The sequence below is a fragment of the Tachypleus tridentatus genome, chromosome 7 (genome assembly GCF_004210375.1).
Source record: "Tachypleus tridentatus isolate NWPU-2018 chromosome 7, ASM421037v1, whole genome shotgun sequence".
NCBI classification, from domain to species: domain Eukaryota; kingdom Metazoa; phylum Arthropoda; class Merostomata; order Xiphosura; family Limulidae; genus Tachypleus; species Tachypleus tridentatus.
The window spans coordinates 11625197-11697285 of NC_134831.1; the positions used below are offsets into that span (position 1 = coordinate 11625197).

General features: G+C 33.8%; 1 protein-coding gene across 1 annotated transcript; it reads right to left on the reverse strand.

Annotated features, from left to right (window-relative positions):
• Positions 1-8735: 8735 nt before the first annotated feature.
• LOC143254927 (dynein axonemal heavy chain 6-like) lies at positions 8736-38187 on the reverse strand. The gene is made up of 7 exons (XM_076509839.1): positions 37957-38187; positions 35832-35898; positions 30468-30565; positions 28517-28666; positions 15641-15784; positions 14562-14771; positions 8736-10694 (listed from the first exon to the last, which is right to left on the reverse strand). Exons 1-6 carry the CDS (start codon positions 38185-38187, stop codon positions 14709-14711), a joined length of 753 nt encoding a protein of 250 aa, XP_076365954.1. The 3' UTR covers positions 8736-10694; positions 14562-14708.
• Positions 38188-72089: the final 33902 nt, after the last annotated feature.

Below are 72089 nucleotides of genomic sequence, written 5' to 3' on the forward strand. Positions count from 1 at the left end.
ATACATTTTCAGTGTACGAAAATTATAACTTCTGATACATTATATACCTCCTTTCACAAAATAAGTTAGAATCCATATTGAAAATAAAAAAAGGATCAGTGCAAGCATGTGATGTATACCCCTGAAAATGAGAGATTTAAAGACTAGAAGAAGAGAAGCACACCATTTCTGAGTCACATATACTTTTCACCCATGTGTGAACTGTGTAAGATATAAAGGTGGAAATTAAGAAGAGCACATCAAGAGGGACAGAATGTTGTAGGAAGGTGATCCTAACCAGCAAAAGATATTGTAACTCAATCCTACGAAGTGGGTAAAAGTGGCTATGGTACAGTGGACCATACTCAGTAAGCCCACTACATCCAAATCCTTTTTCTGGGGTACAGGTATTTATGTGAGAGTAAGATGGGGATCATATCATCTTCATCTCAAACCCAAGAACTGGGAGAGTGAAAACCACTCTGATTCTTGGGTATGACACAAGGATTAGCTCTGAGCTATCAGTCCAGATACTTGACATCTGGTATCAAAAGGATGTCTATTGCATGCAATCAACCCTTTCAACTGTGAAACAGAATGGGAACATCCAAATGGCAATAACATCCCTATAAAAGAGAGGACAAGGGATACTCCACCACCCTAGTAACTTGGAACTGAAATGTGGCAAAGATTATAATACTCCACATGGTGAAAAGAGGGTGAGAATGCATTGCAGAGTCCAGAGGAATTTATTACAAGAAACATTGCAATGAGTGACCACTAAACATTACTTTCAAAAACAGACCATAATGAGTTATTCACACCAGGCATGGATAGCAATCTTCTTCTGCTTTACCCAAGCAGTCTATGGGCAATACAATCTGAGACAGACATGTTTATGAAGCAAAATACTGCAGATATATTCACCTACAAGCAATCTTGTGGAACACCTCATCTCCACAGTGAGGATGCACAACCATTCCAGCAACTTGGAACTGGAATGTGTCAATGAATTCCATACTCCACTTGAAGAAAGGAAGGTGACAATGCATCAGATAGTCCAGAGGAATGTTATCACAGGAAACATTGTGATGAGTGACCACAAAACCTTATTTTGAAAAACAGACCATAACAAATTATTCCCTCTTGGCATGGACAGCAATCTCCTGCTTTACCCACACAGTCCATGGGTAATACCAGTCCGAGACAGACATGTCTACAAAGCAAAATACTGCAAAGTTATTCATATTTAAACAATCTTGTGGTACACATTTTTGCAGTCAGTATGCAAAGCATGGAAGATAAAGTGCAAGTCAACATGGCTGTACAATGTGGATTTAGAGTCAAGAATATCTTGTCAGGTATCACTCACTACAGAGTGGAATCCATGTGATATAAAGTAAATATAAGCCCCCTTGAAAGAAAGAAAGTATGAATAAACACTTACCAGCTAGAGTTGCAAGCCTGAATAACAGCCACAAGTGGTACACGAGACACCAATGAAGAGGAAAACATGATATGATAAAGATAGTGAGAGGTGAACCTGTACAGGTAATGGTCCATATGTCAGATTGGATATTTTCCTCCACTGGACAATGCAGATGAAAACCAGTGGAGAAAGTGAGGTGTCATATCTGTTGAGAGGACAATGAGGACAAAGTCTTCGAGGAAGGAGGTAGGGAAGAATAGGCCAACCTAACCATAGGGTGGAAGATATGAAAGGTGGAAGATTGTCAGAGGATAAAGAGGTGGAAACTGTACTCTGCAAGTTAGTAGTACAGGCTATATAAGAATGAAGAGCCTTGACCAGACACAGAAGCATATTTGAATCTTGGTCAAAAACAAAGATGGGAATAGGAGAAAAGAAAGAACATCCCTTCTAAGCTGCCAAAGTTTTTGAGAGAAAGAAACAATCTGAATAAAGGAGAATATAAGTAGGTTAATAAAGGATAGGTGAAACTTCAATGGTAAACAAATATGATCTTTAGCATTCACAGGATATGAGAAAAAGGAAATATGATTTAAAGAAAAAATTAAACCTGGAAAATGAGAAAAATGATTTAAACAGGGGTAGAAAAAAGGAAATTTGAACCACATTAATGCCCCAATCTGGAAGGATAAGATGTCTGGGAGGGTGATGCATCCAGAAAGAAAGTGTAAGAATGTTAAGAATAGGGAAAGTAAAAGTCCTACAGTATGGGAAAAATCAAAGGTATGGGATAAATATGAACATAAAAATCAGGTTGAAGAAATAAGATTAAGGCAAAGAATAACTACATGAGAAAAAAAAATCATACATACAGCAATAAACAAACAAAAGAGCATGTATGAGCTCAAATGCTGCTAACCAAGAAATGATAATACAGTAGATGAGTGCAGAGGAAGTCACATGCATCACATAATTATGTCATACTCTTACCAGTGAAGAGTTATTACATGATGACCTACAAGAGATACATATTGGAATCTTGCACTTACAATATCAGCATACACAACACAGTGGTATCTCAACTGTTTCAAACACTCAAAACTGTTATTCCTGGTGATCTCAAGAAAATATGGATATTATTTAAATTTTTTTACACATGTTATACCTGCTGGATCATTTAAATTACAAAACAATTTCCAAGGACAGAAGCTGGGAAGGCAGAACAAGCAACATTTTAGGTGGATTATCCATATTCTAAGCTAAAAAAATGCCTTTACAATCTGGATTCCTACACCAGTGTTTAATTGTTTTTGCACATGATACATATTAAATTACAAGGAAATTTTCAATACTACAAATAAAATATACCATGAAGTTTACACAGCTAATTGTTTTCATTCTTTCTTAATATTTATTTCAAGCATGCATTGCAAATTTAAAATTATAATAGTTTCCAGTAATTTTATTTCATAATTAAAAAGGTTTTCTAAAATAATGAAACTTTAATTTGGTAATGATATTTGTTAAATTCTGTTACATACATCTATATTACTATTTTGTATGTTAAAAACTAAATAAAAAAAGCTATATCACATTCAGTAATTCAACCCTAGGTAATCCAATATTAATATACTAGTTTTAAATAAATAATATTAATACTAAACAATTTTATTTTAAAGTAGGGTACATAATTTGTTGTTAACAAAAATCATACATGTAATACTAATTTTTTAATGACGTAAACAAAGCTGACAAAACATTTGTACAAAAGTTCATTGACTCTCATTATATTAATTTCCAAACAAGGTCTTATGTGCTCATCATTAAAATAAAATACGAAATTTATGAAATCAATACACAACAAAGTACAGGCTTCAATAATATTTTTTGTTTCTTACATATGCTTAAGACATCCAGAAAAATGTTCAAATTTCCATAAAAACCCTACAAAACTTTAGCAAGCTATCTTAAGTGTTCAAGAATTTAAAAAATTGAAAAACTGTTTTTTAAAGAGTGGGTACAAGACTACAGAAAATAGTGGAACAATAAAGATATGTTCATTATCCCTTATTTTTATATCCTAAATATTATTTACATATTGATTACTGACTCCAAACAACATACAAATTACAAAGGAACATCTCATCACATTTTTCATAATGCCTTAAACTTTGTGTACAGCCACTACTTTAACCAACCAAATCTTTATAAAAGATTTATAAAATGTTTTATATACACACAAGGTTACTGACAAATAAAATATATTTTCCACAGGTGTGATTCAAGATTTTTATGAATATGTGTACATGGGGTTAGGATAAAATTGTCTTTTGTTGAAAATCTGTCATTCTATTAGTTGTGAAAATTTCAGACAATAATAATGCATCTTGTCAAACTATGTTCTAAAGTAAATAAACCAGCTTGTATAGAGTTATGATGAAAAAGAGATAATTATTTAAAGTACTGAATACAACTGCAATACAAGAGTATACTGAACATTTGTATATATGTTTGACTTGTTTTAATACATTATTTTAAAACAAGTGGACTGTGTGCTACTTGTTTGTTGTTGAAAGTTATTGCCCACTGTAAATAATCTGGCCCACATTCATAAAAACCTGACATTAGAGCACTTGTCCAATACATGAGAGATCTTAAGTCCAACTCTAAACTAAAGAAATACAAAAAATAACTTGGATTATCACAGCCTTTAATGTGTTGACAACCCCATTTATGTTAAGAAGTTTGGTCACCTCTTATAACCTTGTCTTTAATACATTCTTTAGTCCTATAAATAATGTTATGTTCTACCATGTGTATAAATCTTTGCTTTTCCCATAGCTTAATACTTTCATAATACAAGGACTCAATATCAGCTTTTATCATACTCAATGGTTCATTGTGTTTCACTTAAATATTTAGCTTTAGGGGCAAGATAATCAACTAAAACATCCAACAATTTTTAAAGTTATTGGTTGGTGATTTATCAATTATCAATGAAAACTTATTATTCTGGACATTTTCCAATGTTTTATTCTCCAGTTTTTTTTTTATATTCCATATTTCATCATACACAAGGCAGCAGTACAAAATATTAAAAGTATTTGATGAAGAGAGTTGAAGTCAGATGTTAAAACCTTCAACACATACATCAAAACTGGAACAACTGTAAATAGTTGTGAACTGTTCTGAAAGTACCTCAAATAGCACACCCTGAAAAAACTATGATAATTAGGTTTTCAGGTTAGATTACACAGGAACTGTTATAAAATAAGTAATATGTTAATAATTACTGATAGTTTAATATGACACAATATAAAATACAATATATACATTATTCATATACTCTTCAAAAAAAAGAAACACAAAAGGCAAAATATGAGACAAATTGTTAACAAGTTTATTCCGGGTAGTTCTGTATGACATGTGTGAAACTTTGCGCATTCACTGCTGAACATCCAAAGTCTGCAAAGGCGAAGTCCACGCTCACTAGTTGAAGTTTAACGTCACTCAACATCAATAACGTGTATGCCCCCGTGAGCATCAATAACTGCTTGGCATCTCCTGCCCATGGAAGCGATGAGATGACGAATCACATCCTGTGGAATGGCTGTCCACTCAGCCTGCAAAGCTGCTGCAAGCTGAAGTAGAGTCTGCAGTTGAGGTTGTTGCCGTCTCAGACGTCGGTCCAACTCGTCCCAAAGATGCTTGATGGGGTTTAAATCTGGTGATCTGGAGGGCCAGGGAAGAACGTTGATGTTGTGGTGTGAGGATGGGCGTTGTCATGTTGAAAAACGTCGTTGACGTTCACCATGATTGGTTGCACATGGGGCCTAAGAATCTCGTCGATGGTTGCGTATGGTCTGATCGGAAATCATACACAGCCCTGGTATGGTTGAGGCAGTAGACTCGCAGTGGTGGTCCTATCCCGAAGGTGACATAACTGGATGTAGCGATCTTGTGTGGGCGTGGTCACACGAGGTCTGCCAGATCGTGGACGGTCACAAGTTGATCCATGTTGTTGGTGACGATTCCATAGCCTTGTGATGGTGCTTGGGTGGACATTCACAGCTCTGGCAACATCTGATCAAGATTTGCCTGCTTCCAAGCGACCAATGGCGTTGTTGCGTTGTGCTTCAGTCAGTCTTGGCGTAACTGTATTGCATGTCAGTGGCTTAACACTGAGCTATAGAAACCGAGAACCAGTCACTTTTATAGGGATTTTGCACATGTTGCACTTGCAGATCTCTCAAACAAATTTATTGGACACAAATGCGTTTTGGCGAAAAATCCGATGTTTTTCTCCATTTTAAAGTGCACAACTTTTATTGTCATTTTGGTCTGACAATCAGTGCCTTAACACGTGTAACATCACATACTCTGAGCTTGTAACGTTATTACATATATTTCTCTTTAAAATAACAAAAATAACCCTTTTGTGTTTCTTTTTTTGAAGAGTATATATATTCTACTGCAATATGTTCTGATTTGAACAAAAGTGTCTGGCTTTCAGGTATTTTTTTTAAGTGTTTAGTTCAATTTAGTGGATAAGACAGTGTAAGTGTACCTTTTAGTGTCCCTTAATATAATGGTTTTTGTCCTACCTTCAACAAGTCACATTTTAGGTTGTGAAACTTATATTTACTACATACAGAGATCAGGTAACCAAGTACCTTTTCAGTAATGGAAACAATATTGCAATGATGCCGTACTTTTGTAAGTAGTTAATCAAGAGACACTGAAGTATTTTCTGATCATTGATGTAAAACTAATGTGTTTTTTTTATCACATGCACTCTCTATAATGTTTTCTGGGGTCCAATATAAAAGGTCTCAAATTTCCATTAGGAAGAGAGAGAAAAAAGTATTTTTTTTAGAAGTTTGTTTTAGTTTAGTTTGAGTGGCCATTCAAACAGACATCTTTTGTATCAAATTAAAAAAAAGTTTTTGAACCAGATTTTAATTGTAGGTTTCTGTTATAAGCTATTATTAGTTTGTTTTATGAATCTAAACAGTCAGTAAGTTTAAGGTTAATAATTAGTTTTAACTACTGTAAGCCTTGTTCTTCTTTAGAACTGCTTAAAACCATTTTTAAAATATAAACAAGTTTTGGTGCAACTGATCTTGGAACAGTTAACTTTTGTAACTGTACATCTAGTAAGAATTTCAACTTTGAATTTATAACCTGAAGCTGTATTACAAAATATTACATTTAAAGTAATTACAATGAATTAGGAACACAGTTCCCATGTGGATCTACCAAGAATGATTTCATATATTATACACTTTTGTAAATCATTATATAAACATTAATATATATATTTTTTTTAATATTATAGTATATATTTATAAAACTACAAAATTGCAGAATTATCATGTTTTTATTATTAGTATTATGCAGGATCATAATAATATATATAAACTAAAAGCCAAACTTTTAGGAAAATTAGAAGATTTTCAAATCTTTTAAGATTTAAAGGTTATTTAATTTTTACAGTCACAATGTACACTATATTCCAGTCAGTATAAGTGGCTTAAAATATGCCTGACATTTTTCAGAAAAACCTAAATATTGATCACAGAAGAAAAAGAAGCCACCATGAACTGACTTCCAAATAATTATCACCAAATCTCATTATTTCATCAACAAATTTATAATATTCTTCTCAGAGAAGACTTGCTTTGGTGAATTTTGCCCAACTATTGGAAATCGTTCATATCTACATCAATAACATATTGTTGTCATATGTTTTAAAATCTTAGATTATTATCAAACAAAGAAATTAAGTTATATGATATATTTGTGACTGGATGGATTGGTGGTTAGATATATAATGGATTATTTAGCTGTCAGAAAAAAAAGAGAGAAAAATGTGCACAACACTTAATCACAGAATGTAAATACAATTTAGTCACATCTAGATACTACAACTTTGATTTACTCATAGTCACAGAATGTAAATACAATTTAGTCACATCTAGATACTACAACTTTGATTTACTCATAATCACAGAATGTAAATACAATTTAGTCACATCTGGATACTACAACTTTGATTTACTCATAATCACAGAATGTAAATACAATTTAGTCACATCTAGATACTACAACTTTGATTTACTCATAATCACAGAATGTAAATACAATTTAGTCACATCTAGATACTACAACTTTGATTTACTCATAGTCACAGAATGTAAATACAATTTAGTCACATCTGGATACTACAACTTTGATTTACTCATAATCACAGAATGTAAATACAATTTAGTCACATCTGGATACTACAACTTTGATTTACTCATAATCACAGAATGTAAATACAATTTAGTCACATCTGGATACTACAACTTTGATTTACTCATAATCACAGAATGTAAATACAATTTAGTCACATCTAGATACTACAACTTTGATTTACTCATAATCACAGAATGTAAATACAATTTGGTCACATCTAGATACTACAACTTTGATTTACTCATAATCACAGAATGTAAATACAATTTAGTCACATCTGGATACTACAACTTTGATTTACTCATAATCACAGAATGTAAATACAATTTAGTCACATCTGGATACTACAACTTTGATTTACTCATAATCACAGAATGTAAATACAATTTAGTCACATCTGGATACTACAACTTTGATTTACTCATAATCACAGAATGTAAATACAATTTGGTCACATCTAGATACTACAACTTTGATTTACTCATAATCACAGAATGTAAATACAATTTAGTCACATCTGGATACTACAACTTTGATTTACTCATAATCACAGAATGTAAATACAATTTAGTCACATCTGGATACTACAACATTGATTTACTCATAATCACAGAATGTAAATACAATTTAGTCACATCTGGATACTACAACTTTGATTTACTCATAATCACAGAATGTAAATACAATTTGGTCACATCTAGATACTACAACTTTGATTTACTCATAATCACAGAATGTAAATACAATTTAGTCACATCTAGATACTACAACTTTGATTTACTCATAATCACAGAATGTAAATACAATTTAGTCACATCTAGATACTACAACTTTGATTTACTCATAATCACAGAATGTAAATACAATTTAGTCACATCTAGATACTGCAACTTTGATTCACTCATAATCAAAGAATGTAAATACAATTTAGTCACATCTAGATACTGCAACTTTGATTTACTCATAATCAAAGAATGTAAATACAATTTAGTCACATCTGGATACTACAACTTTGATTTACTCATAATCACAGAATGTAAATACAATTTAGTCACATCTGGATACTACAACTTTGATTTACTCATAATCACAGAATGTAAATACAATTTAGTCACATCTAGATACTACAACTTTGATTTACTTATAATCACAGAATGTAAATACAATTTAGTCACATCTGGATACTACAACTTTGATTTACTCATAATCACAGAATGTAAATACAATTTAGTCACATCTGGATACTACAACTTTGATTTACTCATAATCACAGAATGTAAATACAATTTAGTCACATCTAGATACTGCAACTTTGATTTACTCATAATCAAAGAATGTAAATACAATTTAGTCACATCTGGATACTATAACTTTGATTTACTCATAATCACAGAATGTAAATACAATTTAGTCACATCTAGATACTGCAACTTTGATTTACTCATAATCAAAGAATGTAAATACAATTTAGTCACATCTGGATACTACAACTTTGATTTACTCATAATCACAGAATGTAAATACAATTTAGTCACATCTGGATACTACAACTTTGATTTACTCATAATCACAGAATGTAAATACAATTTAGTCACATCTAGATACTGCAACTTTGATTTACTTATAATCAAAGAATGTAAATACAATTTGGTCACATCTGGATACTACAACTTTGATTTACTCATAATCACAGAATGTAAATACAATTTAGTCACATCTGGATACTACAACTTTGATTTACTCATAATCACAGAATGTAAATACAATTTAGTCACATCTGGATACTACAACTTTGATTTACTCATAATCACAGAATGTAAATACAATTTAGTCACATCTGGATACTACAACTTTGATTTACTCATAATCACAGAATGTAAATACAATTTAGTCACATCTAGATACTACAACTTTGATTTACTCATAATCACAGAATGTAAATACAATTTAGTCACATCTGGATACTACAACTTTGATTTACTCATAATCACAGAATGTAAATACAATTTAGTCACATCTGGATACTACAACTTTGATTTACTCATAATCACAGAATGTAAATACAATTTAGTCACATCTGGATACTACAACTTTGATTTACTCATAATCACAGAATGTAAATACAATTTAGTCACATCTGGATACTACAACTTTGATTTACTCATAATCACAGAATGTAAATACAATTTAGTCACATCTGGATACTACAACTTTGATTTACTCATAATCACAGAATGTAAATACAATTTAGTCACATCTGGATACTACAACTTTGATTTACTCATTAATTGTAATTGTGATAAATATTTATGTCTGAAAACTAAGTAATTTTACTATTATTTCTAGTGAAGATGTTTATGGATAACTCTGAAACAGATTAATAATTATCCACATGCATTTTATTCATTTAATTTAAAATATTATAATAAATTTAATAGTATGGAAATTAATGCAAGATAAGCAACTTTAAATTTTGAAGAAGAAATTGGTGCAATTACAGTTTATAATAAAAGACATTTAAAATACAGAACATAGTTAAGTAAGGATGTTTAAAATCTATGGAAAAAGTACATACTTATACAAACCTTTATCTTAAAATCCACTGTTACAGTAGAATTATATGCAGTAAATATAAACATACATTTTATTAAATTAAAAAATAAATGTAGATATTTCAAAGTATACTCATTATTAAAATTAGCTTAGAACTTTAGTGTTGAAATTCAAAGACAAAGACAGATAAGAGTATGTAGCCTCCTGATATCAGCACATGTGGAAATGGTTAGTTCTTTTACCTGAAGAACATACACTTTGAAGAAAACAGTACAGATCTTCACAGGTAAGTACAGAGATAAGATGATAGCAGTCACTATTCACAGGGATATGCACGAGAGGCCAGCAAATATATTTACACAGTCTATGTATAGGAATACACACAGTAGATACTTTCAAGCATAATAGTAGTACAAGAATATCAGATTAGTTCCTAGTAAACACAAAGATGAAGAATTCACTTCAAAATCTTCAAACATATCTGTTGTTACACCTAAGAAAAAAAGCAAAAAAAATATTAAAATTAGGTCTAAAGAAGACATTATTAATTCCTAAAGTCAAAAAGATTGTTTAGATTCAAGATTTGCCATACTGAAATTTAAAATCTTGTAAGTTTGAAATATTGACATACAGTTTTATTAATTGTATAGTTTTCAGTTGTATTTTTCAAAACTAGCTGCACAAATATAAAAAATAAGTATGAAAAGTAATATATTGAGCTGAGAGAATTTTAAAACATACTGTGATTAATATTTTGATTGCATGCATTTTGGTGATTTTTTAACCTGAAACATATACATCACTAAACAATAATATTTTAGAAAATTGATTTATTTAGGTTCTTGCCTAGCTTTCTTAGTTCTAACAGACCACATGAATCAATAAGGTGAAAAACATGATCACTGTTGTAGTGGTTGGTCAGAATAGGTGTTATCTCCCTGACTTGAATTCTGGTAATTCACTTGATGGGGTACTATTCCCAAAGCATTACACAGCTAAGGTTCAAGTCTCAAGATGAGAAATATAGTGACCAATATGTTCTTCCTCCTCATGAAGGGCATCTGAGCTGAGCAGATACTAAATTAAACCATCTTTGTAATTACTTGGCTCAACACTTGGTTTGTTGTGGTATATGAGATGATAGTATGCAAGATTGTCATAACATGCTGTGTTTTTGTGACCTAGAGATGAAGTATTGTGTAATGAGCCTTTTATGAGTGAAGAATTATTATGTGAGAACAGAATTACTTATGAGGACATGAATATTTTGTTTTTAGAATATCAGGCTGAGTACAGGAGTGTGAGCCATGTTCTCATTAGGGCAGAATTTTTAATGTCCTGATTTCAAATACTGTATTTACAACTACTACATGTGTTTTTATTTTAAATGTATGAAAAAAAATTAAAATATTTTATTATTTAAAGTTTGTACAGAATTTTATTGTAGTTATATAAAACTGGCAGCTAATTATATAAAGATTTTAAAAATGATTTACAGTTTGGTAGTTTGTGCAAAATTATGTCACAAAATAAAATATAATTTTAACAAATATTTGTTTGGTGGCATTATGGGTTTCCACTTGCCAGTAAGAAAAACACAAAGCATCTCAACAGTACAATTTGTGTGCTGCACACTGTTGCTAACAGGGCTTTTGAACTCAAAACAAAGGCCCACAAGGTCATCTGGACATGAGACACAAATATCCTCAGTCAAAATGCTATTTATATCAGTGATTTATAGACTGGTGGTTTTGAGCAACACACAATACAACTACTGATGATTTTTTACAAATATTTCTTTGCTGACCCAATATAGGTTTACAGTTAGAAGAATATAAGAGAAACTAAATCACACTTTTTGTGCTTGCCACTGTTAATGAGATACTATAATAACTGCTTTTAAACATTACTGAAACTTGTTTCTAATTTATTGATTAAAATATTAAATGCTATGTTCAGTTTTTTATTTGTTTACATATATTCACAAAAATAATTTTAAGTTTAACTAAAAATTAAAACAGGACCACTTTATGATAGACAATAAGTTTTATCATACCATTCATGTATAACACAACTATAATCATACATCTTCAGCTAAAAATCTAGTACAGATTTCAAAAGTAGATGTACCAAGGTTAATACAACTCATAATTAATTTTCCTTTTGATCAAAAGAAACTAAAAATTAAATATTAAAATTTCACAACATTTGCTCAATTTTTAAATCATATAGTAACAAACATGTAGTAAATTATGGATACTATGCTTCCAAATGAATCTATTTAGAAGTACCCATCACTCAACATTTATTATGGCATTATAGTTTTAAACAAAGCTTATGAGATTATTTTATCACTAGTAATTTTCTCAATTATCTTTAAATATATCTTCAACTTACCAGCTCAATGTACGATACCTTTGATCGATGAAGCACATTATGCCTGAATTTTCACATCATAAGTTTACTTAAACCAGATATTTGTTTTATATAGTTATGAAGATATTACATCCTCTATTCCTGTATCTAAAACATTATGTATGAATATCACAATTTAATTCTGTTTTGATGTTTTAATTTCCTATAACAAGGTTCTAGGATTTTATTTTCAAACTAGTGCATTTTATGTAAAAAAATGTAGTTATTTCCTTTCTCATTTCTGTACTATTTTTATGTTGTAATTTAAACACTGAACAGTAGCAGTATATAAATAAACCTCAATATAATTGTAATTTCTGCTTCAGAACACATTTTCTTCGTGACTACACTGAAAGGCAATTCACCTAAACATCTTACTTTGAGCGACCAAAATTCAAAATGTTTGTTTAAAGGGCTACAACACAAGAAAGTAAATCATAACAGGTAAGTTAAAACATACTTAACACATATTCTTGTGGGAAATGAACAACTAACCACTTACTGTGATGATAACAATCTAAAAACTATTATACATTGTTACTACACACCTAATGGTAACAGTCTAAAAGACAGTCATGAGTTGTTACTATATATTTGTAGATGATTATACTATATTTTCTTTCATAACTTTATGAAAAACATATTACAGGAAAATAACCAAACTATTTTCCTAATTTTATACCAAAAAACAACATAAATAAGCAAAGATGGGGGATGACAGTTACTTAACATTTACAAAAACTTTATGAAAATTAATAAAATTTTAGTAAAAAATAATAATCTCAATTCAGAAGAAGAGAAATTTAAACCCAGAATTCTACAAATATTGCAGATGTTCAGCCAACTAAGTCACCACATGATGAAATCCACAAATCTGGGTTTCAACTTCATTTGTTAATAAGGATATGAAGTGTGGCAAGAACCCTCAACTACTGTATTCAGGTTGTAAACCTAAGAATTAATTTATTGTATATGTTTGTTTTTTGGAATTACTAAATTTAAGTGATAAAATACAGAAGTTTTAATAACAATACTTATTTATTCATTATGTATACAACAAAAATAATTATGTTTCAAAGTAGTGATTTCTGTGACTTTCAAGAAGTATAATTTTAAAATAAAACAAGTGAAAAATGTATTACACATAAAAGTATTTAGAAACTATATACATGTAAATCAAGATATGTAAACAAAAGAGGAACAGCAAGATCAATGACTAACAGTCACTAATACAGTTAGTATTCTAACTGTATCTCATAGAAATTAACCATTTTGTAATGGCTGTGTGTTATTTCTTCACAAAGGTCTCTTGACCTTGGATTCTTGTATTTCAAACCCTCATCAGTTTGTATTGCTTACATATTTTAATTAAATCATGGAAGATATTTGTTGCTAAAGAAACTAGTTTGAACATTTAAAACTATAGATTTGGTATTATTGTAAATGCTGAGAAAATTCTAGGGAATATTTGCTTTTCATTAATAAATTAATTTTTTTGGTTTTAATCAGAAATAACTAAAAAAAGTCAAAACAATGAAACAGAAACATAATCTACATGACATTTTCTTACCATTAGAAATTACAGTATACATACTAAAATTACTTTTTATAATAATCTTACTTGTGTACTTTTTATTTTCAAAATCAGTCTATAAGAATAAAATACAATCACCAACCTTTCATTTCTGTTGATCCCACTGACCAGAAATTGGTGTCAAATAATTATATATTTTCTGTGTTTTGTAATAAGATATTACTTAAATGCCAACTCTGATACTGATTATTGGTTACCAATCTCATCAGTTCTCTTTTCTGTGACTTTATTTTGTAGTTTCAAATTTCAATTCTTTGTTAAGCATGGAGACTTACACTTGCATATGTGAATAATACAAAAAGAATTAATACTCCAAAATATGCATTATCAGAGAAACATCTTTAAACATACCTTTTTAAAATCACTTCCAGTTTGTTTTCAGAACTTGTTTGATTAGATATTTTTTGGATAGCTTCATAAAAAGTAAAAAACATTAAATTTTTCTAATTTCTTTAAAGTAAGAGGTCCATCAGTAGTTATTTTTTGTTGTAAGACACCTTAAATCAAATCCCAATGATGCGATTTCATGGCTGGGCTACGGAGGTAAGTTATAACTGAAACCTAAAAATAAAACAAGTAATCAGTAATTATAATAAAATTCACTGCTTTATTTTTAATCCACTTTTTGCAGGTTTATTTTTGTTAAATTAGAAATACAGCAACAAGTGGGACCAGTTTTTAAAATTTCAAAGGTAATTGTTCAAAAACAGTTTGCAATATACATTTTAAATACAAAAATATCACAACGAATGGGAAACCTTTTAAAAGACCTTGCTGTTTTTTTATTGCTGTTGATATAGAGTTCCTTCAAGCCTATAACTTACCTCAAAATGTCACATAACTGAAGAATCTGGTGTTGTATATAATTTAATCTTTTTGTTTCATCATATAAGTTATATTTACAGCCATCATATGCTACTGGAACAGAACATTAAATGAACAAGAAGTAACAAACATTTTATAAAATGCTATGATTATATAATAAATTGTAAAGAGTTGAAGTAAAATGATCCACCGATCTGAAAGCATAACTCAAATTGGAAATGAGCAAAGTTAACATAAGAAAACCTAAGTAGAAGTTTCATTAATATTATTACCTAAATAATTTCTAACAAGATTCTATCCTCCCACTAACACTGAATATTAAAGTGTTAAAAAATATTTCTGGCTTATTAAAATCTTTATAGCAATACATATAATATCATCTGCACATCTGATACTCTTCAATTCATGTGCTCTTTAGTATGCACTCTTAGAGTAATAAAGAGACAAAACATCCAATAAAATATATGATAAACAAAAAATCTTCGAAGGTTTTTTTTTTTGGAGGGAAATGAATGAAGGGAAAAAAGCACATAAAAACCAGTGAAACAAACAAGACAAATAAATTAAATCTCTATATTTTTCAAGATATAACTAACAGACTATACCTTTTCTTTCATTTCTTCAACTTTTTCTTTCAGAGATAAAGTAACACTATTAACCGGTAAACCTCTTTCAATCTGATGAATAGTTTTCAGATACTCTGTTGTTTGTGTTCTTAGATGCTCTGGATTAATGTTTTCAAAATCACACTGTTAAAATAACCCAGAAAAAAAATATAAAAACTGTTGAAGTCCATATACATCTGTATTTTAATAAATAGTTATCTAACTTAACATCCTGATGGCCAGATGACATATCATCCAAGTAAATGTTTTAAGAAAGAAGTTCAAAATATTTCTTTTCCCACTTCTTCATCTACTACAGAAAGCAAAAAAAAATATTCAACAAAAATTGTATTTATCTACAACTCCTAATCATATGATACATTAGAACTTTAAAAGAAAAGGTATGAATACCTGCAACACACAACTGATTATAAGTTTCAGTGAAAGTTAAAAATTAACTGTAAAAGCAGTTTTATAAAATGATAAGTGTAAAATTTCAACTTAAAGGTTTCAATATAATAATAATATTCATACATAAGTATATATACACATATAAAATATTGTATTAAATAATAACACTACTATACATATTTACAGAAAATAATGGGTCAAGTAGAAATTTAATTTCAGGTATTAGCCTTTGTTGTTTTTCTTAGCACAAAGCAATACAATGAGCTACTGATTGATTGATTTGGTGTTTAATGGCACAAATCAGCGAGGCTATCTGCGCCAAATGTCCAGTAAAAAGGTACAAATAAATTAAATGTAATAAAATACATAAAAGGGAATGAAGGTAAAACAAAACATCATTGAAAAACAGTAAAAGTATAAAACCAATGTTGACACCTAGTCTACAATGTTAAGAAAGAAAGCAAAGTAAGAGAAGTCGTGAAGGATTTTCTCTAGCATAATGGTAATGATCATAACCCACCAGGAAGACTAACAGGTAAGTACAAGAACCACCATCAGTCACCTGAAGTTGGCCTTTCCAGTTCTGGTTGCAGGTTATGTTGTCATAACAGCCATTATCAAAAGGTAAAATAAGAAAAGTGTCAAAAGACATTTAACAAAATCGTCATAAAAAGTAGCCGAATGTCCTGAAAAAAGGTAAAAGTAAAATAAATGTAGTAAAATTCGTAAAAGGAAACAAAGGTAAAAACAAAACAGCAATTAAAAACATAAAATGGTGTAAAACCAATGTTGGCATCCAGTCTACTAAGTTGTAAAGGACTTCCTGTAGCAGAATGGTAATGATCATAACCTGCCAGGAAGACTAACAGGTAAGTACAAGAACCACCGTCAGTCACCTGAAGTTGGTATTTCCAGTCCTGGTTCTGGATTATGTGTCATTATGGCCAGTACTAAAAGGTAAAGTAATAAAAGTGTTAAATGACATGCAGCAAAAAACAAAAGTGTAATAACAACTCACCAGGACGACTAACGGGTAGTTCAAACAGCAGCGTTAGTCACCTGAAGTTGGCCTTTCCAGTCCTGGTGTCGAGTTATTTAATGTTCTGGCCATCTTGCAATGTCAAATTGAACTAGAGAGATTGAGACTGAAAAGGGAACCACAATTAAAAAGGTGTAATGAATAAATATCAAACACTGAAATGACATTATAAAGATTAATGGCCATTAAAAAACTAAAAACTTTATCAAGGTGGACAGAGTCACCATCACCAATAACACTGTCCAATGTTACAGACAAACCCTGGGACAGAACATGTTTAAAATAGTGCCATCGTTCTGAGTCATAATGATGACAGGAAAGTAAAATGTGGCTTACAGTGATTTGAATGTTACACAAACTACACACTGGTGCATCAGTTCCAGATAAAAGAAAACGATGAGTTAAAAAATTGTAACCAATGCGTAGTCTAGTGATAACAACTTCCTCCTTCCGAACCTTATGGGAGCTAGACGGCCAAAGCCCAATATAGGGTTTTATTTGAAAAAGCTTGTTGTCACGTTGCTCACTCCAAGTGGACTGCCAGCTGGCACGGAGCCAAGCCTTGAATACAGGACCATAGTCCATGTACGGAATAGGCACAGTGGTGATAGTGCCAGAACAGATAGATTTAGCTGCCATGTCTGCAAGTGCATTGCTGCAAATACCAACATGGCCTGGTATCCAGAAAAACTGGATAGAAGTAGATGTTAATGAGAAATGGGCTAGTCAGTTTTGAATATCAGCGAGAACAGGGTGTGAGCCAACGTGAAGTAATTCCAAGGCCAGCAGAGAACTAAGGGAGTCAGTATAAATAGTGCAGTCAAAGTACTGCTCAGCTTCAATATGATCCAGGGCAAGGTATATGGTGTACAGTTCAGCTGTGAACACAGAAGCTGTAGAGGGGATTCTGTGCGCAACTATCGAACCTCAACGAACCATGGCAGAGCCCACAGAGTCAACTGATTTTGAACCATCTGTATAAATTGGAATAGAAAGGTTGTTCGAAAGATGTTCTAAAAATAAAAGACGGTACTTCCAATCAAGAGTATCTGCCTTTTTCAGATGACTTAAAGAAAGGTCACATTTTGGGGCTGTAATAAGCCATGGTGGGATGGGCTGACTAGTGAATTCTGCAATGTTTTCCAAGGAGAAACCCAATTCATCCAATGGTGCCTGGATGCAAAGGCCAAAAGGAGCAATGGCAGATCGTCTGTTTTGAAAAAGTAAGGCCCATTGAGGAAGGAAAACACATCCCCAAGTGGGATGCTTTGGTAAGGAGCAAAGTTTTGAAGAATACAGTAAAGACAGTTGCAAACAGCAAAGGTGCAGAGAAAGTTTGTGAGATTCTACATATAAGCTCTGAACTGGGGAGGTGTGGATAGCCCCAGTGCAGAGTTGAAGTCCTTGATGATGAATTCCAGTGTCTTTAAAGCTGAGGGTCTGGCAGAGCCATAGACCATTGATCCAAAATCGAGTTTTGAATGAATAAGAGCACGATATATCTTTAACATAGAACATCGATCAGCTCTCCAATTGGCAGTAGAGAGGACACGCAGGATGTTCAGTGCTCTTGTGCATTTGACCCATAGCTGCTTTAAGTGAGGTATAAAGGTCAGCTTATGGTCAAAGATAAGCCCCAAGAACTTGGTCTCAGGGACCATTGGCAGCAAAACTTCACCAATATGGAGTTCAGGATCAGGGTAGATACCTCGTTGTTGACAAAAGTGCATGCAAACGGTTTTAGAGAGAGAGAAAAATTAAAGCCGTTTGCTGTAGTCCACTTCATTACACGACTGAGGGTAGTTTGTAGTTGCAACTCAATATATCTCATGTTTGACGACTGACACGAGATGTGAAAGTCATCAACATAGAGCCAGTTTGCAACAGTGAGAGGGAGTTGTTCAGTGATGGCATTTATCTTTATACTGAAAAGTGTGACACTCAAAACACAGCCCTGAGGGACCCCAAGTTCCTGTACAAAAGAACAGGAAAGTGTCAAACCCACATGAACTTGGAATCTCCTGTCCATTAAAAATTTTTTTAATAAACATAGGTAAATGGCCACGTAACCCATATATATAGAGGTTTTGCAAAATGCCATACCTCCATGTTGTGTCACAAGCCTTCTCAATGTCAAAAAATATTGAAACAAAATGTTGGCATTTGAGAAAGGCTTCTCTGATTGATGTCTCAAGTTGAATCAGGTGGTCCATGGTGGAATGCTGTCATCAGAACCCACACTGGGTAGGCGAGAGGAGGTTGTTTGATTCGAGGAACCAAACAAGACGAGCATTAACCATCCTCTCTGAGGTCTTACAGAGACAGCTTGTCGAAACAATTGGACGATAGCGTGAAGGAATCTTGGGATCTTTCCCAGGTTTAGAGAAAGGTAAGATAATAGCCTGGCACCAAGCATTAGGAAAAACATTCTCCTGCCAGATCCGGTTAAAAACAATTAGAAGAATATCAAGAGAAGCAGGAGAGAGATAGCACAGCATGGCATAGTGTACATCATCAGGTCCAACAGATGTACTGCCAGACATGTAGGGCCATTTTCAGTTCCAACAGTGTAAAGGGACAATTATAGTCAAAAAGACAGTCAGTTCAAAAGGAAAGAGGTGAACGCTCTGCACAAGTCTTGATGGCCAAGAAGGTGGAGTAACAAGCAGAAGTGCTAGATACCCCGGCAAGAGCTTTCACCTAGAGTATCGGTGATGCTCCGGACATCAGCTACCTCTTGGCCATCAGAGTGTAAGATGGAGAGGGGGACAGAATTGTAGTGCCCACTGACCTTTCAAATCCCGTCCCATATGACCTTGGAACTGATGGTAGAAGATATGCTAGTTGTTCTGTGAGAGCAGTGAAAATGGACCAGTCTGCCTGATCCAGGTTCCACTGGGGCATGCGGGTAGGGTGGCATCGACCATGGCCAGTCTCTCTCAAAAGTACAGGAAAATGACACTGCCTAGTGGATTATTGTCAACCATCCATGAAAAATGGGAAAATAATGAAGGGGAGCAAACCAAGAGATCAATAGCGGTAAAGGACTGACTAGGTGCATGAAAATAAGTGGAAGAACCAGTATTGAAAAGAGAAAGATTGTGATCAGAGAGCATACGCTCTACAGAGCGACCCCTCCTATCAATAACAGCACTTCCATTATTTCCAGCACTTCTCCAACAGAGGAGATGATGTCCATTAAAGTCCCCCAGGATTAGAAATGGAGATGGCAACTGTTCAATGAGAGCAGAGCATCAAGGTCTGATTGATCATATGTCTCTCCAAGGGACAGGTAGAGAGAACAAACAGTGATGGTATGACCCAAGGAAACACGGATGGCTACGGCCTCCAAGGGTGTGTTGAGTGACAAAGACAGGGTGGGAATATGCTGATCAACCAATAGTGTCACCCCCTCCATGTACTTGTCCATCACATAGCCTGTCATTTCTGTACAGAAAACTGCCGAATGGTGACTGTATTAGCAGGTTTCAGAAATGTTTCTTGTAAAGAAAGACATGCAGGGTGGTAGGAAGCAATCAGTGTTTTGATATCATCCAGATTAGAACGTAAACTTCGACAGTTCCATTGTATCATGGTGGCCATTTTTAATGATTGGTAGGCGAAGTGGCTAGAGAACCCTTCTGTTTACGACCACATCTTTTTTCCTCACTGTCCTTTTTCGGAGGTCTATTGACCTCCATGGATCCTGCTCTGGGTCGATGGGGCAGGTCTTTGTTGTTGGAAGGGGATTTCAGTGACTGAGGACGTAAACGAATGATTGTTTTGCATCGTGGGGTTTGAGCAAAAGATGTATCATAAGAAATGCCTGTATATGCAACCGAAGGATGTGGATCCTGAGATTTGTTAAACTGTATGGGAGGAACAGAGATGGGTGTAGAAGTCGATTCATCAACCTTTTTAACCATGGAGATCAAAAGGCTTTTTATTTGTTTTGAAAAAGTTTGTCTTGGAGGTACAGAGAGATCTGTCTGTACTCCCACTGTAGTTGTGGAATGAAGTGCAGCAGCATATGTCCGAGATGGAGTGGCGGACAGCAATTTCCAAGCCTCAGGATAACTAATATTATGGGTCGTTTTTCTGCACCTCTTTTTCTTCCAAATATTTTGGGCAAGAACGAAAATAGGAAGGGTGGGAACCATTGCAGTTTACACAATGTGGGTCTGTGTGACACTCATAGGCATCATGGTCCTTGCCACCACAACGAGCATGCCAGGGAACCACGACAGGACGTCTTTGAGTGGCCGAACCTCTGACATTGGAAACATCGAAAAGGATTTGGAATGTACGGCCGTACTCTGCAAATTAGATAACCTGCCTTGATGGTGGCAGGTGCATGTGGTGATGTAAATGTCAAAACGAGGATTCTTGTCAGCAGTGTAACTCCGTCTTTGCGAATGGAGATGCGCCTCACTGCAGAAATTCCTTGAGTGGAGAGACCACTGAGAATCTCTGGCTTGGGGACGTTCTTCAAGCCCCTCTCAACAATGACTCCTCGTGATGAATTCAAGGTAGCATGAGGGGTAACCTCAATAGGTACATTCCCAATTGCCTTTGAATTCAAGAGGAGTTCTCTGTGTTGGGATGTGGATGTTTCAACCAATATGTCACCAGATCGAAGTTTCTTTACTGACTTTGGAGTGCCAGCAAGTCCCTCTAGTCCCTTCTGAATAAAAAAGGGGGACATTTGCCCTAAAGGTTTTTCTGAAAGAGAATGTAGTATAAGAAAATGGGGTACAGGTTTTATAGATGTTGAAGATTGCTGCTCAGTCTTCAAGACGTGGTCGTTCACCTATTGACTGTTTTTTCAATATTTTATTTAAATTTTTTATTGGAGGATCCATAGGAAAAAAGGAAAATTTCGGTACCCACTGACCCCACCCACCATGAAGCCCTACAAGGGGACGCATTGCAGTGTTATGCAAGGACATTGCATCAATGACAGGGTTTTTAGAGCACTGTACCCAAACACCAGCATCAGACACAATGTCCACAACACCCCTTGAGAACTTCCAACAGTGGTATTTGCTTGACTCTAGCCCAAGTGGACCAGCCGAATGACCCAAGGGGGGCCACCCAAAGGCCACCAATCTACAGGATTTTAAGGCCAAAGTGGTGAATTGGGGTTGGACCCCTCAACCACCAGGATCCTCTCCTCCCCTTCGTGGGTCGCCAAGCACGGCAAACATGTGGATGGATATTTAGATCCCAGATGAGGTAAACTGAAAGAATAGAACCTTCCCTGGGAGGTCCCCTCACCATGTACAGGAATCCACACCGAGGGGTACAATGAGCAAACTGCACTCTGTTTAACTTGAGTAATTATACCCCAGATATCTGTAAATTTACTGCTGACCCACTGGGGTATACTTGTTATTAGGCTTTTTTTTTCATGAACAATAAGATCTCATGAAATATTATAATCTTATTTTTTTTATCTTAAATTGAAATTTATGAAAATAAATTGCACTCTAACAGGTTAAGACAGGTCATTGAAGAGATGATCATATCAAACATTTTGCCTGAAACTGATATTTTGTTCTCATAGTCACTTAAGTTAACATTTTGGTAAATTTAAAATGTATTTTCAGTAATACTTACCACCACTGACAATTTAGTCATTCTTTGCCATCGGCTTGTGCAAGCACTTTTAAGCACTGGTCTCACATGCTCCAGTCTTTTGTAACCCACGTAAATGTCCATGGCAATATCTAATTTGCAAATTTCTCCACCATTGTTAATGTGTCCGCTATCTTGGTACTATATATATAAGTATCTGACTTAGATAATATAATTAATTTATCAAGACTGACACTGGCTCTCAGTGCGGAAGCAGGGTAGGAGAAGTCAATGAAGGTAATATTATTGGAAATACATTTTCCGTTTAGGAAAATGTTAACTTCCAAAACATACTTACCATCAGCTGACAATATAACTTGAATCCCACCCTAAGAAGGTAGAGGAGCCAGTGTGAGCATGATTTGTACAAAAAGTGTCTGCATAGAACAGTGATGTATGAAGAAAAAAGTAGTACACAAGTGGGGAAACCATACTACATCCAGAACAGGTATGCTTTTCACCCAGAACTGAGTTCCTATATCAATAGTGGAATAGTACATGAGTAATTATTACAAGCCAGCCTCAACCAGACAGTCAAAGTTGCAACAATTCAGGGTTGGAATTAAGGGGTCTTGGTTCCTATATCTCACATTGGCACCTAGGGCTACAAGACTGCAATATCATATTCACATTTTTGATTGAATCCCAACCTGTAGTTATAGAATGATGTGTTTTGCACCACCAAAACCACAACAAAAAAGTAAGCAACACTGAAGTGGACAAACTTTCTCTTCCACCTGAACTAGTCCAGAAGGCAACACCCCATGTTTAGAATCACAGGATCATGCATGCTACACTCAATCAAAGAAACAGAAATCATCTAGTATGGAATTATGAACACTCATTCTCTCTCCAAAACCAAATGGATAAGGAGTATTTGGCTTGCCCCAGGAATTATGTAGAGAATGTTGAACCTGTGCTCAATTAAATACCTAAGATCAGAGTGCTTCACATTTGGAATTATGAGGAGATGGTGGATCTACTTCCATAAATAATATAAAAAACTGACATTGATCAAAAAGAAGGTCCATGCACCCCCCAACCAGATAGCTTCATGTCAACTATGAACTGAAATTATGAATAGACTCCTGCAAAGAATGGTCCCACTCTGAATGACATTTGAGAAAGACATCCAGCGACCAAAGTAGAAGTACCCCCAACTTTGCTCTTTTATCTAACACTCTGGAGGAAAAGCCTTTGTCCAATACCACAGGGACTGTAAACTGTGTATGGTAAGGACTCCCTAGCTCCATTAGTAAAATCTGAGGGTGGGGAAATGCAGGATGAGAGTCATGAGAAACTGTGTTCTGGAAACAGTGTAATAGGTGAGCTAAGTTCCCTAAATTTATAAAGACAAACCAACCCCAATTTATTCAATCCGATGATCGGCAGGGACAGGCAAAATCACCTTTAGCTTTATTCAGGATAGTCCACGATAATATAGTAATATCATCTAGAAAGCACACAGATGGTCTTACTGAACACATCATTTCTACAGATCTTGTTGAAATCAGCAGTAAGAAGTACCAAATCAGTTGCTAGTATAGAAATGGACTGAGAGAAGCACACTTGTCTTGGCAACACTCTTCACAAAGTAGAAACCAGTGAAATCAATATGTAGGGGATCCTGGAAAATAAAGATACAAGTGTACAAATATACCCCGCTTCCTCCTTATAATTCAGCAGATGTTAAAAACAGCCATGGGGTAAGGAAAAACTCCCAGAAGAAAGCTACCAAAGCATGTGAAGAAGATGAGTGGAAAAAGTCTGAATATTGGCCTGTAAAAAGTCCCCCACTGTATAAATGAAATGGCCAGCAAAAAACATGTGCTGAATCTGTTGAGATGTAATTCAGAAGATACCTCATCTGTATAAACCAAAATATGCAAAATGGATATTTGGGAATTCACCTCTACAGAAATGGGGAAATTAAGAAACTTGAATTCAAACTACTAAATGCAAGATACTTAAGGGTTAAATTAATAACTTCTAAACATTTTGGTTAGACAGCATATTATGCTATTGTCTGAATTAAAATGACTGAAAATATTTTTCAGCCTTTACTTTTATCATATAAAAGCTTAATAAAATGTAATCCAATCATTATATTAAACTTCTGTCCTGTTGCCACACAAAGAAATTATGATGGAATAACTGAGAAAATATCATACAAAATTCTACAAATAAAATAAAAACATTGAGCAGTATTCTTTTGAATTTAAGAGTAAATGTGTGGAAAAGGGTGTGACATATCACACATTGATATTTTCTATTTTAATTCAGTAGAGATAAAAATAATTTTAGATGTCATTTTTGTTTTCATTTCAAAAATAAATAAAAGAAAAATGCAATTATAATAAGTTAAAACAAACAAAAAAATAATTAATTGTGATTCTTGCAGTGAAAAATGTCCAATATGCTATTAGAAATTTTTCACACTATTGACTTGTCCTGGGCAGACTGTAGTCGGTTTGTACTTATAGCACAAATGAATGTCATTTAGTGACCATAAAGGCACATTAAATCATATCATTGAAAGTGAATGTCATCATAGTTTATTTTGGTCTGTTGGGTTGAAAATTTTTGTGTAGTGGAGTGAGTTTCCAATAAAATATCTGAAAAATATATGGACAACTCATATAAGATTGTAAAATGACAGGTTCTTCTAAATAGAATGTAAATATGTGGTTTCTATACATATATCAGGTCATCCCTTAAGTAATATCCAATTTTAGGTTCAGAAAAAAAGAAAGGATTGCAAATGCTTTTACTGTTATTTAATAAATAATGTATGTTCCATTATTATTAATTATTTCCTGCCAACGATTCACAAGCTTCTGAATTCCACTTCTTTAAAATTATTGGGGTTTGAAGGAAAATAATGTCGAGAGAGTAGTTTTGACATCTTCATGTGTTCCAAGCTGTTTTCCATTAAGATAGTTCTGCAAACTTTGGAATAAATTATAATCAGATGGGACAAGGTCTGGAGAATAAGGAGAATGTGAAAGTTTTTCCCAGTCTAGCTCTTCAATCTTTGCAGATGTGATCCTTGCTGTATGGAGCCGTGCACAACCCCTTTACAAATAATCAAAGCAGGCCTCTTTCAGTGCTCTAACTGTTGACAATAGAAGTCTGGTGTAAATGTTACATTGAGTGGCAGCAACTCAAAGTGGATCACACCAACAATATCCCACCAAACGTTTAACAAGACATTCCTATTTTAGGGTGTGCCTTAGCCATTTTACTTGTACTGAGCCATTGTCTGCGGTGCTTAACATTTTTATAAAATATCCATTTTTCATCTCCAGTCACTATCCTGTCCAAAAAAAGGTAAGTTACATTCACAAGAGTGCAGAAAGGTGCAAATGTCAGCTCTCGCTGCTCCAAGGTTGGCTTCTGTCAAATAATGGGGGACCCATTTCCCAAGTGTTAACATCTCTCTAAGCTGTTGCAGATGACAGTGAACTGTTGAATGGGTTGAATTAAGCTTCTGTGGTAGTTCTTCAACTGTTACAGCACAATCTTCATGAAGTGCAGCCAGCAGCAAGTTGTTATTAAAGTGAACAAAACAACATGAATAGGGCACATCACTTAAGCTGTTGTCACCTGATCTGAACTTCTGAAACCACCTACGACATTTTCTTTCACTGAGAGACTCTGTACCATAAACACCTTGAATTTTTTGGGTAGTTTCTGCTTTACTATTGCCTTTTTTAAATTCATAAAGCATTATATACCTAAAGTGCTCCCCAGACACATCCATCTTCATAAGTGTTTGTTTGATTAATTATCTAAAAAAGTGGAGTTGGGTTAATTTCTTTTATTTGTTTGAATATTTTTATACATGTCCAATTGCATATTTTAGTCATTAAAGCCTTCTACAAAGAGAGAAATAATGATGCACTTTCTGTATTAATTTTTGGACATAATTTATGGGATGACCTGATATATGGTGCACCTCTTGCTATTTGTCATTTTCTTATGCCTTTATTGTTCTCTGTCTATACTAACCATCACTGTTAAGCCACATTGTTGCACAAATAAAAAGCTAATAATGATGAAACACATTACAAGCATGGAATAGTGGTTGTGCTATTCATGTAAACCATGTCCAACTTTAGATTTAATGGTGATATAGATTTTGTTATGAATAAGTTAACATTAATACACCAATAATAAAGAATAATGTAAACATTGAACTTATTTATTATGGTGGAGATGAGAAGAGAAAAAAAATCATATTTGGTGGTTTAAAATACTAACATCTTCTTCTTGCTAAATGTTCACCCAAATATGATAAATGATGCTGTAAAAATAGTAATATATTGTATGAATAAATATGAGAATGCAGGCTATAAAGTTTCAATTCTAAGATACGACAGACTAAGCAGAAATACCAATACTTGTGTGGCTGATTAACCCCACATGAACTATCACAACTCACACACACAAAAAAACAACTGTAAAATTGATATTGCTTATGCTATGTTTAACTGTTTAATGTTTCTCTGAGAAATTAAAATATCAAAATGTCTGAATCTAGAAACTAAAACATTAAAATTTCATGTATGAACACTTTCATGCACGTTTTTTATACTGCAACATTTTCATTGCTACCATTTTTACTGTCATTGTGACCATTCTCTTCTCTAAAATTTCAAACCTGAAAATCTCTTTGGTATTGTTTATATTGGGATGCCCGTTCTGTTATTTGTTCTAATCTCACAGCCAAGGAAGAAAGTATGTCTGTAACTATCTCTGAGATTCAGAGTTCCCGTCCATAAGAAATGACTCCTAAAATATATACATTCCACAAAAATAACTACAATGTATTTAAGAACAATTGTTTTTATTTTATTTTGTTAAAAACAACAAAGAAAATTATAATACTTCAAGCACTTATTTTGTCATTGACTCTCACAATTCCAAAACTGTCGCACATACAAACAAAAATCTATCTCCAGGCACCCAAAACACACACTTCCATTCTTTCACTTTGACACAGATAGAGATACTATGGGAATGACTGATATATAATATAAGAAACAGCAAGAAGGTGTTTGATGACATTATAGCCATAATATTTCATTTTTAAAACCTAATAATTAAAAACATACATTTTTACATTAAAAATCATCTTGAGTTCTGAAACTTGTGATTTAATTACAAGTTAGTATAAAATGTTAACATATGGCATGAAGAATGTGTGAATTTGAGTGTCATATTCTGGATTAATCAATAAAGAATTTTAAAAAGTGATATTTTTGTCAAATATATTTCATTTGTTCATTGTAATAATAAAATCTGTGTCATCCAGAACATGCTTACTAGACTAAGGACATATAACATTATAAAAGCAGTCACATAACAACATGTAAGAGGAGAACAGCCCTTACTGTGATGGAAAGATGAATGTTTGTGCTTGATATATGTTTGACTAAGTATATTGTTTTAGTACTTGCTGTTTATCAAGCAAACAGAACTGACAAATCTGATTTTCTGTACATATAATATTTACTTTTTGACTTGTCTTAGTGAGTAAAAAACATCTGTAAAGATGTATTTCTCCTGGTTTGTTTATTTCAGATACCCATACAGAAGGATTATCTGCACTAACTATCTCTAATGTTTAAATTGAAAGACTAGAGGGAAGGCAGATAGTCAATATCATTCAAATTTAACCATTGAGCTACAAGCAAGTAGTGGGAATTGACTGTCACTTATGCTGCACCACTAAACATTATGTGTAGACCATGCACGACTTTGCAACAATGCCTGACCCTTCTTACCTCAACATCTCTTTTTAAATCTTTCACCTCTTGCTTGAGTTCATCAATATCTTTAACAAGTGACGTATTCAAATTTGTTTTATATGTCTCTCTTTCTGATGATTCATTTTTGATAGCTTTCTGCAAGTGACAGAGCAAACCACTTAAAGCCTATAAAAAACATAAACAACATCCTAAGTTAGATTACAAACAACAGAAATCCTGAAATAACAAATCTTGCTCTAAAGGACAACATCTGATTTTCAATTATGCTTTCTTTCTTTTATTTTTGGTTATTCCTTTTCACTTACAATATAGATTGAGTATTCTTACATTATAAAATAATTATTGCTCCAATGAGGCAGTCTTCTGTCACAGGACACAGCATTAAAAATCAAGTAAATATGTTGGATATACAAGACTGTTTAGTTTAATAATTGTTATTTAACTAACTTAGTGATTTAATAATTAATGATTATTTACTTTTCATAAGAAAAGTGTTAAAAGTAATTATTTTAAAATTGATGCCTTGTTTTCTTACTTTTTGTGCTCCCATTCTTACTTCCTAATTTTTTCCTTTAAATTTTTTTAACACTTGTTTAGAAATAATTAGTCACTGATAAAACCCAATTCACAAAAAAGTCTCAAAAGTGACTGGGCCCTAGGCCTATCCTTCTTGTAACTTTTCTTGTGACTATCTCTCAACATTTCCTAGCTTTTGCTGTTATCTTTGATATAGTTTTTCTTCCATCTGGCTCAAGTGACATACTTCGTTTTGGCTGGATTAATGGTCAAGGTTTGTTTAACATATTCAGCATTGCTGTTTCTAACCATATTTCTATTCTTGCAGGAATGCTCTCTTCACTGGGACAAAAATGTTTTAGGGTTATTAACAAAATATTTTCTTCTTTTCTCTCATTTTGTTTCCTTAAAGGCATATATTAAAAAATGCAGTTTCAATTATTACATACAGGCTCAGATGTCAAGAGGTCACAGTCAGTTTGAAGACAAAGCAAAGGGAAATTATACAACTTCTCCTTTTCAGTCCAGAACACTCAAGCAAAGCTTTATCAGAATTCAGAAGTGGTGATATGCATATTAATGCAAGAGATTCATGTATTAGGCTCCTACTGTTCTGATGGAATTGCTTTGTTCAACACAGATCCTTTAAGTCAGGTGTACAGAAATTAAAACTTTATTTTCAAAACTTAGGTCATAGTTAGAACCTAGACCTAAAGAATCTATGTAGTCCACTTTTTCTTTTATCCAGTTGATACAGCTGCAAATGAGCACATAACGTGCATGTGAACAATCATTCTGCACTGTACTTATGATATTTAACTACTTACTGCATCCTACTTTCTGAAAATTTGATGGACAGTGGTACATAAGCTCACCAGAAATGTTAAAGAACTATTCATAAAAATAGAATATTAAATAAAGTGAATTGTTCAATACATTATTTTACATCTTTCAACATAAAACTAGCAACTATAGCGAAAAGCAAACGAAAAAAATTGAACATAACCAGCAGAAAAAAAGTGTAAAGTCTATACCATCAGTGCATTTACAGTGCTGCTTAATGACAATCAAAACCAATATCACACAAGTTTTTTCATAAGATTCAATACAGTATTTCTGTTACAAATGACAGATAATATTCTAATACCTCCATAAACCTAAGACTTGAAAGTGCAGATTTTCTTTAGATATAGATCTGACAGTCTTTTACTAATTTATTCATATCCCAGTAGAAAATTGTAACAATTTCTTTAAGATACTGACACGGAACCTCATAAAAATAAATACTGAGATCAAGTTTAATCAGTATTTAACTGAATGTGTCAGAATGGAGTCTTATAAAATTGCATACTGAGCTTAAAAAAAACACATCAACTTAATTAATGTGCTAACATAGCAATTTATCAAAGTACACATTGAGGTTTATAAGAGAAATAATAATCAAACTTACTGAATATCCAGCAATATCCTCAGGTGGAACTGGTACACTGTATGAGTCCACTAAGTCATATAACTCTCTAGTCACATTTAAGCTTTCATATCTTCTATCTGTTACAATTTTAATTTTCAAAGCTTATCATTCTTCTTACAGACAGAGTTTTAGATCATGTATGTAATCAAGGTGATGGTATAACCATACTTTAAGTTACTTTATATATATAATAAATTTGTTTCTTTCAGCACAAAGACATAGAATAGGCTATCTGTTCTATTTCCCATAGCCTAGTCTGCAAATATAATTCAAGTGAAACAAAATTATAACACAACAGCATATAAATAAATATAAAATGTGATAGAATTGGGTGAATTAAATAACTTTTCCTCAAAATAAAATTAGATTACTGTAAAATGGGCCAATAACACATTACAGAATATATAATTTGGTTCTTTAGTTCTTTAATTTTGAATTTCTGTTAAATTTATTAATTAAAGCAAAATTTCAAAATTTCTCTAAATTCATCAGTGGTTACCTCAATATATCATGCACATACAATGGTCAAATAACAGATCATAATATAGAATAAAAATATTACATATATTTTATTAGACCTCAATTAAGGAACTTGCACCACTTGATTTTGGAGAAAAGAAAAAGACTACAAGATGCAATCTGGAGATGTCTTGGAGAGTAATTTTCACATAAGTAATGTTAAATTTCACCACATGAAAACAAGCTGCACTAACATTATCTATATCATATACATATTCTAAATTAAAATAACAAAAAATAACTCAATTAAAACAAATTACATCAATTTATGTACATGTTTGTAAACATCATGAATGAATATAACATCTTTTCCAATGTACTTTTTTACCTAACGTTACACTACTATAAAAAACACATGGCAATTTTACTTTTGTGCTCTTATAAAACCTTTACTTTAAACTTACCCTTCTCTCAATCTTATCAAGAAATGTCAACCTCTCAACAAGTTCCATAGTGCTCTTAGAGGTAGACACTAATTTTGACTGGGCAATGTTTGCCTCATTTGAGAATAAGTCCACTTTTGTTTTTGCTAGTTTTGCAAGCTGATTGTTAAATATATGTAAAAGTAAAAAGAACAAGATAAAATGAAATATTTTAAAATGTCAAAACCATGTTCCATTTTTAAAAACTCCACTGTAGTTCCTTTTTAAACAAATAACCTTTCATACAAAAAGCATAGTCAGAAATATTAACATATATGATACCTAGTAATGTGGGCATCTCTTCTTTCATTAAAGGTTTCAGTGAAATTACTCCTTTGTAATGTTAAGTATGTAATGTACATGATGAACATAGTCCTAAGTACCTCTCTTCTATAAATATATATTTAACAAATATAAATCAGGCTGGCTTCCATGCACTAAACACTTAAAACTGGTTTTATTTCTTTTTTATTTTCCTTTCTTTTTAATTAATTTATTATTATTATTATTTTATTTTTCCGATAAATATATATGGAAAAAGGAATATATATATGTAGATATATATATATATAAGTGGAAAAAGAAAAGAATATATATATATACGAATAAAAAAATAAAAATGGAATAAAAGAGGAAAAAATAATAAATGGATAAAAGGAAAAAAAAGGACAAATACAATACATGGACATTGCCCTGAAAAGGGCCGGAGTACTGTGGGATACTCTGGTCCAAAAGCACTTCAACAACAACAAATTCTTACTAGTAGGTCTTGTGCACCTGACCCTCCTGGGTATTCAAAAATTAAACATACCTAAATATCAACATAGAAGAAGCGAAGCATGACATTTTCTGATCAGGCAGTCGATCAGTGAAATAGAAACTCCCTCTTTTACAGTTATTAGATATGTCGAATATTTCTAGCAATTTCCTTAGAAACAGTGAAATTAATATTTAATCAAATATAAAAATTATTAGGAACAACCACTTTATAATAAAGCATCTGATTTTCTGAATCTATTCTCCTCTGTTTAATTGCATGTTGGCAATCTTTGGTAGTTAAAATATTAGAATTATTCTGCAACTATGCATCAGTACTGCTATTATTTGAAAATTATTTTCCTGAAAAATGTAGTTCAGGAGATAATAAATCTGAAGTTTTCGTGATTGTGGATATTCTACATCGGATTTAAAAGTGAAAGGACGGTTTAGTTTTAACATTTGTATCTTAAACTAATAAAATATTCGTTTTATCGTGTGATGAATTGTATTAAGTTTTTGTCCGACATTTCCTGTCAGGACGAATTAATTAAAAACAAACAACCACGAAAAGAGAATATCTTAGACTCCAGCCACTACAACAACCAAGTTACAGGCAGAGTACATGTATTGAATTTGATGAACCACGTTACAGGCTGAGTACGTGTATTGAATTTGATGAACCAAGTTACAGGCAGAGTACATGGTTGAATTTGATGAACCAAGTTACAGGCAGAGTACGTGTATTGAGTTTGATGAACCAACTTGCAGGCAGAGTACGTGTATTGAATTTGATGAACCAAGTTACAGGCAGAGTACGTGTATTGAGTTTGATGAACCAAGTTACAGGCAAAGTACGTGTATTGAATTTTATGATAGTAAAACTGATGATAAGAAAGTTCTATTTGAAATACTGCATCAAGTTGTATGTGGTCCGACAAGAACAGATTTAAAGCACAGTAGCCTCTTTACACTTTGGTCGACTTTCTAGATGCGCCCAATCTATAATAATCCAACGGAAACCCTGATTTTGAAAACACGAACTCCGAAGGGAAGACTGGCGTCCTTTTCTAGAAAACAAAACATGTCTCCATGTTATCAGATGATGGAAAGAGTCTTGTGCCTTATGCAGAGGACACGCTATACGTGCACGTGAAACACGTGAACTAGTTAATCATGGTTGATAGTCAGTGAAGCTATCCTTATTCAGAGTTCTACCACACCTGATTGACTTAATAACTGAAAATGGTGCATGCTACTCCTTAATCACAGAGTACTATTTGAAAACGATAAAAATACACTGTAGGATAGAAATAGAATATGTCATAAGCATATCACAACAATTCTACTGAAAATGTTGTATAATTAATACGTAGTTCAACATGTAGACAAAGCACAAGAAAACTATAAATATCACAAGCTGATAACAATGTAATAATTGAAGAACCAATACGTGACTTAAGCTTAGTAATGAACGATGTGAAACACATTAAACGTAGAAATTGAAGTTCATGTTAATCCTGCGTTTCAGTAAAAAATGTCGCATGTAAATCTTAGTGTAACAGCTGTGAATTGTTGGACGTATATTGTGACAGTTAATACACTTATAGCTATATTACAAACAATATAAACAAACACACAATTAGTACCGAAATGAGCATTTAATGTATAATAGCTGTTACATTTAAATGAGCGAAAAATATGTAAACAAACATTTCATTACTTTTGGTTTAATATTTTATACAAGTTTTAACATTATATGTCGTAATAAGTAAATACTGCAAAAAAGGAAATCATAATAAACATGAACAAACGCTTGTGAATTGTTGAACTAAAGCCTCAGTCTCTTAAATTTAAATAATAGTTATTAATGTTCCGATAAAATGTTAAAACTTTAAGTTTTCAAAGTTTGTATTTAATTTACTTGTGCATAAACGTAAATAGTTAAATTACTACGTAAGTTTCTGTTAAACAAATAATATCAGTGATAGTGCATTTAAAAATTTTGTAAGTGTCAGTCACATTCATGTAACTGTACAGTGTGGAGATTAAAGCCATCTTGATTTATCTTAACTCTAGAGAGAACTTATTAACATTGGCGGTTTTATAAATTCGTTTACTAATTCTATTTCGCAGTTTTGAAGAAAATATTAACTTATTATTTTCATTTCTGATAAAAATTGTATATTCACATTCACGAAGTTCTAACTCATTTCTAGAAGTTCATTTCAGAGTCTTTGTAACAGCAGAGTTATTTGAGAAATCAACAGATTTAACAAGATTATCCCGTTTAATAAAAATATCACGTTTACTTTTGTTATGCATTACCTGATACGTCAGGTTGGTTTCCGAGATTTAGTTATAATAAACGTGTCTTGGCTGTCAGAATTTTCAATGAGAATAACAACGTTTCCCTTGAGATGTCCTTGTTTACTGTTAGGTTTAACGATAATAAGTTCATCATAATTTTTCACATGTCTATGAGACAGAGGTCGCTGGATATATTCTTCAAAAGATTTTCTTTGTTTTGACGCTGGTGTTCCTCTCTGAAGATGTAGAATATAGTTATGTTTAGTGGCGCAACACTCAAATATTGAGCAATCATTTTACTATAACATGCATAAAACCAAATAAATGTTTGTGTGAAAATTATAAGTGATGAAACTGGTTGACAGAAAAAAAAAAACTGTTGTAAACTGTCTCAAAGCGTCATTAACAAGATATAGCAGAACCACTTGCAACAAAATGGTACAAATACGCTGGTACTTGACAAAGAAGATCCCAATCCAAATTTTAAGCAGGCTTCTGTTATATACCGATTTTCTGTGATTATGGGTAACCTGATTAAAATTTGAATCAGATGTTCAAAGCTCTAACATGACGTAATTTCAGTGTACATACGGTTAAAAAACGAAATAAACTGAGCAATATGAGCCGAAATGATATATTATGGTGCCACTAATACACAAAATAATTCGCTTTTATTATCAGTAGTGGTAGTATGTATGTGAATGAAAAAATACGAAAGGACATTCTGATCTTTATGTTTTCCAGATGTTATTGTTGCTGTGAACATAAGTAAAGGTAATGCGTACATCTTTCACTATCTTATACTGTTACGTTTGGTTCTGGCTTCATTTTAATGGATGGTAATTGTCTTTCAACATGTACTAAGACTGAAGAAGAAGTGGTTCACCAGTTCAACTAGCATACAGACTTATCAGATCTCAATAGTATCGAACATGTATAGGTCTCTTTTGTAAGAAAAATCTCATGTATTCAAACGACTCTGAACATTAAAGATTCTCTGAACGCATCTTTGTCAGTAGTTGGGGATAACCCAAGGCATTAACAACACTTATTTTAAACATGCAACATCTGTTTGATATTGCATACGTAGTTTGACGTAGTATACATTATATTAAAAGGAAATGTTTTTAACTGTAAAAATGTAAATTTACTTGTACCAAATATTAATTATAACGTAAGATGAATAAGAACTTAATTGAATTTCGAACCAAAGTATTTCTTTTTTCCAGGTAGTTTTCATTTATCGTCTCCAGGGTTGTTCGTTTGGTCTATTTTTGCTTTGTTAGTGTATTAGTTTCTGCCTTCTTAACGTTCTTTGTAGGGACCTTCTTCTCACATTCAGGGATCAGTGGCATAGCCTCCAATATATCCAATTCATTAGTGGTTATCTTTTCAGCACCAGGCTGTTTGTATTCGAAACGGTTTATCAAAACATTATGTTCTTCCCGAGGTTTTTCTTTCCAGTTGTAGAAACAACAAAGAACGCTGCACGATCTTTACAAAAGTAAATAAATAAGAATCACGTGTTTGAAGACCATTAAAATACATATTATTATTAAATAAGCTATGGATAATGGGTTACAGTTATAACTATAAATGTATTCTCATGCTCAAGCAACAAATAACACTTTAGACACGTGTATTCAGTTATAATGTTTCGAACCATAAAACGTGGTGCTTCACATGAAACCACATGCACCAACATATTAAGTCATTTAAAGACGGAGGTCTCAAATTAATACCTTGCTTGAAATCAGATCTATCAACTTAGCATCTTGTAAGAAGGCAGATACATGAATATAGTACCTCACATAAAAGCAGATGTTTCTAACAGCAGTCTGAGTACAGAAACAAAATTTGGAGCCCAATAAACGAACACCGAATCCTACTGTTCAGTTAAAAAAATGTTATCCCACCCCAGCATAATCAAATGATTAATCTCTGTGTTCCAAATACTTTAATAATAAAGAAATTGAAGATAACATGTAACTTACCACAAAGCAATAAGACATCGAAATGAGTGCTACCTCTGCTATCCACCAAAGATGTCTTATAGCTGTAGGTTTTGAAGCCGAGGGTAACGTAACCTTGGGAGCCATTTCAGTTGGATCTTAAGACAGAGAGTCGTATTTAAAATTAATTGACGTACTCTACCAATAACGTAAAACAGATAAAAACTTCAAATGTCAGTTAACAATAATAGTAATGTGTATAATTCTTTAAGCCCAACAATAATCTTGATTTAACATATTTAAACTTTTAAATCAATTAATACTATATTTCTTCATGACGAGAAACCCACTTGAAATAGAAATGTATATCAGAACGGCTGTTATGGGTATTAACACTTTTATTGATAAGCAGAGAACAACGTTTTAAAACGTTAATAACCGTAGCAGCCGTTGTGAGATACAAATACGATATTTCTTGCATTTATAATGCATTTTCATATTAAACAGCCACGAGAGTTAAGGCGTTCGACTCGTAATTCGAGGGTCGTGGATTCGAATCCCCGTTGCACCAAACATGCTCGCTCTTTCAGTCGTGGGGGTTATTATTTGACGGTCAATCCTACTATTCGTTGGTAAAAGAGTAGCTCAAGAATTGGCGATAGGTGTCTTCCCTCTAATCTTACACTGCTAAATTAGGAACGGCTAGCGCAGATAGCCCTCTTGTACCTTTACGTTAAATTAAAAAACAAACAAGCTCTGTTTATATATTAAAGAATAAGAACTTTTACTTTAGTTATAATATTAGGTACATAGAATGTCTACGTGATGTTATCATTCAAAAAAGAGGGAAAATAATTCGTAAATATATATATATATATATGTAATTGTTAACTATTTTACCAAAACAATACCACTCTGTCATATATATGTTTTTATGTAAATATAAGATTCTGACAAAGAAATATTAACATACCAATTTGTTACAGCACCTGTTGCCACCTCCTGAAAAAGCTTTTCCGAAAAAAGCAAAACTTTTCAATACACTGCAATCCATGGAAGTTATAAAGAAGTGTCTTATTACAACAATGTGTTTTAACAAAAATAAACATTTTTAAATTTTAAAGAAACAATAAAAGAAAACTTTAAAACCCTTTTGTTTCATTACTTCTACAAAGATCTTTATTATCAGCTCCTTCTTCATCAGTAATTTTATCTCCAGGACAAGGTATACAGGCGTCAGCAGCAAATGATGTCATGTAAGTCCCTCCTGGACACGGCAGGCAGTGAGTTTGGAATCCATTGTCATAGTGACCAAGAGGACATGGATCTAAAACCGTTAAAAATACATAGCTAAGCATTTATCTACCCAGTGTTAATTTTTATTGTTCTAACAACGAGTTCATTATCAAAAACAAATTTATTGTATCAAAACTACATGATATTAAAAGTCTTTCATCTTTTCGTGTTTAATGGAAACTATTAACGTTATTGTGTGTAATAAATACTTACAACACCTGTCAGCATCTCTTCGGTATCCTCAAGTGCAAGTAAGGTTTTCTCTATACAAGTTTTCGATAATCCATCTTGTATACGAAGATGATAATGCATAATCACATAGAAACCCGTAGTTGCCGAACCAGTGACGTGACCGGTGTGTCTACGAGTAGAATAACACGCATATCTGTTTGATTCCCCAGCTGCTTGCTGAGTATAAGGTATAAATGAAAGTCTTGCATCCATACCCGGTTGACCTTGTTTCCAGACTGAGATATTTTTCGTTACGATCTGTCGCATTTGAGCATATAAACATTTACTTTGCAAAGGCCTGTTATATACCTTTTCCAAAAGCGATCAATCTTCAGTTACATCAAAATATCTACGAAATTCTAAGCTATTGTCATTACAACGCTAAAAACCGGGTTTCGATACCCGTGGCGGGCAGAGCACAGATAGCCCATTGTGTAATTTTGTGCTTAATTAAAATAACAACAGCTATGTCATAAAGAAGTTCTGATAAATTCTGTTGTACTGTGACTTCATATCTCATTGGTTGTCACATTAGTTGCCAGTTTGCATATTCAAAACTGTTTTGGTATGGCTTATTCATCTCTATAAACTGAAGAGTACTGATACAGTACCGATAATATCACGAGTTCTTCTTCATCACTTCCCTGAAATATCCCTTGCGGTTCATCTTTAGCATCAATTAATGGAATAAGATTAATGTTCCAGGAGTATTCTATAGGTGTCAATTTAACATGTTCAAGATTGTATCGACCTACTTAGCATGTTGGATTTGTCGATATCACTCATGAGACTGGAGTCGTGATTAATTGGACCAGTATATGGACGTACAAATGTTCCAATGGTTTGTTTTTAGAATGTGTGGTATTTATAGTAATATTTATAGGAATTAGAGGTACACATGTTTACCAATGCTCATACCATATTTCCGCAAGCAGTCTCTTTCATGCATTTGTTTTGTTGAGGAACGCACATGAAGATAATTAGTTTAGGAAACATTCTGAAATGGGTGACTTAAAACTTTTTATTACGAGATTCAAATAAAATTCAACGTTTTTAGATCATAGAGCAATTAGGAAGGATATTTCAGGTAACGAGTAAATGAAGAAACCTCAGTCAACAACGTGATAATCACCCTCTCAATAATCCCAGATCCAAGAAAGAATTAACAACAAAATACTATAATTCTGTAAAAACAAAGAGAAAGCAAACACAATACTAATGCATATAAATTACATGATGGTAAGTTCCATGTATTTTAAGTCGCAGAAACAACCCCATAACTCTGAACAAAATTTATATGACTCAAAAAAAAAGAATCTTACGTTTTATAAAACCTGCACCTCAAATAAGTATATCATTGGCAACATTTTCTTACCAAAAAGGCAATAAACCTAATAATTCCTTCTAATACAAGAGTAAAACCACTTTAAACATATACAAAGTAAAACACTTTTATACCTATACTTATAACTTTTATTAAATATTGTTCTGTGTATTATAATTTGAAGACGGCACTTTTAAATTATAACATGTAAATTGTTAACCGCGTTTCCATACTCATGTTGGGGATAACACAGATATCACATTGTGTGGCTTTCTGCTCAATTCTAAACAAATAAACCTATCACTTCTACACAATACCGTAAATGTGTGTTTTTCTCTTACAGAAAAGCTGCGTCAGGTTATATGCTGAGTACACGGAGGGGAATCGAGCCCCTGATTTTTGAGTTGTAAATCCGCAGACTTACCACTGTAGTCAGCGAGGGAATGCAATACTCTATATAATTTGTACACAATATGTATCCCAAACAATGAACATTAGAAGCTAGTAGGACCGGAATGGCTAGGTGGGTTAAGGCGTTCGACCCGCAATTCGCGGGTTCAAATCCCCGTCGCACCAAACATACTTGCCCTTTCAGCCGTGGGGGCATTATAGTGTGACGGTCAATCCCACTATTTGTTGATAAAAGAGTAGTCCAAAAATTGGCGGTGGGTGGTGATGACTAGCTGCTTTCCCTCTAGTCTTACACTGCTAAATTATGGACGCTTAAAGCAAATAACCCTCGTGTAGCTTTGCGCGAAATTCAAAAACAAACAACCAGAAGCTAGTACTAGACATACTCTAAGGTGTGCCAGAATCCTTTAAAAATGATGAAAATAGTTTTGGTTGGACATGAAGACAATAAGGTATATCTGGTGTTCAATGAAGACGGAAATTTCTTTTATCATGTATTAAATACAGTTGTCGAGGATATTCCATTTCTTGAATATTTCATATGGTAAATTCTATTTTGATGTGAATTAATAGCATTCAAACGATAATTCAATAAAACAGGCCAGTGAAAAATTCTGAAACCAGATAAAAGTGATGGAATAATAACCTTAACGAATCAGTGAATTAAAGTACTAAGAGATAGGCAGATAGTAGTAATAAGAAATTTTATTAAAGTTGTTAAACCATATCATATCAAAATGTGATAGTTATCTTATTAGAATTACATGATATAAAAGAAAACGTATCGTTTCCTAATAGATATCAACATTACCGTTCAAGCCATAAAAACCATTTTCTGTTTCTTTAGAATGACGTTTTTAATTTCTGTGAGATGAAAGAAACTATTACTGAAACACTTTCTACTGTCTCTAAATTCATAATAAAGTATATTACTTCAATGCTTTTTATCCAAAGTTGGAAGTGTAAAGTAAAATGAATGAAAGGGGATGTTGTGACCAGAGTCGTATTTATGTTCAGCAACGCAATGTTGATGATTGTGCTCATTTAAGTGGATAGTGAGTATTCTCCCTGTTTCTCATATGTTTGTTTGTTTTTTAATTTCGCGCAAAGCTACTCAAGGTCTTTCTGCGCTAGCTTATTATGTATATAAAATCTGTAGTATAAATAATTTTTCTCTATTCACTGTTCCACCTTTTAAGTTAATAAAAGTGTCATAGAACTACCCCGATTTATTTGTCCGAGCATCGGTGTCAAGTATTTGTCATCGAACAGCTGCTTTGACCCCATTCCTGCACACTTGACCAGAACATCAAACTGCCTAGCTAGCTATAATTAAAAGTAATTAAATTCGTCAATTTATCCTAACTAGTAAAACATTATACATCCACAATGTTAAAAATAGCTAAAAATGATAATACAGTTAATCATAGGATTAATAAATAACTCACGGAATTATCATGATGACATTTAGCGACTGAATATTGAGTAACTTATCAATGGTCGGTTGGTTTAATCCAATATTTGTCACTTACAAAGTGTCTTAATTGTCTGCTGTTTCATCTCTACTCAGAGTAAGTTTCGCAACTCTCAAGGCAGCATGGACAAGAAGGACTTTGTCTGATTTTTCTCTGCGGCTTCAAACTTGGATGAAAAGCTACCGAAACTACAGGGAACATCAACCAGGCATTCGACCATAGATCTGTTACTGAACGTACAGTTTAGCGTTGGTTCCAAAGGCTTCGACATGGAGATGAAAGTCTTGAAGACCACGAAGGTTGTGGAAGGAAGCCATCCTTAGATAAAAACACATTAATGGATGTAGTCATCATGATAACTTATTCCCAAGACATTTCCCCTATATAATTTCATTTTCTCAAGACAACATTTTGAACAATAAATGCTTTCAAAACCAAGCAGTTGCAGAAGAAGTGTGTTGAGGCAAACAGCTGTTACTTTGATTAAAGCATGTTTTACAACAATGGTTTATACTTTTCCAAACTTCGCAATTCAAAAACGACATTTATTTCTGGACAACCTTTTTTTTTCGTTTTGAATTTCGCGCAAAGCTACTCGAGGGCTATCTGCGCTATCCGTCCCTAATTTAGCAGTGTAAGACTAGAGGGAAGGCAGCTGGTCATCACCACCCACCGCTAACTCTTGTTCTACTCTTTTACCAACGAATAGTGGGATTGACCGTCACTATATAACGTCCCCACGGCTGAAAGGACGAGCATGTTTGGTGCGACGGGAATTCACCCCTCGAATTGCGGGTCGAACGTCTTAACCCATCTGGCCATGCCGGGCCATTTCTCATATGTAGCTCTATGTACTGTTATTTGTATTCATAAACAACATTAGGAAACTTTTTGTCTTTACGATCTCTAGTAATAACAAGAGGCCTCGTCAGTAAAGATATGGTCGATATTGTGTTTTTACAAACGAAATTATAAATAAAAGTTTTAATTCAAATCCTTTTTAACTGCTGTTTTGTTTTTGTTTTTTGTCGTATTTAGTCCAATTCAGACACTGAATCATAAGAAGTGTAAATTGATTTTGAGAGGAATAAGGCCAAAGGATATCTTCGCTTTAAGTGATTGCTCAATTATTTTATTATCAGAAAAGCTTCTTTGCTTCATCAACCTATGCATTTAATAGCCATGCAATATATATTTTATGATGCATAAAAAAATCCGTTGCTTTTGTCAAGCCCTACAGATGGGTTCTGGGATTGAAGAATATGTTAGATCTAAAATGTGATTTTCACATACCACTAATTTCAAATCTGTAATGAGGAAATTAAGAAAAAATATGGGATAAATATCTGTAAACAGATCTGATTTTAAGAATAAATATTCGGCTTCATTAACCTCTGACTCTCCATCAATACTTTATAGTATTAAAAAAAACAAATGTTTATGGTAAAACTTTAAGCTTGAAATGAAAATATCTAATTTTTATACGTAAATATAAATGTAGAGCTAATTCAGAAAATAAGAGTCGTACGGCAATTGTATTAACAATATGGAACCACATTATACAATCTAAAGACAGATCGAACGTGGTGTGTATAAGTGAGATACCTTACATTCTTAGGTTTAGACATGTTAAAGAAAACATTATATTCGTGAGGTTGATTTTACGAAGAGCATCATATTTACTTTTAACATTGTTAACTGTTAAAACAGAAGAATCACATTTTGCATAACTCTAACCAACGCATTCAAATGAGCTTAAACAAAAATATCGCAAACATATGGTTACATTAATAATCAATATTGTCAGTTAAACTATAATTCACATGCTTTCCGAACAGTAAATATAGAGGGAATTCATTTTCTGTTTGTTTTTGTATCAACGTCCAGTTTGGTTGTTTACAAAAAGAAATATAAAATTTTAAAGGTGATACAATAGTCAGCGTATTCGTCATCTTACGTATACATAGGTAATATAAATTATTTTTAATCAATACACATGGTGGGTGAAATATCAAATTCAAAGGTAACGGCTAAAGTACATTCCAAAGCGAGAAGGATGATTTCGATTTAAGTGTTATTGCTGTTAAATTAGAAAAGTTTAGTAAACAAAAATAAGACCTAAAACCAAAACCTTTTAGTTTACCTATGACATTATGTTTGTAATCGCCTTCACCATTTCCACGTGTAAATTCCCGCATCTTCAAATTGCTGTTAACACAACAGTATATTAATTTTACTAATACTATTTAGTTTTAATACGTTTTAGACGTACTCTTTAAAGTATTTAATGGTAGCTGGATTTCTTTACCAAATAAGCTATTCTCAACTGTATTCTCGCCGAGGGCAGAGCGCAGATAGCCCACTATATCGAATTGTACTTAATCTCAGAAATCTATACTACAAAATAAAAAATAATGGTGAAAATTAATTAATTACCATAGTTTTTCAAGTTTTTAAATAATTATTACAAAAAAATAGAAATCTGTTAAAAAAGTGTAGTTATTTTTGTTTCTTAATTCTTTTTGTCCGTTCATACGTTACATTGTTACATTTTGAGCGTTTACGAAATAGTTGTTACATGTGTGTGGACCTCAACATCAATATAGAATATAAAATAAATCTTTTTATCCAAGACTTTAGCACCTCATACTTTGAGGGCTAGGCTGCTCATACCATCAGCATAATTAAACAATTATATAAAAAAAGTACTGTTACACTGGATAAGTATATCGTGATATGTTTGTTTTCAGTTTTTCGTAAAGTTACACAAGGGCTACCTGCGATAGCCGTCCCTACTTCAACAGTATAAGAGTGGAGGAAGGGTAGTTAGTCATCACCTCCCAGTGCCAACTTGTTAACGAATAGTGTTATTGCACGCCACGTTATAACTCCAACATCTCTGAAACGGCTAGCACGTTTGGTGTGACAGAAATTCGAACCTAAACCGACTACGTGTTCCGACTTTACGCTTGTCTATCTCTTTATTTGCTGTTAAGGTACTTTTGTACCCAACATCTTAACATATTTATTTCTCAGTTAAACTACCAATAAACTAAGAAGAATAGCATCCAAAACTTAAGCATAAATTATTTAACAAACTAGTAATATAAGTAATGTAAGCTTTCGTTAATCTATTTTTTGTTACTGTGACATTTCAGTTTTTGAAAGGTTCTTTTATATTTCTGTAAATGTTTAATTTAATAAATATCCTCAACAATACTTCTCTTCGTCTTTGAAGTGTGTTCTGGGTTAGTAGAGTGACGTCCAAATAACTTTATTTTTTTTGTTGTTCAACTTCGCGAAAAGCTGCTTGAGAGCTCTCTGCATGAGTGAAGTTATAGAGTAAGAGGAAATACAACTAGTAAACTTTACACACTAGCAACTATTAGCCAAGAAATAGTGGAAATGTCTGTCAGATTATAACGCTCGTAAAACAATACTTATTGAGATGAGTGTGTGTTTTATTATAGCAAGAGCCACATCGGGCTACCTGCTGAGTCCACCGAGGGGAATCGAACCAATGATTTTAGCGTTACAAATCATTAGACTTACCGCTGTACCAACAAGGGGCAATACTTTTTTATTTCTTCTATTTAAATTTAGTTGTTCAGCACCTTATGTATTGTTTTACTTTAATTATCTTTTTGAAGAAAGAAGCATCATTTCAAATAAGAGTTTGGTTGCTAGATAATTAGCTCCTCTAATCGCTTCAAACTTCATAGGGCAACAATTTGACCAAGCTGCTACTACTACCGTCAGACTCATATAAATTTAAAGTTTTTTTTCTTTGGAGTCTTCAACAGAATGTACTTTGTGATCACGAGAAACCTACTTGAAGTAACAATGTATTTCAATACGGCTAGTATGGGTATTAAACTTATATTAAAATAAAGTAGACAACAAGGCTTCAAACTTCTTATGTCATCTTCAGGTAAACAAAAGAGTTCGCATACTTGTGCATTTTCTTTAGACGACACTTTACAACTATGTTTTTGAAATCTGACTTAATTTCTTTGTCTGTCCCCTTCTTTATACACATATAGTTCATAATATTTCGCCACAAGAAACAAAATAATAAAGCTACACAAGTTGCTAGTTCTATCACCTTCCGTAAATTCATGATATTTGGACATCACCAAGGTTTTGACATTCCACGTTTTCAGACATCTTTTTGTATTTTTCTTTTTGTCGAACCTGTCGATCATTTCATTTAACAAAAACATCACTCTCTTAAGTTGTACCTGAGATTTGAGACTGGACTTTAAATTTCTGTAAATTTCGTCATAACAAGGAAGCTGAGTGTATGTACTTTTAATTATTGAATTCATATTGTTATTTGAGAATACACGACTTTAGAATCATGTTATTCGCCCTAAAACCTTGGATTTTGTATGATTGGAAATTCGCGCAAAGATAGTCCACAGCTATCTGTCCTAGACGTCCCTAATAAAGCAGTGATGTATCATTACTGAAAAGCAACTAGTCAACATCATCCACTGACAAATTTTGGGGTTTCTCGTTTACAAAAGAACTGTTGGATTGGCTGTCAGTTTTCAAGTTCCCACAGCTAAAAGTGTAAACATGTTCGGTGATGTGGATCCAAACCCGCAGTCCACAGATTACGAGTCCAAAGCACTAATTACAAGGCTATGCAAGGCTCTAGAAACACAATAATTATTGTCACAGTCCCTTGATAGTAACAACATTACGGTCAAGTTGTTGCTCACGTGATGTTTGTAGCGGTTAGACGAGTCGACTGTTTAACTCAATTACAAATTGTCATATACAGTAGGAATGAAATTATTATTAAAACAATACACATTTTATAAGTTTCTTTGTTCAATTGAGCGATGTATGTGATAAGTTGCTATGTCAGAGATACCTAGCGATTCAGGCTTAAGAGACGATAATTTTCAATCAGAATCCAATAGAAAGGCAATCAGCCCATACCATTTATCGTCTAAAAAGGTTTTCTTAAAGAAAAAGTGGGATTAGCTGTTACTATAGTAACGCACACATAGCTGAAAGAACAAAGCATGGTTAGTAGCACCACTTCTCAAACACAAGACCCAAACAAAATAAGAACATGGTGGACCTTTCGGTCATAAAGGCATTATAATCTAACTTTCAGTTCGTTACGAATAGCCCAAATATTGCCGGTGATTGGTGTTAACTAGTTGTTTTCCCTCTAGTCTGTCAGTTCAAAATCAGGGACTCCTGACACAGAGTCATCGCAGAATTAAAAACAACCAAATAAATCTTACAGGTCTTAGTACCCGGTATGGATTATGTCGCATCCATACAGACCCTTCATGTCGAAGACGTCATACTGTATAAAACAAAATGCAAGAAAACCCAGGGGTGAATTGCCCATAATATAACTAGCTACTAAATCTGCTCCAAAGAGTGCTCCAGCCGCAGTTGGTTAAAATAAATCTCTTCCACATTATTTGCCTTTACTGGTGAAACAAATAGCTCAGAACTTCAAGACTGACCTGCGATTCCAAAGCTCTGCCGTTATAGCTCTTCAATTGGCCAGTGTGGCCAACTTGTTCAGCCTGTTTGAAGACAACACCCTGCTTGTCGTCCATACAAAAGGAGTGAGAATCATGCCGAAAAACATCTCGCTTACCCACCGAATCTGAGGAATACAGGACTAAACAACGAAAGCATTTGCGGCCTATTGTTCACTTTTTAAACGAAATACCACTTTTACGGTCACAAAAATGGAAGAGAACAACCGTTACCAGTGACCCAGAATGTCGGACTGAAGGTCCTTGCCTAAGTCCAGTTACTACTGAACGAAATAATGTCCTGCACTTTGGTGCTGTGATGGCATGCTATAAGAGTGACAGTCAAACAAGAGTAGCTCAAAAGTCAAATATACATTTCAATCAAGATTAGATTGAATGATTAGTATTTAATTTACGTTTCCTTGAAATTGAAACTTCCCAAGAGGGAAGGCAGGCGGTTAGTTTATAGCTTCCTCCACCATTAATTCGGTAATTTGAAGATCGCGGCTTCGAATCCCAGTCCCACCAAATATGCTCCCCCTTTTAGCTTCGGGGGCGTTATAATGTGTGGCCAATCTCACTATTCCATGGCACTGCTAAATTAGGAACGGCTAGCGCAGATAGCCCTCATGTACGTTTGCGCGAAATTAAAAAAAAAAAAGAATCATGACTATAATACAATGAACTCTTAGCTCTTAAATGCGAAATGTAATAAGTTGTTTGCTTGTTTGTCATCAGATGCCAAACATAGCCCTCTGACCAAAATATAACATGCTAATCTTTAAATCATACCGAGCCCAATATTGCACTTCATTTTCCTGATAACTACCGAGATTTCTGCGTAATTTTAAACATAAACATAACAATGTGCACTGAAAACACTTCGACGAACTTGTGCTTTCAATCATATACCACAGTAAAATGAGAAACTATTTAAGAACTCATATGCGTTGCTAAGGAAACTAGACATTCAAATGTGCACTTTCAATTTTTATTGGTTTATGAGACCCTAAATTCAACTAATCATTGTTGTCCCTTTCAAAAGGCTCAAAGTCGAATCACTAGCTTCAGTCAATGATGTCTAATTTTAACATTCAATGATATAATAAAGTATAGAAACAGTACTTGTAATATACATGTATTGGTAAATAAATTTATAACAAGTGAAAGTTAAATATTAAGAGCATATTGTTGATATTAATGGATACATACCTATACTGAAAAATGCTTAGTACTATAAATAAGAGAAAGTTTAAACGTTTACGAACCTTTATCCACGAATCAGACTTCAGATGTCTCTTCAGATGTGTTATCACATGCGATTATCGCAGCTTGATATATTTTCATCATAACCTGTAGCAATCTTGCTAATTTTTGGGTTATCTGCATTCTGTCCACTGCGGGAAATTGAAACCACGATTTAAGTGGTGTGAGGGCGTACACTTGCTGTTGGTTCACTGGAAACTTTTTTTTTTTAACACGTTGTTATAAGTAACTTTTGGTTAACTTCAGGTAACGAATTCCACGTCGAAAAAAGTATATATATTTATAATACAGCTTAAAGTGTTCAGTAGCATATTACAGCCATCCAGGTCCCAAGGTATCATACTGACAGAAGGTTACACCAAGTCTCAATTAAAGGATAACTAGACTCTATACTATCCACAACGCTTTTTGGTACGCAGAAGCAAATGTTTTTCACAATGCTTTGCGCATTTATGTCAAATAAAATGAAACTGGTTTACTGTGGCCAAGTTTAATTTTTTATTTTATGTTCCTAGGTCGGATGTAGGCCTGACATGGTCTGATAATTAGGGCACTCGATTCGAGATATGCGGGTTGGACTATTCTTCGCTGATAATGTTCGTTCTGTCGGCTTCTATTGATAGTGAGATATTTGACAACAATGTTTTTCAGTCAATTAGTTATTTATATTTATTAACAGGATACACGCATTGACTTTATCTGGATCTGAAAGTTTTATGTAAAAAGAGAGAAGTCAGCGTGTTAGTTGAACTACCTGGTGTGTTTAAGTAGTGAAACTCCTTCGTGAACTCGTTCATAATCACCTCAGATTGAAACTGAATACATGTTTGTGGTCAGCTGCACGCGTCATAGTCACCAATCAATCTTTACCAACACTTTCTTCTTTCAGACCATAAATATATACAGTTCAATGTCATTGGGTTATTCATTAAATGTGGAAGAGAGGAGTGAAAGAAAAAGTTGTTCCAGAAATTCCTTACTTTCCATGTATTTAATAATAACAAAAACTTATTGTTAAGGCACTGAATTATTACTTTCGGATATACTGTGTCCAACTGGAGAAATTTAAAATTCATCTTTAGAATTGATCGTGATTATCAATAAACCATGAAAAAGAAACAAAAAAGTAAAATAAGTCATTTTGTTGAATATGATTTAAACCTTTTAAGAAAACCAAACACTATGTATTGTTACCACTTTTCTATAACACTGAAACTCCATGTTTTAGTTTATTTTGTCGTGGTTTTTCAGTGATGTGCAGTTATATAGCTGACAATCATGGTTATAATATATGTTACTATAAATAATCAAAACACAAATACAAAAATTACCTCACCGTCAAATTTATAAGATCCTTGGTTCTTTTGGTAAAGTGTATATTCTATACTTTGATATCCATGTGTTCACACAAAATGTCTACCATCACAAACTAGCATAGTTCGCTTAGCTGAGCCAACATCTACTATAGACTGATTTTAGATATCATAGATTCTATAATAAACTAAGTTTTAATTACACACGGCCCGGCATGGCCAGGTGGGTTAAAGCGTTCGACTCGTAATCCGAGGCTTAGTAGATTGTGACATTCGAGTACAAATTATGTGAACAGAGAATATCATTGTTTTCTGTGTTTCTTTATTGTTCTGTGTTTTAAGACAAGTGACTGAAATTTAAAGATGTAATTGTAAATAATAATAATATAAATAAACATGTGCAATGTAGTACAAATGAAATATGATTGTACGAGGCCTGTTCAAAAAATACGCGGACTATTTGAATTGCGCGGCTCCAGTTGATTCCAGAGGAATCCGCTTGGTGTCGCTAAGTTCGCACAGATCAGCTGATTACGACGCCATTTCCCGATTGCAGATATCTTCATTTGTGCATTAGCTACGCGGTTTTAAGTGAAGTGTGATTTTTTCGTTTGGCGGATTTCAGAATGAATGGCCTGAAGGAGCAACGACTTGCTGTGAAATTTTGTGTTAAACTTGGAAAATCTGCGACTGAAACTTTTGCTATGCTTAACACGGCTTACGGTGATGTTGCAATGAAGCGTACGGCATGATTCAAGTGGCATAAACGTTTTAAGGATAGTTGACAGTCCATTGAAGATGATGAGCGTCCTGGACGTCCTTCCACGTCAACTGACGACCCACACGTCGACAAAATCAACACCCTGGTGCGGGCAAATCGACGTCTGACTGTCAGGGAGCTTGCTGAAGAGTGTAAGATATCAGTTGGATCTTGTTACGAGATTTTGACCAAAAAATTGAAGATGCACCGCGTTGCTGCGAAATTTGTGCCACGCAGAACTCGTGAGTTTTTGGCCAAAGACTCGATCACTGTTCTTCCCCACCCCACCCCCCTACTCACCTGACCTTGCTCCTTGCGATTTTTTTTTGTTCCTCAAACTCAAAAGACCCTTGAAAGGAAGAAGATTTGAGACGATTCCCGAGATTAAGGCAAATGCGACGAAGGAGCTGGACATTACAAAAGAAGCGTACCAGGACTGTTTCAACAAGTGGAAACACCGTTGGGGAGGAGAGTACTTTGAAGGGGTCCCAGACCTGTAACTTCTAAATAAAGTACATTTTGTTTTATGACGTCAGTCCGCGTATTTTTTGAACAGCCCTCGTATGGACTTCATCGGTAACAAACTGTATAAAAACATATCAGTAATCTGAAGGTTAATTATCTTCGTATGTCTGTATAGCGCTTATCTTAAGACTGTTTTCAATTTGTTAGCTGACGCCTTTTCGCATACTTCCTTAACACATATGTTGTTTCTTATTGAAAACAATCTATACTGCTCATAAAACGCCAATATAAGAAGAGTTCCTAGCAACCGTTATGATTTTATTTCAATGTCATAAATAGTGTAATATTTCCTTATTCATATATTTTGGTACTAGTATTATTTAGTGATAACTTTAAATTTATACCACATGTGAAAAAAGTTCATCAACTGAAGAATTATTTAGCTTCACTGTTTCTGCAGTAGAAAGGAGGTGAATTTTGGCTAGGTCACCCAGATAATGTTGTTGTTGTTTATTAGCTTCCATTGGAGCTTATAACATGGTTAGGTCACTATTATTTTTGACAATATTTTTCTCCTTTTCATTAATATACAATAAAGTATAAACAATATCACCAAAGATGTAGAGATAAATACAAATAATCCAAAATTGTAGTCGTCAGGCTATAGTTTTTTTACAGTTAATAAAACGATACAATCGTAATTGACTGACTGAACGACACAGAAACTTTTTCTTAGATGAAACTAAAAAAGTATCTGAAATTTGTTATACTTTAATTAATTATTTATTAACAAAAAATTCTTTAGACATTTTGACTATTCGGTGGTAAAAGAGCAGCCCAATAGTTGGCGGTGGATGGTGATGACTAGCTGCCTTCCCTCTAGTCTTACATTGCTAAATTAGGGACAGCTAGCACAGACAATTCTCGTGTAGCTTTGCGCGAAATTCTAAACAAACCAGACATTAGAGATCTAAACTATTTATTCAAATGACTTCATGGCACGTTCTGTGGTTTATAAAAATCCAACATTAACTATAAATTCCCCTCAGTATTTTATGTCATCTGTTGGCATTCGGTGTTATTTTTTTTTTATAATAATATGAATTATAATTCATAATTACTCATTGCGTTGAAACGTGTCCTATCGTTGGGCAGATTTTACGTAATACAGGAAGTTTTTAGATTCTACAGTAGTCTGAACTTTCATGAAATTTCTAGAATTCACCAATCACTGTTCATGTAAAAAGAAGAAAAGCAACCTCTAATGGATAAAAATTAAAATATTAAAAAATTAAAGTTATAATTCACAATAATTGATTAGTTGTCATCGTACTTGTAGTTTTCATGATTTTGGTTGTAAAATAAGGAAACAAGTGTCAAAAGTCACTTGTTGCTTTGTTGTTCTGGCACAAGTAACCACCTGTTCCTTTTATTATTCTAATCACTCTTGGACTTTAGTAAAGAGAGGGTTCAGTAAGAAAAACACTTGGTGTTCTTTAACTTACCAGGAGAGGGTCGAAATATCTAGTTTCATTTTTCGATCTCAGTTCAGGCTTAGCTGTTGGACGTGTTTTAACGTTGATTACTGTCTGGGCTTTTCTCCAGTCACAATCATGTCAGTGCAAATTTATTAGCTAATCTTACTGGTTTGGAGATCCTTATTCTATTTATTTGTTCTTTGAACGTGTTTTAAACCAAACAATTGAAGTTTCCAGAGGATCAAACTGTTCTATAAAACTTTTCCTTGTGATTAAAAGTTTAGTCTGTGTATTTGAACTTTTGATATTTTTAAATGCAAGTGAGTTTACAATGAAAAATAAAGAAGCTACGTAACGTTGGTAAAATTGGGAGTAGGTGTGAGGGAGCAATCGCAACCGCCTTGCATCCATATATGTATAAAAAGTATCTAAATGATGTAAAAACAGTCTCTAGTACAATCAAACAGCACCATTTTAAACATTCTGAAGAAACATGTCTCTGCTAGTGCTGTATTGCTTTGGCATTTCTTTCCTTTTCTGGTGCTCTAGTTTTCGAAATAAAGAATAATACATGTTATTTATAACTTCTCCATAGTCGGTTCCAAGTCCAGTTGAGAAAAGATGGTGTTTGTTATCAAGGCTGGCAACTTGGACACAAAAACATTATAACAAAATATGGATAAAAATCACGTGGTATGCCAGAGAATTAGGATATCCCCCTCTAGTTGATGCTGCCCCCTATTCCCCAGACGGGTGTGAAAAAAAGGGATACCGCTGAACCGAAAGTGGTTAAAGAAGAGATCTGGAAGCTAAGGATAGTAATATGGAATGTCGACAAAATGACTGGGAGAAGCAGAGAACCAACAGATGTACTAAAAAGAAGAAAGGTAGAGATTACGTGTATTAAAAACATGAAGTGGAAAGGACAGAGTACAAAAAAACATAAGTGAAGGCTAAGAGCTGTTACACTCGGGATGATCAAAAGGTAAGAGCAGTGTTGGAATTGAACTAGATAATAATTTAAGATGGAAGTGGTCGAGTAGAGAAAACGTCGGACCGATTCATGCGCGTGAAGGTGGCAACTGAGGATGGATTGAAGAACTTAGTGTCTGGTTATGGTCCGCAGATAGGATGCTCTGTTGAAGTTGAATAAAAACTACAGGATACAATTGCAGGGATGCCAGAAAGTGGGATGTTGATGGTGGGAGCATACCTGGGTAAGATAAAAAGTGGGACACACGAGAAGAGAATATATGGAACAAAAAACGTAAAAGGAGAGATATGACTAAAAATGACAGGAAGTGAAATGTGTTCCTGACAAATACCGGGTTCCGAAAGAGAGTGATACCTTATCACTTACAGAAGGTACCAGTACCAGACTCAGATTGGTTACATCATAGTCCGAATGGAGGACAGAAAAAACGTTGAATGTTAAAGTTATACCACGAGTAACAGTATCCTACCAACATAGAATGGAGAGTAAGAAGAAGGAAAAGATGAAAGAAGTCGAGAATATCAAGGTGTGGAAGGAGTAATAAAGAGATATACAGAAGAGGAAAGAGATCGGTGCTGATGGTGAAGAATGAGATAATTAAAAGTTGGTATGGCAACATAGAGATATCAAAATGGGAAGGAAATTATAATGGGTTTAACTTTACACTTTTAATTTAATACTTACGCTTGTTTAAGTATAGTTTTGTTTTTTTGCATGTGACGTATATTGATGGGTGTGGATTGCGCAAGTCCTGGTTGTTCTTTAATTTTTTACAGTATTCTTTAGAATAAAAATCAACGATATTTGTTTCATGAAAACACAAGCTCATTTTCAAACATTCAAGAATCTCGTGTTAATCGTATTATAGCAGCTAACCGAGAGATAGTAGAAGATTATTATTGGTCAGCTACAGTCAGTATACAATAAGCCTCGGAAGCTATAATTGTGATTAATGCTTATTAACTGGAAAACTACAGAAGCTGACGAGGAACGTTTACGGATTTTGAACCTTAGAAACTGTTTAACTTCAGTAAATTTCGCACGTTAGAATTTCTAAAAGAACTTTAATATTGTCACCGATGAAACTTACCTGTGCTTCAAGCTTCGAATCCCCGTCGCATCAAACATGCTCGCTCTTTCAGCTGTGGGTACGTTATAACGTTGCGGTCAATCCCACTATTTATTGATGAAAAAGTAGCCCAAGAGTTGGCGATAGGTGGTGATGACTATTTACCTTCCCTCTAGTCTTACACTGCTAAATTAGGGACGGTTAGTGCAAATAGCCCTTTTTGTAGCTATGCGTAAAATTCAAAAAACAAATAAACAAGCTTCAAGCTTAGCTTGCTGTCAAGAGAAGTGTACAGGTGTATCAACAAAGAGTTTATTCGTTCTCTATGAACGTCGATAAAAAATTCAGTTCTAGACCAGATATAAAACTCAGTATTGGTTTAAGTTTGTAAAACTCTCGTATGTAAATCATCATTTGTAATAACTGTTAGTAATAACCGTAAAGTTTTGCGCGAAATTCAAAAACAAACAATACATCATAAGTTTGAAGAAATAACCAACGGACTGTAATTATGTACGTGAAATCATGGTATATAAAAGCAAAAACAACTTCGTCTAACGGTGTTAACATAAACGTTTATACTGTATTTTGTTTACCGTATGTCTACGGACTTACAACACTAAAAACTGGGTTTCGATACCCGTGGTGAGCAGAGCACAAAGATCCCATTGTGTAGTTTTGTGCTTAATTTAAAATACAAAAAAATACATATATTCTGTTTACCATATATGAATTACCAATAATTTGTTTTCATTTTCGAAAGTTAACTATGTTTCGAATTTAGAAAACTGAATTATTTTCAGCACCCATTAAGAATGTTCAAACTTTATGAATTTCAGTTTTGATTAAACTGAACACTTTCCGTGCTTTTGTGGAGAAAGTGAAATTTGAAACATGTGAACTTTTTTATTAATTACATTTCATACTATTTAATAGAAGTTAAGTTTTGTTATAGAGAGTTAAACAAAATAGGAGAACTTAGAAAAATATATAATTAATGTTTGTTTTTTTTCTTAAGAATTATCCAGAAAGTGTAAAAATACCATTTAATTTCATTGAACTAAAGTGTGTTCGCACTACTTCATTAGGTTAGCGATATCAATCAGTCAGAATCACAACTGTAATTATGTGAAAATAAAAATAGAGGATCCAGTTACTTTCTATGTGGGGGTCACTCTATTATTTTGTTTGTTAGATTGTTTGGAAATTCTCTCAAACGGATACCAGTGCATAGTTGCCTTTAATGTTGAACCTATATTCTTGGTCTACTTGATTTCGTTGTTTTTCTATTAATGTATCGATGGTCTCAAAGTGTTGATAGCATGTTTGTAACAATTCTAGAGAACAGGCGCACATTTTCATTTTATGTACCCTGAAGATAGTTTCTCATAAACAATAACACAAATAAAATATTTTTAAATGTGTAAAATTTAGACTCTTGGTTTATTGTTGGACTTCTTATTGCTCGACAATAGTCTGTCTGTACTCTGTTGCTTTATAAAAGTAACAGTTAATTCCGTTATTCGGACAAAGACTCAAACAAATATTTGGTAACAACGGATGATTCTGGCTAGCTGCTCTCACTCTGGTCAGTAGTCAAAAATTAGAAGCAAATCCTACCTAAATCTTAAGTGACCTTTGATGAGAATATTTAATTATACAGGGTGGCCCGTAAGTCCCTACCCATCCATATATCTTATGTATCCAGTATATGTGTATGGTGTCACCAATATTCTTGCGCTCATGTACCCACGTACTTGTCACAATACGCTCTTCAAATGTAAATGGGCTTACATTGGCCATATTTCTCTTTAAAAAATAAACAAATTTATAATACATGCGTAATTGAATATAACATAATAACATATGGATGGGTAAGGACTTACGGGACACCCTGTATGTAACTTGGGATCTTTTTTATGTAATTTTTTCTGAGATATATTTTATCAATATAAATCATATATCTTTAAAACTAGGTAATAATTTTTTTATTTAAATATCGATCATAAATGTACTAAAAAGCGTTTGTTTTTAATCAGTGATGACGAGAAAGCCCACTTGTAGAGAAAAATATGTATGTAAAAACGCCTGGTTTGGGTTGAGAAAATTTTTATGTAGCGGAGCGAACAACGTTTCGACCTTCTTCGGTTATCGTCAGGTGAACAAAGAAAAAAGAGACAGCTGACCACATGTTTGAATGGGGTTGTGTAACTGAGTGTAGCAATGTAGAGGGCGTGCTTTCTTAGATATTTGATTATATTCATTAATATATGTAGAAAGGTGTCCTTTGTATTGGCTTATTTTGGGCTTGAGTTGTTGTATAAGGCTTCTTTAATTTGTGTTTATTTGATTTGCAGTGCTCGGAAACGTGGGAAGGTGACTTTTCGTGTTCTATGAATCTGGTTTCCATTTTTCTACTTGTTTATCCTATATAGAAGTCGTGGCAGTTATCACATTGTATTTTATAATAATGTTCGTGTAGTGTTTGTCAGTGTAGTTTTTACATAGTATAGACCTTAGTTTTGTGCCAGGTTTTTGAATAAATTTGTTATTAACTGGGATGTCATATTTTGTTACTAGTTTTTGCCAAATGTTGGTTGTTTTTCTGCTGATGTCGGGAATATATGGTATGCAGCAGTATATGGTTTCGTGATTTTTTTAATTCGTGGGATATATTTAATTTTGTAAGTTGATTTTCCAGCCTTTTGTCGCTAGTCTTGTAAGTATTAAGAAACTGCAAATACTTTAATTTAATAAATGTTGTAATCGTGCGAGTGAAAAAGGGATTGGGATAATAGGGTGCTGAAAAGAATATTCCGATCTATCCTGGTGGAAGCTAAAGGTCAAAGGTTAGTATATATAAGGAATACTGTACCATTTTTGAGAAGATCGATGATAAGTCAGGAAACATCAGGTGGTAGTCTTTTTCTTGGACTGGTTTTTCTTCGTCGGAATAAAAATGTTAAGAACACGGGACAGTACTGAAAGATTCTGTCGAACACAGCATCAGTACTGTCACTGTAGGGTAAATGAGACTGTCTTGATGATGAGCGTAGGAATCTTCAAAAGTCATCAACAGGTTGTATCTTTTTCTCGGTTCTTCAGGCTGTACTGGAGATGTGTGTCTAGGTTTCAACGTGTTCATTTGGAATAAAGCAGTCGATGTATAAGAGTGCTTTAGTGATGGTTAAGTTTTCATTGTATCCTTTCTATGGATGGTCTGTAAAAATTTGTCTATTGACTTAGATAGCTTGTAGACTTATGTAGTCTCCGTGAACATGTCTTGTAAAATTTGCTTCTGGTTGTCAGTGTTTTTTTGGCAGGAGTGGCTTGAATGACGACGGCAGGTGTTTCTCAGGTTATCATCGTTACTTTGTTGATGTGATGGATCCTCTGGAGGTTTGACTGGAAGAACTATAGAAGGTTGAGTGCGTAGTCTTGATTTTCCTGGTGTAAAGTGGAAAAACCAAGAATGAGAATACGTTCAGTTGTGCATTTGGGAGCTGTTACTACCTTGAATTAGCTGATCGGTTGTACGGTGTTTCTGACGTTTACGAAATGATCTGTGTGAATAAAGCAATCTGGTGTAGTTTGTAGAGCAGAGTGTATAGACAGTGGTAAGTGTACGAATTTACAACGCTAAAATTAGGGGTTCGATTTCCCTTGTGGGACACAACAAATAGCTTATTGTGGTTTTGCTATAAGAAAAAACAAACAAACACACGTATAGCTTCAGAAGAAATCTACTCTGGCCGGCATGGCCCGGTGGTTAATGCCAGATCTGAAGATCACGGGTTCGAATCCACGTCACACCAAACATTCTCGCCCTTTCAGCCGTGATGGCGTTATAATGTTACAGTCAATCTCACTATTTATTGGTCAATGAGTAGCCCAAGAGATAGCGGTGGGTTGTATGACTAGCTGCCTCCCCTCTCATCTTACACCGCTAAATTAGAAATGACTAGCGGAGATAGCCCTCGTGGAGCTTTATGTGAAATTTAAAACAAAACCAAAACAAAATCTTTGAGGAATAAAGATATGTTGAATCTTTTGGAGTAAGGAGTTGAATACAAATTCCACCCTTTCGTAAAAGCCTTGTTTTGGTTGGGTCGATGGTGATGTGTTTGTATTTTCGAAGGAAGACGTTGATCTGGTCAACGGAGAAGCCTTTAACGATCCCATTGATGATCAGTTGTGAAACCGGCCAAGAAACTTAAGACAGTTTTCTTCCTATGGGTAGACTAACCCATTAGTGTTATGGTCCTGTATTTTATTTTGTTTTCATATACGTTATATAAACCACAAAAGCTTTTCTTTTACATTAACAATTTATTAAGAAGTTAACTGATCTGTATCTTCAGTCTTGGTAATTACCCTATTCAATCTTTCAGAAGCGTTAACGCTATCTTCTTACGAGAAATATTTGCCGCCATTTTGTTCAAGGTTTCTTCAATCCCCTGTCGAAGAAACCACATATTTTCTACTGATTTCAGAAGAAGCGTTCTTGTAATAGTCAGCCATCTACCGACGACGTATATTTATTTTAATAACTATTTCAGTTCAAACTTTATTGATGAAATAGAATTAACCGAAACATTTCAAATATGAATAATAGTTCACAGAAAGTTGTTCATTAAAGGCAATATTTAACTACGTATTCAATGACTGAGATAAGTCCGTAAATCTCAGAGCACTTGGTTTTTGAGTAGTAGCAGTAAAACGTATTTTTTAAGTTTAATATAACTTGAACAATTTTATAAAATTAAATGGTTCAAAGTAAGACAAGATTTTTCTGTGGTGTTTTTAGTTTTCCCTAATCTCTTTAAACATTGGTGTATTTTGTTTATCGCGGTTTGTTTTTTGGTTATGGGTTTGGTTTGTTTTGAATTTCGCGCAAAGCTACACGAGGGATATCTGTGCTAGCCGTCCCTAGTTTAGCAGTGTGAGACTAGAGGGAAGGCAGTTCGTCATCACCACCCACCGCCAACTCTTGGGCTACTCTTTTACCAACGAATAGTGGAATTGATCGTAACATTACAACGTCCCCTCTAGTCTTACTCTGCTAAATTAGGGACGGCTAGCACAAATAACCCTCGAGTAGCTTTGCACGAAATTCAAAAACAAACATACTGACTGATACTAAAATTAAAATTAAAAGAGTGCTGAAAATAAAAAATAAATACTTAGTTGCTATGTTACTGAAGTGAATATCTAAAAGAGGATTAATAACTTCAGGTCCTGAATTTATAACTGTTAAATCACCTGTTGAAGGACTAACAAACAAAAAGTTTACAAGTTCATCTTACCAAACTCTGTCACATTTACAATACTCATACAGATTTGTCTCATGATTTCGTTAGCTACTGCGAGTACCATATTATCCTGACAGTTTGATTATTTTATAACAATATAAGTAACATTTTGTCTTTTCCATGGAACACTGATTTACATATGTATATATACCAGTCGAATCAAAATTATTTATTTTTCCCTATTGTTATCACATAGGTGAGGAATATCGAATACTTTCCAATATGTGTTATTTAGGTGTATTAAGTATAATTTGTTACCTAATATTATATCATCATATAAAAGTCAAATGATGGTCAACGTTGATCCTGAAATTATAAGTAAGCGGTAAACTGTGTCAGTACAAACGTTGTAGCACAAAGCAACTTTATCCAAGAAACGATTGTTTCCATATGGATTTTGTACAAATTTGCATAAGTATATAAATCCATATTATTTTGCTATAACACATAGTGTACTGTAAAATAATGCTAATGTATGCATTTGGACAACATTCATTTCACCTTTATAATTATAAATTATATCATTATCAAATTATATCATTTGATATAATAGACATAAATACCTTATGTCAGCAGACTTTCGATATTTCACACCTACTTTACAAGAATAGAAAAATCAGGGATTTTACTCAACGTATATAATATTGCATTATCTGATTATGAGAGTTTTATCAGACAAAAGTTGAATCACGTATATCATGTTTTTACACACAATAATCTTGCATTCTTTTTATATTTTGTCAAATTACAAAACGTTTCTTTCAGAGCATGTGGTGCAGTGAGAGTTGCTGCTGGTCTTAAGTTATGAACTTCTTCCAGTAAGGCTTGAACCACCACAGAATTTATATTGACTATTTTGTCTAAACAGATTTTTCAGGATCTGCATCCTTTTTATTTTTGTTTCCCTGTAAAGTTAATATAAAATAGTTTGTTTATTTGAAGTAGCGCAAAGCCACTTTAGGCTATCTGATGTTCTCGCTACGAAGAAACGACTTCAAACTTTGACATTGTAAGTCCGTTAATTTTCGGCTAAACCGCCTAGGAACAAAGAGTGTAGTATTCACATATAGGAACAACATAATCGGCCTTAGCTTATTTCCTTTATGTACGCAACTTTCGTTAAAACAGTATGATATTATTTTATATTTTTCTATAAAACTAATTTAGAGTTATTGAACTTCTACCAGTACTACAAAAGTTACGGGTAAGAACCCTCGTCACACGAAATATGCTCAACCTTTCAGCCGTAGGGACGTTATAATATACGGTAAGTCCCACTATTCGTTGGTAAAAGAGTAGCCCAAGAGTTGGCGGTGGGTGGTGATGACTAGCTGCCTTCCCTCTAGCCTCACATTGCTAAATTAGGGACGGCTAACGCAGATAGCCCTCCTGTAGCTTTGCGCGAAATTCAAAACAAATATTTGTTGTTCGAATATCTACATTTACCCACTATTTGTCTCAGTGAAAATCAAACCACGATTATCACAAACGTCTGGAGACATTTGAATTATGGGTATGTACATAAAATTATCTCGCTGACAAGCATTCAGTACTCTGTCAACATGTATATGTGTGCTATACATATATTATCTGTAATTCAGCTTTTTTATAGTCGAGTTAATATAATGACGCGGAGAATCACTCCTAAAAGTCAGTATATTCTATATGCGTTTGAACATACTTGGTGACTGATTTTCTGCACTTAGATTTAGTTGTTTGTTCGTTCTTCTTGAAATGTGAAAGAAATATGTCAATCAGAAGAACTTCGAGGCGTCGACCCCCTAACTCGGGAACCAAATACCACTTATTGTTCAACATGTCTAGTCAGACAAGATTAACACATATACGTAGATTAAGTTGTGACATATTGTCTCCAGCTGAATAGATTCACGGGAGGACATTCTTATTTGCTCCCTTTCATTCTAGGGCCTCCATTGGTTCATTGGTAAGTCTGCAGAATTATAACGCAAAAATATTTATTTTGATAATATGGGCATATTATAAGAATTCCAGTGTGTTCACTCAAGCCTTTTACAAACTGGCGTCCATGCCAAAAGCTCTGTTTATTAAAACGATAAACCACAAGTTCAAACAGGCTACGAGCAATTATGCTGTTACTGCTGCTGTTCTTTTGAATACGTTTTAGGCTTTATAGACCGAGAATACCAGGTTCAAATCACTCCGTACCCCTAGGTATGTGCTAGTTGCTTCAGGTGAATAAGAATTTGAATACTACATGAGGGTCAGGGTATCCCAAATATATATCTGTGTCACAGCGTCAGGACTTGGTCATTGAAGACCTAGAAGGGTCAGGTGTTGTTGACCAATTTTTCCCTTTTCCACACGTTGTAGAGTGCTGAATAATGTTGCCATAGTAACTACAAGACGATAAGAATTAATTTCGCGCTCTTACTTTGACCTCTTTGAAGACCATGTCTATGTTGGTAAGTATGGTAACAAACACAAAATCACTTTAGTTGTATAAAGTTAGTTCTATACTTCGAAAGTAATTCCAATTTTGTTTTTCATTTCACAAATATTTTAAGTTAGGATGAGATGATTTGCATATACATACCTCAGAATGTTTTCATAGTAGTTTAAAAAAAGTTAAATGTAATGATCTCGTAATTAGATCACACGTTTTTGTTCGGTGTATATATTCACTGAGGAGAGATGCTTAAGGTTATCATTGTCACGTATGCAGTATCTAGCGAGTTCGCATCACTCCACTTTTTCTCACATTTTTCGTAAAATACTTTAGCATACTGTGCAGAAGTCTATCGGTTACTGGTTCTACATTTGCGTATTTATACGTGAAGTTGGAGGCAGCTGTTCTAGGTATTTTATATGCTGTTGTAAGTAATGAATTCTGTATTGTTTTTTGTCTTCATAGTGCGACATTTATCCAAGCTAAAGCTGCATAACCTCTTACAGTTGTATATATGTTTTATACATTCTTATTATATTGACGGTTGTTTTAAGCCATTAAACTCCTAGCACAGTTTGGTTTAGTCAGATTTTGGTTTTGATATTCCATTGGATAAACTCGTCAGTTTTGCAACAGATAAAGCACTTGCAATGGCGAGGAATAATGCAGGATTAATTGAACTTATAAAAAGTGGTCCCAGCTTTCCAGTGTTTTTTCCTGTTTATTACATTGTTCATCGTGAATCCCTGGCAGCCAGATACATTAAGTATGAATACATTATGAAATTTGTTCTTGAAATTGTCAATTTCATACGCTTAAATGGGAAGACCCACCGACGGTTCAAAATTTTTATTGAAGAACTGGAGCTTGAAGATAAACCCAACGATGTCTCTTTCTACTGTATTGTGAGGTGGCTGTCAGCCAGCAATGTCTTAAATAGCTTTGTGGAGCCTATTATTACTTTTCTTAAAAAAAATAAAAGATTCTGTCCTCAACTTAGAAATGTTGAATGGATGCAAGATCTAATATTCTTTACTGAAAAATGAATCGATTACAAACTCTCAACTTGGCACTTCAGGGGAATGATAAGATTGTTTATGATCTTATTCAAACAATTTTCAGCTTTCAGCATAAAATAAGGCTTTTTCAAAGAGATGTATTGTCAAGAAACTTCAGTTACTTTCCCAATCTCAAAAGGAGAGTAAATACATTCCCTGATATTGAAATAAAAGACCACAAACTGGAAGAATACAAAGTTAAGTTACAAGGACTGCTTGATAATTTCCTAGACAAGTTTGAGGACTTGTAGAAGCTGAAGCCATGCTTCGCCTTTCTTGTAATTCCATACATGATTGATGTGATCAATCATGGTTGTCCATTTCTCGAACCTCTGGTTACAAAATCATCTGCTAGGTAAATTGAACTAATAGAACTACAGGATGACCTATGTCTAAAAATGATCCATAAATCTCGTCCTACAATTGTGTTCTGAGAACAAATTCCAGAAGTAAAATATCCTGAACTGAAAAATCCCAGTGTGCGACTCATCTCAATTTTCAGCACAACATGCTGGTCTGAATCACTGTAGTCTGTAACGAATTTTGTGAAGTCGAAGATCGTCGTGCAGTTCTAACAAATCAACACCTGACGGAGCTAATTTGTACAGCCTTGACAACATATCAGCCGGAATTTCAACGACTCACGACAAAAATGGAATCACAAGACCTCTACCAGTAGTAAATGGCCTGATAACTGTTTCAATGTCAGTTTGTGTCAGAAAAATATTATGATAAGACTAAAATTTTGTAAGGTGGTATATGATTAAAATATCTCTAATTTTATTGTTTTACATATTTACCTCCATGCTTTGACCAGATATTTACTAAGACAAGTTTGTTTTGTTTTTGGAATTTCGCACAAAGCTACTCGAGGGCTATCTGTGCTAGCCGTCCCTAATTTAGCAGTGATTTACTAAGACAAATGAATATCATTAAAAATATCTGTTTTTACCCCTTTGATTTTTATTTTTGGCAGTCTTATTTAATGTTAATGATTGCAAATTTTCTCAGATGTATCCGCGTTTCATTAGTGTATTAAATACGCTCAATATAGTTGAAACAATAATCAGCAAGGATTATTAAAACATTTGTTAAATATATATATGTACTTTGTGATTATTGAAACTAATACAAATAACAGTTTAAAAACTACTTACATGAATAAATATTATTACATACATGTATTTCTTAATATTTATATAAAATTTATGTAAAAAAATATACATGTAACAATAAAAACGTGTGTTGTATTTGTTCATGTCTTGCTGCTCTCAAACATATGAAGTTTATTAGTGGTTAATCAAGTTTGGCCACCCTTGCTATAATAGCACAGAACACTGGAAACTAACGAAGACCTACCTACTACATCACTTGTGTTACACGTGCTTAGAGTAAACATCTGAGGAAAGTTTACCGTAGTTGTAATAGTAGGTTAATTTGAATATTTTAGGTATGATATGATAAATGTAATGTTCAAATAAAAAAACATGTTAAAGGGAATAACAACAATAATAACAACAGTTTCCCACATGAATGTAGAAAGAAATATATAGCTCAATCTTTAAAAATCATAAAAGCAAACGCCTTTCAAACGCTTTCTGACTAAACCGTGATAATGGCCTTAACAACATCAGCCGTATTTGGCAAGTTCTATTCATTGTTCACACACTTAACATTTATTTATTTAATAAATAGCAGGAACTTCGTCATGAAGTCTTCTGAAGTGAAACCTCGGACGATTACTGGGGGTGTTCAGAACCTTTAACTTCTCTTCGTCCCTCTAGAGATTATGTCGTGGGCAGTACCTGAATTAAATGTTTTAACATATAAGAAATGTTTGTTTTAATATGGCAGATTTGAAGAATTCTCAAGTTGTCAGAGTGAGTCAAGAAAGCTTTGAATGAATGAAGAAGATCCAGAGACCCTTGTTTGACAGATTAAACGGCTCCTGTAAGACAAGGTGGTGCAGAGATCTATAAATGTAAAGCCGGAAGTAGGAGTGCCCGAGATAAACCTACTACAGGCTCAGGCGCCGACAATGTATGTCGTCCTCGAGAAAAGATCCGTAATGATAAGAAAACTAGTGGAAGAAAAGGCGAAAGTAAGAAATATTACAATTGTTTCCAAGGAGACACACAGATAAACTGTGTGTTATTAACAGGATTGGTAGTTTAGCGATATTTTATCTTCATTATCTCGGTCGAGAAAAGCCAAGTTGGAGGCCGTGAAGGAGCCGAATTGATTAACGACGAGCTGTCTCGGCAGTCGAAGGTTGAGCAGAGAGATGTAGGCTTGAGCGAGTCTGTTGATGTGTAGGACGAAAATTGGAACAAAAGAAAAGAGAAGAAGATAGAGAGAAAAAGGCGGAGGGAAAGAGAGAGAGAGAGAAGATGTATGAAAATAAGAATAAGTGAAATAATAATAATAGTGAGTGATAAACAGAGTAGAAAGAAATGAAAAGCAGATAAGAAGAAAAAGATGTCCTTACATGGTTACAGCGTGGGAGAAATTAGAGTACCCAAAGAAAACCACTTTCACTGGGCAGGTGTCGAATATTCTACCTGCGAAATGCCCAGAGATGAAAACAGGAGAATGATTATTAGTATATAATAAAGGTTGTGTGGTTATACTACCTTAGGTAAGGTTACTTATCACATTAAAAAAGAAGATATATTTAGCTCAGGAGAATGTGTTTTAACTAAACATGTTATTTGACTCTGAATATGTTTTTAATATCTAGAGGAAAGTAAATGAAGCAGCTCTGCACATTTCGGTTAGTAAATTAAGATAGATCCGTGGACTGTAATCTGGTAATCTGAATGCGATTTTGATAACTGGGCTTTGGACATTCTGTGGTCTTTAATGAAGATGATCAGTCCTGTCACAAGTAGCAGAATTGCCATACACAACAAGGGCTCTGATATATGCTTTATAGATAGTTAGAATGGTTTTCGCTGTGCAGCATTTGTTTGGTCCATTGATGCGTTTCAGGAAGTCGATTCTAGTACTTGTTTTGTTAATAATGTTATTAAAGTGCTTCTTCTGTGAGAAGTTCTGCAAAAATGTTAGAGCTAAACATTTAATGATATTGGTAAAGTTAATGTTAGTATTGTTGAAACATAGTTTAATGTCCTTAAATGTTTTCCTGACTTTTTTTACATTTTTGACAGAAAACTATGGCTTGTGTTTCAGTAGGATTCAGGGCAATGCACCATTTGTTACACCAAGGTGATGCAGTGTTGAATGTCGTTTGGACTCTGGCTGTGGCAGCGTGTGGGTTATCGGAGGTGTTCCATGTGGCTGTATTGTCAGCATATTGTGGTATTAACATGTAGCTGAGAGAGAAAGGTCATACCTTTGACTAGATCTTGTAAAGAACTGGGCTAAATACTGATCCTTGGGGTACTCTGGTAGTTAAGTTGAAAGGGCTGGATACTGATTCGTGAACTTTGACCTCAGCTGAATGGATGGTGATAACACTTGATATCAATTGGACCCACTGAGGTGGTAAACCAATGGTGTGCGTTTTAAATCTGAGACCACTGTATCAAACTGAATCAAAGACTTTCTGAATGTTGAGAAAAGTGCTTACTGTGGATTATTTGAGATTGAATCGACGATAAACAGATTCTGTAAGCCTAATAGGGTGGTCTATTAGTTTGCCTGTTTCTTCTACCAGCGTTTTGGTTGTTACTTAGAATTTTATTGGATTCCAGGTGAAAATTAATCCTGTTATCACTTTTTCCATAAGTTTGCCTAGGGTGTTGAGTAGACTAATAAATTTATGATTACTAGGGTTGCTGAGGTCGTTTTCTGTCTTGGATATTATCTTAATAGTAGCTGATTCTCAAACTTTTGGGTAGTATCCAGATGAAAAGGAGAGATTATATTTCAATACTAAATGATTTAGGTTAGGGTAAGAGAGATTTCTTTGTGCAATACTACAAATGCCATCTTCACCAGGTGTCGTACGTTGTACTTTCTTCACCAGGAATTTAATTTCTGTTGAAAACATTTGGCGTGTGCATGTCTTGAAGAGTAACCGGTTTAATTGTTTTCAAAATGGAACCGTGCAGTGGGATGTCCTGGTTGATGTTTGTCAATTGATTAACGTGGGTGAAGTGTGTTGAGTCGAATAATGAGATATTTGGTGTGACAAAAGTGTTCTTCATGTAATCGGCAAATAATTTATGCTTTTTTTTCTATAAATAGTCGCTGTGGTGTTATTGCATTTGATTTTGGATAAGCTACTACTGGATTTGCTCCAAAATAATGCATGATCGGAGAGAGATTAACCTATAGATTTGCACAGATTGTTCCAGTTGTCATCCTGTTGTGATGAAAAAGAAGCATGTTTTGCCTATAAAAATATTATTGACAATTTTTAAGGAAACAACAGGACTTAAATTATGTCAGCAACATGCTTGATAAATTCAAACAGCTGGGTTGCATTATGAGCTTGAAAATTCATTTTTACACTCGCATATTGACTATTTCCTAAAAACTTGCTGCCTTCTGTGAAGAACAAGGGAAATGATTTCATCAAAAAGTCAGGGAAATGATGGTGAGGTATTAGGGAAGATGGAACATTAGCATGTGGCTGATTACTGCTGGTCATGAGATATTCAAAACTCGGTACATAAAATAAAGACCACAACACGCGGTTTATGAAACTAAATGATTTAATTTCATTAAAAATGATGATAAATGATAATGGATCTTCGTATCGCATCAACTATTTTTTAAACATGTTTGAATTATAAAAAGTACAGGTTGATCAGCTGGTTCTTTGGCGTTTATTTGCGCAAATCAACAAGGCTATCTGTGGCAAACAACCAGTAAAAATGATTATAAAAGTGAAATAATTAAAATGTGTATAAACTTAAGTGGATTTAAAAAGACCAATAGCTGTTAAAAATTGAAAGTTACAGCTTAGGTTGACAGATTCACAATCGCCAATGACGCTATCTAACGTCAGGGGAGAAAGCATAATAAAAATATACCTTAAATAGTGCCGTCACTCATGGTCATAACAACGACACGTCAGTAAAATGTGATCAATTGTGACTTGAGTGTCACACAGACCATACATTGGTGCATCACCCATAAATAAAAGAAAACGATGGGTTAAAGATATGTGACGAATGTGTAATCTAGCCAGGACGACTTCCTTTTTCCGATCCTTACAGAAGCACGACGGACAAAGAACAAAAGAGGATTTGATCTGGAAAAGCTTGATATCACGATGCTCACTTCAAATTGACTGTTAACTGAAGTGGAGCTACTCCTGGAATACAGGACCTTAGTTCCATGTATGGAACAGGCACAACAGTGATAGCACCAGAGCAGACTTAGCTGATGTGTCAGCAAGCTCGTTCCAACAAATACCGACAATGCCTGGTATCCAGAAAAACTGAATAGAAGTAGATGATAGAGAGAAATGGGCTAGTCAGTTTTGAATATCGACGAAAACTGGATGAGAACTAACGTGAAGCGATTCCAGGAACAGTAGAGAGCTAAGTGAGTCAGTATAAATAGTACAGTTTGTATACTGCATAGCTTCTATGTGATCCAGGGAAGAGAAATGGCATACAATTCTGCAGTGAACATAAAAACTGTAGAGGGGAATCTGTGTGCAGCCACCAAACAATATTACCATTTATACTAATGGTTTTAAAGATGTTTCGCAAATAGAATACGGTATTTCCAATCAGGACTTCTTCAGATGACTCAAAGAAAGACCACATTTGGAGATGGTAATAAGCCATGGTGGGATGGTCTGACCAATGGAGACAGAACGTCATCTAAAGACAGACCCAATTCTGCCAACTGTAACTGGATATGAAGGCCAAAAGAAACAATGGCAGATCATCTATTTTGAAACAAACATGGACCAATGAGGAAGGAAAATGTAATCTCAAGCTGAATGCTGTTGTATGGATCGAAGTTTTGAAGTATACAGTAAAGACATTTGCAAACAGCATAGGTGTAGAGGAGGTTCATGAGACTCAGTGTACATTCTGTGGACCGAGCAGAAACATCTTGATGATGCCAGGTGGTCGTGGTTTGGGAAATGTTAAAATTTAGACATTGGTCAGCAGCTAAATTCCGTCTTTGAAAGTGGAGAAATAACTCGCGGTAGAAATTTCTTGGAGAAATAAAACTGTGAGGATCTCTAATTGAATATCAATATGTAACAAATCTATGATATTTGTTAATAAGATTGATACACACAATTTTTTTTTTTAAGATAAATATATTTCATGTACAAACAACAATACAATTTACAACAACGGTTATAATAAAGTCTACAACGCTAAAATCAGGGATTCGATTCCCCTTGCTAGACGCAGCAGATAGCCCGATGTGGCTTTGCTACAAGAAAACATACTTCTTTGGTGATGGAGCAGGAGTAGCTAAAATTCACACTTTTTTTTATTTTTTTAAAGGGAGGCAGACAAGGAAAGACCGATGAAGAAAAGTCTGCCAATTTTGATGGTCGGTCAACGTTCTATTTGCCAAGTTCCTAATTATAATGACTAGGATACACTAGTAGATCAACAGTTTAAATAATCATTTAATTTAAAAAATCAAAAAGTGAAAGTTAATTGCATTCCTTGCGTGGTATGCAGTAAAATGTGATGTCCATAATGTCATGTTGTAACCGGTCGATTATTACATTGTTGGAATATTTTGTTGGTTGAAAAATCCACGGTTGAAAAGTCATTACAAATCTTTCTTTCTGAATTATAAAGCGAAATCTGGTAGTGATATGTTGGTATGATGTCTTGCGTTAATCGTTCGATCGCTTTCTGTTGTCACAGAATCTTGGCAGAGTGTGTGTTTTTCTTATAGTTAAACTAGCTGCTCTTGTACACCAAGGGGAATCAAACCTTTGATTTTAACGTTGTAAATCTATAAACTTACCGCTGTCCCAGCCAGTGATGAATCTCGGCAAACCAGTCGAAATTCTAGATACACGGCGAGGTCAACTAAAGTTATTAAATTAAAGTTCTAGAGAAAGTTAAAGTTCGATTAAACTGTTAATGATGACCAATGATTTTGGTAGAAAATAAAAGTTAGTTCAAGATTTAAAAAAAACAAACCTCAACGGTGCTTTATAGCTGATTAAACCTTCAGCTCAGTGTAGAGTATACTTTCCTGATTTGTGAGACGGAAAGGATTTGACAATGAAATATCTTGACAGAACTTATTATACATGGATATATGTATGTGCAGAGACTGACCTACCTTTATTCACATGCAAAACAGATGTCCTGTTTTATCAAACTGCTTTATATATATTTTCTTGGTGTTTATGTCGTAATAAATATTGTTAAAAAATTAATATCCCGCAAGCATTAAAATTTAATTAATTTTGTCATATGCTTGAATGATACTCCTTTAAAATATATGAACTATGGACGGCTACTTAGATATGATAAAGTACACATTTAACCAAAATGGCAGTGTTACGCTGTCAGCTGTTTTTTCATCTCAATTCTAGAGACCTGATAAAGACACATTTTCGACAAACAAGTGAAGAGAGTGCTTTCGTAAAGACTGCTTTAACAGCTGGAAAATGTACAGGCGATTCACATAAGAATAACCGACAACTTAACCATATGAAATCAAGAGTGACACGTTAACTATAAAGACAGATATGCTGCCCACAAAAAGAAAAACGGCGAAAAAATACAACATCCCATCTAATTAATGAACAGTATAAAGAAACTATGAGTAAAAATCGTTAATACATCAAAACTGTAGCGGACACCCTCAGACTAAGAGTGGTCTAAAGCACTACACAAAGGAGATATAGTGAGACAAAGGATGAGGATAATAAAGTCAACGTCTTAACGGTATCGGATCTATTGCAAAAATATTATGAAACATTGCTATCCAAGTTGACAGAAGAACCAGCTAATGCGAAATATAATAATAACACAATACAAAATGCGTTACTTGAAATTATATCAGATATCATTTTGGATGAAATAAGGAAAAAGTAGCAATGCAAAGCTATTCTTCATTTTGTTTGGTGAATCCAAAGATTTGTCCAGAAGACAGCAATTTTTGTTGTTATTAAATATTTGTTCGAATGAGTAATTCATTAAGAATTTATTGGTTTCATGACAGCAGAAAGTTCATATGGATATATCCAGAAGAAGCTAATATAAAGTGTAATTGATGTACGAAATTTTACAGCTCAGGGTAAGTGAAGTGGTGTTTAACAAAGAATAAAAGAGATCATGTGTCAGGCTCTATACGAACGTTATCTTTCCCGTAAGATGAACTTGGTCATTGTGGATGAAGTGAAATCAGTCATTCCTGTAGCTGATTTTTACCCAGCATTGGAAACGAGCTATAACTTTCTCAGTAGTTCATATGTACCTGCCAAGTGAATCAAATACCAAAAAGACATATCCGGCTGACAAATCAGTTGAGCTAAAATTTACTTTGACGCTCGTTGGGAAAGCCAGATCAGAGTGACTGAGGCAATGGAAAAGCAATTTGACTGCTTCATTAAGACATTAAGAAGTAGAGAATAATTATCGGGGAAGGTGGAACATCATCATGATGGCCGATTACCACTGGTCGTTGGAATGAGATGTTTAAAATACAATGCATAAAAGAACAATAACAATACAGTTTATGAGACTAAAATACATAATTTCATTAAAAATCATGACAAATGAGGATGCGTATTTTACACCAATTTTGACCCTTTTTTTGTTTGTATTTTTCTGTACAAACGTAATTACAAAAAAAAACAAATGTTCATTGTGGTAAACGAAATAATAATTTGATCTAAGTTCGTTTTTTTTCTTTTCTTCCCGATTCACAAATCTACTTATATGACAGAAATAAATTAATATTATTTTCAAATCCTGCATAGCTGAATTATGGAAAATTGCTGTGTGCTTGAACTTTATAAATGTTACAAATATTCAGTGAAATATAAAATATTTCTTAACTCGTTTCACTTTGTTCGTGGTATTATTCTTTAATGAAATGTTTTATTTTCCTTTGTTGGCTTATAGTATGTTGCTGCTCATGGAGAAATCTGGTGAACACACTGTGTTAACCTACTTTTGCTAGAGCGATGCTGGCTTTGTAAACTGCTTCTTGCAAGTCATTTGAACATGTGTATGAGTATATTTAATTTTTAACATAGTAACGAGTTTTGATTATGTGTTTTATTATGTTGCGTATTACACTTTATCACAGTCTCCGATTTATCATGTT

Excerpts from the sequence above, each read along its gene's own strand:
- LOC143254927 (XM_076509839.1), bottom strand. The coding sequence starts at position 38,187 with ATGGATGCAAGACTTTCATTTATACCTTATACTCAGCAAGCAGCTGGG. Across the intron at positions 35,899-37,956 it reads AAGAGATGCTGACAGGTGTT|CCTGGTGCTGAAAAGATAAC; the intron begins GTAAGTATTTAT and ends GAATACAAACAG. Across the intron at positions 14,772-15,640 it reads TTGAAGAAATGAAAGAAAAG|GTTTCAGTTATAACTTACCT; the intron begins GTATAGTCTGTT and ends TTTTATTTTTAG.